The 67,339-nt window shown below is 40.5% G+C and overlaps 4 protein-coding genes and 1 long non-coding RNA gene across 6 annotated transcripts; 3 read left to right on the forward strand and 2 right to left on the reverse strand.

The window, feature by feature from the left end:
* Positions 1 to 5,014: 5,014 nt before the first annotated feature.
* LOC146572107 (uncharacterized) lies at positions 5,015 to 7,024 on the forward strand. Its single transcript, XM_085278462.1, has 2 exons — positions 5,015 to 5,039; positions 5,808 to 7,024. The coding sequence occupies exons 1-2, from the start codon at positions 5,015 to 5,017 to the stop codon at positions 7,022 to 7,024; spliced, it is 1,242 nt and encodes a 413-aa protein (XP_085134588.1).
* A 7,593-nt stretch (positions 7,025 to 14,617) lies between these two features.
* On the reverse strand, positions 14,618 to 15,742 carry LOC146572108 (uncharacterized; the record flags this gene model as incomplete). The annotated part of the gene is made up of 1 exon (XM_085278463.1): positions 14,618 to 15,742. A coding segment is annotated over one exon (753 nt), but the record flags the coding sequence as incomplete, so codon positions are not given.
* Positions 15,743 to 23,215: 7,473 nt separating this feature from the next.
* LOC146572109 (uncharacterized) lies at positions 23,216 to 35,764 on the forward strand. 2 transcript variants are annotated; one of them, XM_085276107.1, is made up of 6 exons: positions 23,216 to 23,484; positions 25,258 to 25,739; positions 31,047 to 31,524; positions 32,205 to 32,273; positions 32,441 to 32,574; positions 35,363 to 35,764. In XM_085276107.1, exons 3-6 carry the CDS (start codon positions 31,048 to 31,050, stop codon positions 35,592 to 35,594), a joined length of 912 nt encoding a protein of 303 aa, XP_085132233.1. In that variant the 5' UTR covers positions 23,216 to 23,484; positions 25,258 to 25,739; position 31,047; the 3' UTR covers positions 35,595 to 35,764. The 2 variants fall into 2 exon arrangements, with proteins under 2 accessions (XP_085132233.1, XP_085132234.1); XM_085276108.1 differs by lacking the exon at positions 25,258 to 25,739.
* A 6,764-nt stretch (positions 35,765 to 42,528) lies between these two features.
* On the reverse strand, positions 42,529 to 44,725 carry LOC146572110 (uncharacterized). Its single transcript, XR_014892657.1, has 2 exons — positions 43,231 to 44,725; positions 42,529 to 42,956 (listed from the first exon to the last, which is right to left on the reverse strand). It is a non-coding gene; the product is annotated as an uncharacterized LOC146572110 (long non-coding RNA).
* Positions 44,726 to 50,357: 5,632 nt separating this feature from the next.
* Positions 50,358 to 52,071, forward strand: LOC146572111 (serine protease 1-like). Its single transcript, XM_085278594.1, has 5 exons — positions 50,358 to 50,611; positions 50,706 to 50,873; positions 51,331 to 51,392; positions 51,690 to 51,832; positions 51,913 to 52,071. The coding sequence occupies exons 2-5, from the start codon at positions 50,710 to 50,712 to the stop codon at positions 52,069 to 52,071; spliced, it is 528 nt and encodes a 175-aa protein (XP_085134720.1). The 5' UTR covers positions 50,358 to 50,611; positions 50,706 to 50,709.
* Positions 52,072 to 67,339: the final 15,268 nt, after the last annotated feature.

Consider the following 67,339-nt stretch of genomic DNA (forward strand, 5'->3'; position numbering starts at 1 on the left):
CCCCTCAGGAAGGCGTGGAGACCCAGCTCCTCTCGTGCCGCTCCTGGGAATGTCGGGTAGCCCCGTCGGGCATAGAGGCGGACGTCCGCAGCAAAGGACCCCAGGCTCTCTCCCTCGCGTCGGCAAGCCAGCTCCTCCCTGCTCTGTTCGGCTGGTGGTCTCTGTCCAAACCGTCTGCCGAGCGCCGTGGTCAAGGCCCGGAGGTCGCGCTGCTCCTCTGGGGGCAGGTCCAGCAGAACCTGGAGCGCTGGGCCCTCCAGTGCAAGCGCCAGGTGGGTGGCAGTCTCTTCTTGACCCCACCCGTTGTGAGTGGCAGCCAGCGTGACTTGGGCCAGATACGGCTCCAGCTGCGTCGCCCCAGTGTAGTGCTGTAGCTTAGCAGCCGTCCTGCCAGGAAGCTGTGGTGCGGCCCCAGGAATCCCCTCCCGTCGCAGGGAGAGCAGGGGGTGGCTGTTCCGGGGCGCGCTGTGGCCCTCTGGCCGCCCCAGCTCGGGTCTTCTCCGCTGGGTCTCGGCAGCCATGCTTTCCAGAAGCGAGCTGTTGTCTCGGATTACGCGCTCTAATTCGCCTATGGTCGGCTCCATAGTGTCTGCTAGACACTCATGAATCCCACTTCTGACACCAATTGTAACGACTGTGGGTTTGGGGAGCTGACTGGCTAAACTGCTCACTAGCTAACGGCTAGCGGGGCGCTAGCAGCTATCGCTAAACTTCGCAATGAATGGAGAGCGCTCGTGCCTCGTACACCGCATGACCCCGAGCGTCTCAGCAGCAGACTGGTAATCCCCGAATAATCCAGCAGGAGGCAGTAGTGGTTCACCACAGGCATTTATTCACCATCTTTTTCAACCACAACGTAACACTGCTGACACCGAACCCCTATCACGCTCCCACCACATAGAGTCGCGGTGTCAGCCAACTACGCCAATTCACCCCCCTCCACAGAACACACATCAACTTCACTGTGGCTTACATTAACATAACACTAACACAACATGCAAATCAAACACATATGAACTAGCAGAACGATAGAAAACACAGAGACAACACAATACCCAGAATGCACCTGGCTAACAACCCCAGCCAGGTCATTACAATATGTTACAAAATTGTGAAACTGCGACATGAAATTTGATTTGAAAATGAAATTCATCCTGATCAGGAGCTGTTATGATCTAAATGGTGTTCTAGATCCAGTAAGCATTCATTCAACTTGTCTGCAGCAAAATTAAAAATAAGTTACCACAAGTTGTTTTTTAATTTGGTAAATAATTGATAAAATGTTAAAAGTACTGGTTGTGTTTGACCTCATCACCAGGATGAGTTGGAAATAACTCAAATTCCCTCAGGTGGCCTTTTGCTGGTTGGATTGCCACTACAGTCTGTAAACTGTGGAGGTAATTTTGTGAGCTCATTGGATGAGCAGTTTCTGAAATACTCAGACCAGCCCATCTGGCACCAACAACCACGCAATCTCTTTCCCCCATTCTGATACTTGCTTTGACCTTCAGCAGGTCATCATGAACATGTCTGTATGCTTAAATACTTTAATTTGCTGACGTCTGATTGGTTCACTAGACATTTGTGTTTAACGAGCAGGTGAACAGGTGTACCTGGCAAAGTGTGTGTAACCCTCAGTGTTACTGACATGTTCCACACTGATGCACAACAATACTCTGTGCCCCACACTGTTTTATTAAGTATGTCTAATCACTGTGGACATTACATGTACCTTCTTAAAGGAGAGGTCAAAGGTCAGTTACCTTTATAGGTTCCTGCTATATGTTGTGACATATACACAGCACAGTTGTAGGAATGATAGTTTCTAAGTTCTAAAGCTTTTTGTCAATTTTCAACCAATAAATCATAAAGTTGACCTCGAAGACCACAAGTTTGAATGGATTGTTAACATGACCCCACTCTACAGCACTGCAACATTTTAACATGAGTTATTTAAGACTTTCCAGGTATCCTGGTTACAGAAAAAGATTGATGAGCAGAAAAAAAGAAACAAACTTTAATTGTTTCTGATTAGAAGCTGTACAATCCGGACTGACTTTAACAAATGTGCTATAGGCTCAGCTGGAAAATAGTGAGCTTTACAAGACTGATTTTGTTCCAAAGGCTTTCACAGACCTCAACCAATCCTAAGGCTAATTAGCACGGCTAGAATTTTAAAAACATTTGTTAAATGTTGTCATTGCTAACATATACCTGTTTTAGAGCATGCTGAGTAGCGAGAATGCAAAGTTATTGTTACCTCTAAAAAGAAAAATGTGAAGATGTGATGTTAGCATGAGCTATATAGTATCTCCAAAAGTTGATTCTGTTCATCTGGACTTTACGTTTTGTGGGATAAACGTTTCGTCACTCATCCAATTGACTTCTTCAGTCTCAGCTGACTGCAGGTTTCCCCAATCTTACAGGGAGTGCAGAATTATTAGGCAAATGAGTATTTTGTCCACATCATCCTCTTCATGCATGTTGTCTTACTCCAAGCTGTATAGGCTCGAAAGCCTACTACCAATTAAGCATATTAGGTGATGTGCATCTCTGTAATGAGAAGGGGTGTGGTCTAATGACATCAACACCCTATATCAGGTGTGCATAATTATTAGGCAACGTCCTTTCCTTTGGCAAAATGGGTCAAAAGAAGGACTTGACAGGCTCAGAAAAGTCAAAAATGGTGAGATATCTTGCAGAGGGATGCAGCAGTCTCAAAATTGCAAAGCTTCTGAAGCGTGATCATCGAACAATCAAGCGTTTCATTCAAAGTAGTCAACAGGGTCGCAAGAAGCGTGTGGAAAAACCAAGGCGCAAAATAACTGCCCATGAACTGAGAAAAGTCAAGCGTGCAGCTGCCAAGATGCCACTTGCCACCAGTTTGGCCATATTTCAGAGCTGCAACATCACTGGAGTGCCCAAAAGCACAAGGTGTGCAATACTCAGAGACATGGCCAAGGTAAGAAAGGCTGAAAGACGACCACCACTGAACAAGACACACAAGCTGAAACGTCAAGACTGGGCCAAGAAATATCTCAAGACTGATTTTTCTAAGGTTTTATGGACTGATGAAATGAGAGTGAGTCTTGATGGGCCAGATGGATGGGCCCGTGGCTGGATTGGTAAAGGGCAGAGAGCTCCAGTCCGACTCAAACGCCAGCAAGGTGGAGGTGGAGTACTGGTTTGGGCTGGTATCATCAAAGATGAGCTTGTGGGGCCTTTTCGGGTTGAGGATGGAGTCAAGCTCAACTCCCAGTCCTACTGCCAGTTTCTGGAAGACACCTTCTTCAAGCAGTGGTACAGGAAGAAGTCTGCATCCTTCAAGAAAAACATGATTTTCATGCAGGACAATGCTCCATCACACGCGTCCAAGTACTCCACAGCGTGGCTGGCAAGAAAGGGTATAAAAGAAGAAAAACTAATGACATGGCCACCTTGTTCACCTGATCTGAACCCCATTGAGAACCTGTGGTCCATCATCAAATGTGAGATTTACAAGGAGGGAAAACAGTACACCTCTCTGAACAGTGTCTGGGAGGCTGTGGTTGCTGCTGCACGCAATGTTGATGGTGAACAGATCAAAACACTGACAGAATCCATGGATGGCAGGCTTTTGAGTGTCCTTGCAAAGAAAGGTGGCTATATTGGTCGCTGATTTGTTTTTGTTTTTGAATGTCAGAAATGTATATTTGTGAATGTGGAAATGTTATATTGGTGTCACTGGTAAAAATAAATAATTGAAATGGGTATATATTTGTTTTTTGTTAAGTTGCCTAATAATTATGCACAGTAATAGTCACCTGCACACACAGATATCCCCCTAAAATAGCTAAAACTAAAAACTACTTCCAAAAACATTCAGCTTTGATATTAATGAGTTTTTTGGGTTCATTGAGAACATGGTTGTTGTTCAATAATAAAATTATTCCTCAAAAATACAACTTGCCTAATAATTCTGCACTCCCTGTATGAACAGTGCATGTATATGGTTACCTGCCCCCTTGCAAAACTTTGCTAGACCCGTCCCTACACAGTTACCAGCTGTCAGTAGAAAAGGATCCTGATGTTATTTGTCTCTTAGAAACAGTTCATAACTTCCCTTCAACTCATCCATGTCACCTAAAAGGTAAACCTGTTTCTCCATCACCTGTTCAGCTCTGATGATTCAGTAAGGACATCTGCTGGTTTCATCTTCACGTTTCCCTCTCACCACATATCCAAACCGATATCATGACCAGCAGCTGTTACAGCTGTGGCTCCAGCCAACATCAGCTGATACTAGAAAGCAATATTAAATTAATTCTAGCAGCAGCTGATCAAGCTTTAACCTGCTGCTGTTGTTTAGAGCGACCACCGCTGGTTTCCTCTTTCTGGCTCGAAATGTGTGATAAACAAACAAGAGAAAAGCAGGCAGAGCTGTGTTCAGTTTAAGAGAGAGGTTTTTGATACCTGAGAAGGAGTGCAGCAGCTCCATGGTGTCTGTGGCACAAGCAAGGTAACCATCAAGCTCAACTGCACTTTGCAGCCTTCTGGAGATTGGTCTGGAGAAGAATTCATCTTCATCAGATGACTCTCTTTGCTGATCCTCACTCTCATGCTCTGTCGTTTAGTATTCAGGACAGACCATCAATAACTTACAATCTATTAGGTGAAATACTCACTTAAGCATCTGTTCAAATGTAAAAATACACAAAAATGGGATCACATGAATCCTTACCAGCCTCTGTTACATCTGCTCTGTCAGTCCAGGAAGTCTTGAACTTGGATAAGAGGACTGCAGCTGCAGCCAACTCTGGATCCTCCATCATCGCTCCAAAACGCTTTTGAAGGCCATTTTGCAGGGCTCTGATGAGTGGCACGCATGTCTTGCTTGATGTCTCCAGCCTGCTAAGTTTGGACAGTAGTTGTTGGATTACTGGCAGGAGCCATCCCATAAAGGAAGTGGACTCAGACTGAAGAATGTTTGAAGCTTTCACCAGTGGCTTCATGGTGGTACAGTACTCCCTAAGGAATGCAACTTCTGCAGGACTCAACCTGTAAGACACAACAACAAAACCCACCATGACTATAATAGGGATCTTCTGATTTAATATTAAGAGTCTGCTCACGTTTTTAAACATCCATTAAGGAAAATTCACAAAATTTGCAACCATATTGGTAGGTGTCCAATTTTACTCACATTTTCACCTTGAACTCCTCACAAATGCTCCTGATGGCATTTTTAATCGGGCTCTGGTACATGTCAGCTGAGAGCTGGAAGATTAATTTGAGATGCAGCTCAGCACTGTGTTCAAATTTTGTTTTTTATATAGGCCAGCTGATTGTAGGCCTGTGAGTTTTAAATGACTACAAATTTAATTTATTGTAATGACGGTGGTTATCCAAATAATAAGCTAAAACATTCCTACGAATTTAGCTGTTCAGTGGTGACGCACGAATCCTACTTCCGGGTCTAAAGTAGTCTGCGTTTAATATGGCTTTTGTATTGTTAACATGTTTAATGTTATGTATTTTCTTCTATTTGATCTCAAAAAGCTCCTAAAACAGTCAGTGATCACTGTTGACCTCCCTCGGCTTTTATTACCGCTAATCATTTATTTAAGCTCAGTTTTTAAAACCTTAGTATGTAACTACAGCCCAGCCCATGCAGCAGTATATGAATGACTAACCTCGTATTGTCATTCAGTCTGACATAAAATGCTTTTCTCTCATCCTCTGCTCAAACTAACAGATGTAGGTCTGTTGCTTTAACACTGGGTGTCTATTACATTCCTAATGTTATTTTAAAAATTGTTTCCTCACAGGGCGTCTTGACTATGTGGTTGAACGCCCTGCAGAAGAAGGCCTTCCTGAAGTCATCAGGATCCTGGATGACAGTCTCCAGAGCTCCACCTCTTCTGGTGAAGCTCAGGACGCTGATACCCAGCGTATCAGCGAAGGTGAGTATGGTGAGTATTTTATCCCTCTCTCACCCTCACCCTCTTCTGATGAAGCACCAGATGCTGATGACGGTGAACAGCAAGGTGAGTATGGTAGGTATTTTATCCCTCTCTCACCCTCACCCTCTTCTCATGAAGCACCAGATGCAGATGACGGTGAACAGCAAGGTGAGTATGGTGAGTACCCCCCCTACCTACCTGTAGACGATGAAGAGTTTAGTGAACAGACTGACAATTCATCTGACTGGAACGACTCAGAAGAGTGGGGGGATTGGCTTAGCGATGACTCTGGGTATGACACCATGGATGAGAGAGATGATTCCCCTCTCATCCGGGAGCACCCTCCAGAGCCGTTTTGGCATGATTGGCAACGTCCTATTGCTCCAGGTACTGCCCCCATCACCATGCCGCCTTTCGGCCAGGCCAATGCCCCACTCTTCCCTCGAGTTGTTGCCCCAGTTGGTGATCCACCAGCTGCTCCTCCCTCAGCTGCTCCCTCTGCTGCTCCCTCTGCTGCTCCTTCCTCAGCTGCTCCCTCTGCTGCTCCTCCCTCAGCTGCTCCCTCAGCTGCTTCTTCCTCAGCTGCTCCCTCTGCTGCTTCTTCCTCAGCTGCTCCCTCTGTTGCTCTCTCTGCTGCTCCCTCTGCTGCTCCTTCCTCAGCTGCTCCCTCTGCTGCTCCTCCCTCAGCTGCTCCCTCTGCTGCTTCTTCCTCTGCTGCTCTCTCTGCTGCTCCTTCCTCAGCTGCTCCCTCTGCTGCTCCTTCTTCAGCTGCTCCCTCTGCTGCTCCTCCCTCAGCTGCTCCCTCTGCTGCTTCTTCCTCTGCTGCTCTCTCTGCTGCTTCTTCCTCAGCTGCTCCTCCCTCAGCTGCTCCCTCTGCTGCTTCTTCCTCAGCTGATCTCTCTGCTGCTCCTTCCTCAGAAAAGAGAAGCAGAGAAGACATCTGCACCGAAGAGGTAAGTGCAAAGAGGTGCAAGGTGAGTGACCAGTTTGATGCCCCTTCAACATCCTCAGGTAGTTTTGGAGTCAGATGTTTCTGGGAGAGGCTTTTTAACCTTTCCCTTGATGACAGTGACTCTGATTAGTTTATGTTAGAACGTGTTTTTAAACTTTGTTTTTACAGATATAAGAACATGTGACTCGCACATGTGAAATGTATTGCTTTTTTTCTTGATATGTGACATTAATATTAATATTACATTGTGAATTAAAGGTAGTTTTTTTAGTTGTTATTACTTCCAGTTATGTCCAAGATGGAGCAAACACCCCACCCAGAAGACAGCCTTACCCCAACCAACCCGATGAGAAGGATGGATGACCAAGTGAAAAACGGGAGAGTGGTGCTGTGTTCCAACTATGTAAGTTATCACCTCACATTGACAACAAACTGTATTGAAGACAAAATTCTTCCAATAGTTGGTATAAATCATCATCCTATGTCAGCAGCACTGTAGGTTTAGCTTTATTTATATTTTTCATGTGTATACGTTGGGTTTAAAATTGCTTTTTAACAACATACTGCAGCTACCAACAATGAAAATGCTGTTTTGTGTTAAAATGACGTCTTTCTTGTGTTATTACTTTGCAGGGAAGCTGAGAGTGGACAGAGCTGCACAGAGGACCAAAGATCCACTCTCAGAACTTCATACCTGACTGGCCACAGCACCACCCCGCCTGCACAGAGGGAGTTGTGAACATGCACTTCTGTGTTGGTGGGTTTAGGATCCTCCTCACACTCACACTGATGAAGACTGTCACTGGAAGATGTCTCCATTGCATCAGCAGGACGTAAGCATTTGTAAAATATTACAGTTTGTGATGTTTTATACATATTTTTATTGCATCATTTAAAACTATGAGATATAAAATAAACCAATTTTCATAACATTTTCTGTGTATTTAGTTGTTTTCTTAATAGGTTCTTTGGAACATCATTGCAACCTGTCAGCTTTTTATTGAGGATTTAGAAAGTTGCTGGTGGCCCGAGTGTGTAGAGTGGGGTGTTGTTTTTGTCACATGGTGAAAGTGACCTCATGGGGAGCAAAGAGAACAACTGAACAATTTGGGGATTCACAGACTTTCGTAATCGCTAAAAACAATTAATAAAAATTGTTCTGTGTGAACTAAAAGCTCAAATATAAACCATCCTGACACTGACACAAATGATCTGCTGTTTATAAGCAGGACAGTGTTTTCATGAGCCTGGATGAAGCTAATTTGCATGAGTTTAACCTGCTGGTCAAAAACTTGCATGACTCTGATATCACTCTAACTTTCTTCTGTTTATTTATTCATTTTTGCTAATTGTAGTAGATTAATATGTTCACCAACTGATTGTTGGCCTGAATGTTTGCAGTTTCAGGTCCTACTGATCAGTTTTAAGTATTGTAGAAAGTGAGCAGCAATTGAATCAAGTCCTGGGATGAAATGGGACAAAAGGGTAATGTGACAGCCACATTAGTTCCCTTCCCTCGTTTAACAATGTGTAAGCAGACTGCTTTAACCTGCAATTTACTGCATGTTGTTAGGCTGCATGGTACAACCACAGTCTGCTAACCACCCGTGGTGATCGAAGGTTTTGAGGTCTTGCTTGAGCTACTGATGAAGTTTTATCAAAGCTTGTTAAGTTTCCCAACCACATTTTATCCTGATGGTCCAAGGCTTACATCTTTATGCTCACAGACGTACTTCTGTAATTAATCAGTGACCGATTTATTACTTTAAGTTACAGTGTGAGGGGCATTAATGAACATAAATCAGATTTAACTGGATTATGTGTTTAGGTCAAGAGACACAGACCTTCATCTTTAAGAGGCTCTTCTTGAATGTCTAATCACGATGTTTGTGTTTGTCTGCAGCATCACTGCAGCAGAGAGGGTATAACACAAGGCCACAGTCATGTGGTATTCTGTCCTGCTATTAAGTGAATAAAATACTGAAAAAAACATCTAGACACTAAATACAGTCACTGTCCACTTCATTAGTTACACCTGCCAGTACTGTTTTGGACCTTCTTTCACCTTCAGAACTGCCTTAATTCTTTGTGGCACAGATTCAACAAAGACCTGGAAACATTCCTCACAGATTTAGTTTCATATTGATATGATAGCATCACACAGTTGCTTCAGGTTTGTCGGCTGTGCATCCATGTTGCAAATCTTCTGATCCACCACATGCCAAAGATAATCTGCTGGATTGACATCCGTTATGAGTATACTGTGGTCATAAAACGATGGACATGGTCAGCAGCACAGCTCAGAGAGCTTGTACCTCTGGAAAGGCCACCTGAAGTTTTCACCAGCGAGTTAGAAAAGAACAGAGGGTTCCTCAAACAGTGTTTCCTAGTGTTTCATCAACAAAGTAGAACTTATTCTTCAGACTGTGCAAAATTTGCTTTCATGGTTATCCTGCTGCGAGGGTGAGCTCTGAGATGGGCCGAAGCCATGCTGAAACCAAACCCAAATTTCATTGCAAAGTGTTTATGACAAAGGATTTAGCTGATGCTGCGGGCAATAGGCTGTTTACCCTTAACCAAAGTGAGAGGAGGTTTAGCTCTTTATCTCACACCTCATCGTCCTTATGACTGCTCCATTGACTCGCTTACTGGTCCTCCTTCACCTTCCAGTAATCAGTATAATTTTTAAACCCAAATGGGTCGTTTCGGTTATTTGAAAATAGCATTTTCAGCAAACACACCAGGAGTCTTTCAGGCCCTAGTCAATGACATCCTTTGTGACTTCATCATCCACATTTTCTTTATTTCAACAATATTCTTAACTTCTCCCAGTTGTTTTATACCTGTCAAGTCCTTCTCAAATGTCTCCTAGAAAAAAACATCTCAATTTAAAAGGTGAGAAATGTGAATTTCATGTTGATTTAGTGTCATTCCTGGGCTTTATTGTTGAAAAAGGTCATTTAAGAGAACACTCAAAGTGGTTGAATGGGCAGTTCCCTCAAACAGGAAGCAGCTTCAACAATTGCTGTTTTGCTGACTTTTACTACCTTTTATGATTTCAGAAAAATAGCTCTATTGTTATCATATTCAAATTTTATTTGTCACACACACAACCATACACTGTATGACATGAGGTGAAATGCTTGTAGCTGTGCAATGCAATGCCCGACCATTAAATGACAGTGGTTTTACAGTATTTACAATTTACAGGTTATTACAAAATTTACAGATTTTACTTAGAAATTTACAGTAAAAATGTGCAAATAGCAGAAAGAGATTATAAATTATAGGACGTGTGCATGAAGAAAAACCAGAGTGCGTGTGGTGATGTGATGTGTGTGAGAGTCCAGTCCTACACCTGGTTCAGGGCCCGAATATCCACATTTTCTTTATTTCAACAATATTCTTAACTTCTCCCAGTTGTTTTATACCTGTCAAGTCCTTCTCAAATGTCTCCTAGAAAAAAACATCTCAATTTAAAAGGTGAGAAATGTATGGAAGCCCGTTTCCGCCACTAAAAAAAAAAAAAAAAAAAGCTAGTATCCATAACTCGAAATTTCGAGTTATTTTCTCAAAATTTCGAGAAATATAACTCGAAATTTCGAGTTAGCTCTGCCAATCAAAAATATACGTGAATGCGGTCGCTTTCTTGTTACCCGGAAGCATATTACGCAGGACCGCGCACTCAAAAACGGATCCCAAAAAATTAAAGTATGTTTGCTGATAGTAACACCATGTGATTCAGCTAATAACACAGGGATTTCATCATTTGTGAAGCCAGGCTGAAAACACTCAGCAATCTGTGCATTCACGACTGGATGTAATACCGGTAGCTTAGCTGTAGCATTTGTAGCTGAGGGCTTCAGCTTCCGGGTAACATGGAAATGACGTCATTCACGTAGATTACTGATTGGCAGCACTAACTCGAAATTTCGAGTTGCTTTTCTCAAAATTTTGAGTTAATATGTCGAAATTTCGAGAAAATAACTCGAAATTTTGAGTTATGGATCCTTTTTTTTTTTTTTAGTGGCGGAAACGGGCTTCCATAGAATGTGAATTTCTTAGAGCAGATTTTAAATAAATGGAGACAAAAGAGGCTGGCTGAAGTGAATAACTAAATCACTTTGGAGGTCACACTCTTGATGCGGTCTGTCTTCAGTGATCGAGGCCTGTGCCTTGTTGAACCTCTGTGCACATCTGTCTGTGGAGGCGGGATCAGGGAAAAGAAGTTGCTACATGAAATTAGGATCTTCAGCTGGACTAATGCTGAGTGTAGCTGAATGTATGGGCATCTTTCAGGACTGTACAAATCCACAAATATGGATTATTTATAAACAGCTTAGTGTTTATACATAAAGGAACCAAAAGTTCACATCTATAGCTTTAAATTTGGACAAATCTGTCAACACAACCATCATGAATAGAATAAAATACAAACAAACACTGAAACTAATGAAAAATTATACATGATATATGAACTGTGGAACCTAACTGAAAAATAAAATTCAGAATAAACAAACTCACACATTATATGAAAGGTATAAACTGATTTGCAGGCTCACTATGCTGCACTGCCCCCGTGTGGTCACAACGAAACACAACAGCTTCTCATTTTCTTTTCCTCACTAGGCGCTGCTGAAAGTGTAATTTGAATTATCCCTTCACTAAAAACAAAAAACTAAAATACAAATAATCACATTTCATCATTCTTAATGATCTCATTATCAGTTTCTATTATCCATCTACATTCTTACTGACTCGTCTCACATCCACCCTCTCTACTCAGCATCCTCCAGTTTTTATTTTTCTTTCCTTCCAGAAGAATCAGTCAATATAATCTGTCATCACCAATAAAATTCTGAAAGTTTATATAAGAAGGACTTAGAAAATATCTTGTGTAGTATTTTGCAAGACAATCCAGCAGTTTTTAAATGATGAATTCATTTATTAATGGAATAAAGTTATCCAAACGTGCCTGGCCTACTATGAGAAAGAGACTCAGGTTAACTGGCTTATTGTCAGCGGCCACTTTAGCTGGTTGTTGTAAAATCTGTGGGGAGCAGAAAACATCAGCCGTTAATCAGTCTTTCATTTTATTAAAATGAAACAGTTGATTTCTCAGTGCCACAGACACTATCATACTGTACAGGCACTCATAATAAGGCTTCAGTTCTCTGAGATCTGAGAGGAGACGGTTTGTATGAACTAAACCACGAGAAACAAAGTTTATCTGGACAAACTGACAGACAAAAGATTAACAAGCAACCTGACAATTAATAACAATATGAGACAATATAAGTTCTAGTCACTTGTTTTCTTTATTATATATTTAAAAAGAGGAGATGTTGAGTAATACATTCTTACATTTATGCAGCACTATGATCACACCAAAACGCAACAGGTTCTGAACATTGATCATTTCCTGAACTTTGACCTCAGTACTTGTTGCTGAAAGTAATCTTAAAGTACTTTTTTATCATCATGTCAGGGAAGCTTTGAATCAAGTTTACAAATACAAAAAATATATAAAACTATCAATTGACTAACTAACTAAACAGACTTTTCTTCCCTGGCTGATGTTATTTTCAGTAAAACATTAACCAACACTTGTTACCTGTTATTACAGGTTATACAGCTGTTATACAGTTTTACAGATGTTAGGATTTTGCATCTTAATAAAAACATTCTAGTGTAATTTGTGTAATACATCATTGGTATTTACCTCATTTTAAAGCCTGACAAGGACTAGATTATATGATTTACATCCTGATATGTTAAATTCTAGAAACCTGTCCTTAGTTAAATGCAGGAGTGAAGTAAATGTACAGATTTATTCCACCACTGTCAGCATCTCAGAGACACAGCAACATTAACTGTTAAAGGAAAAATCTTCTTTTCCCCCACTGTCTGTGAAATCTATGATCTGTCCCTGTGTCTTTGTAAACGTGACTCTACAGAGAGGCAGGGAGAGTATGTGGTGTGTGTTTAATGCTCACACACTAGCTGTAGACTCTCCACTAAAGCTTGTGTAGCTGACAGTGATGGGATTTCCGGCTCTTTTTAGAGAACCGGCTCTTTCGGTTCGGCTCACTAAAAAGAGCCGGCTCTTTCGGCTCCAAAAAGGCTCTTCAGGTTGTTTTGTTGCTTTAATTAATTTATTATTAACAACAATATAAAATTATGCACAAAAGGAATTACTAATGTAAAAAAAAAAGTGGTTTTATTTTTATATGTTTATATATAAATATATGCGGTGGCCCCCAGAGACAAAACACGTACAAACTCCAAACACATTTCTAGCATGAACTGAACTTCCAAAACAGAGCTACCTAGATCACTTAAATTACACAATTGAAAGCATGAAACCATATGTGTATTGTTTGTGTATTTATACACAAGCATTCATAGTCAAATAATTTTTTAAAAAAAAGTTCATTTACTACCACACACCAAATCCGGTCGTTGGTACTTGCTGGCTTGTGTAGCCACTAGGTAACAAAAGTTCAACACTGCGCCCTAGCATCCTGGAGCACTTCTGTTGTGTTTTGTACGTGTTTTGAGTTTTTATGTGCTTCGGAGTTTGTACGTGTTTTTACGTGTTTTGGAGTTTTTACGTGTTTTTTAGTTTTTACATGCTTTGGAGTTTGTACGTGATTTGGAGTTTGTACGTGTTTTGGAGTTTTTACGTGTTTTGGAGTTTGTACGTGTTTTTACATGTTTTGGAGTTTGTACGTGTTTTTACGTGTTTTGGAGTTTTTGCATGTTTTGGAGTTTGTACGTGATTTGGAGTTTGTACGTGTTTTGGAGTTTGTATGTGCTTTGTCTATAGGGGCCACCGTAAATATACTTTTATTTATTCACTCCACATAAAATGTAATAAATAAATCATATAATACAAAAACCAACTATTCACATTTAAACTTTTAACTATTTAAATTTTCAGCTTTTTCCTTTTACAAATTTAAAGTGAAACAACACAAAACACTGCAAGCCACAACACAATTAAATATAAATTATAATATGAAAACAAAAAGAAGATGCACATTCTCTGTCATATGGACCTGCATGAATAAACTTTCCGAATCCTTTATCATCTGCAACTGAAAATAGTTGTGGATGATTACTATACCTTTCTAATGTGATGTTGTTGTCCCTGGCTCTCTTTCTCTCTCTCTCCCTCTGGCTCTGTTCGTGTGCTACTGAGTGTAACTACCGCCCCTCCCCCCTCTGCCCAGCGTAAAGCACAAGGCTCGCGTGCTGAGTGAAGCGGAAAAAAAGTGCGAGAGAGAGAGAGGGTGAGAGAAGAAAAAAAAATACAACCCACGTGACGGCTCGCAATAAGGAGCCGGCTCGCGTCGTTCACGTCTAAGAGCCATTTCGTTCGCGAACGACCCATCACTAGATCACACGAAGCCCTGTTTAACATCTCGTTTAGAAGTACTGTTAGTTTTTCAAAGAGTAGCAGGATTGTGGGGTTGCAAATTTTAAAGGCTTTGCAGAATTTCTTCAGGCCGGAAAGATGTTGGTTTAGGCTTTTGGAACACAATTTAAACAAAAACACACAATTTACAGGAGATGATGTGAAGTGTGATGCCAACAGTTTTATTGAACATACAACTTAATCAGAAACTTAAAAGAAAGGAAAGACCTCTAGCGTGTTCGCCTTAAGCACATGCAGGCCAAAAGCCAACAAAAATGAATAAAGATGAAGACTCTCGGGGCACTTCTGAGCTCCTTTAATGGAGAGGAGCTCCTCCTCCTTTATTATATAATTATCCATATTTTATCTTTAAACTGATTTAATTCCATCTTAAACTAGATTGATTTCCCCAATTTTGTCAAAATCATTTTCTTAAAAACATTTATCTATTAAATGTGTTTATTAATGTGCCACTTTGACCAGTCTATCAATTTGCACAACTTTGCATTCCTCTATGATATTCAACATTTGTCTTGCATAACTTTCTGGACTTTCTTTCAATTACCTTTTCATTGTTCTTTTTTTTTGGGGGGGCACAAGGTCAGCCCATAGGGTCAGGAATAATGACTGTTATGCCAACCTTATAGTAAGAAGCAATTAATACTACAGATATTTTTATGCCTTTAACTGACCCCTCTGAGTAAATCTTTTCCCACAGGTGCCACAACAATGTGGCTTATCACCTGTGTGAATTTGCATGTGTATCTTCAACTGATTCCTCTGAGTAAATCTTTTCCCACAGGTGCCACAACAATGTGGCTTCTCACCTGTGTGAATTCGAATGTGTCTGTTTAACTGACCCCTCTGAGTAAATCTTTTCCCACAGGTGCCACAACAATGTGGTTTCTCACCTGTGTGAATTCGCATGTGTCTAGTCAACTTTGACTTCCAAAAAAATCTTTTGCGAAAGGTTCTGCAAGAACGTGGCTTGTCACGTGTGTGAATTTGCATATGTCGACTCAGTGTTTCTGACCTGTAAAATCTTTTCCCACAGGTGCTACATAAATGTGCTGTCTCGGAATTTTGAACACTCAGGCCTGATACGATTTGCGCTGAGTTTATACTGTGTGAATTATCATCCTTTCTTTCGTCCTGATCTGTGTCAGGAGAGTTGTGAGAATGGAGCTGGTCATTGCTTGGTTCTGGTTCACTGTGGTCACTTTCTTCACGAGCAGGAAAAGTTTCAGTCTCCTGCTTTAGAACAACCGTTTTTTCCACTTCAGTGGTACGGAATTCCTCCTCTTCCTCTTTAATCTGTGAAGGGTCCTCCTGGTGTAGACTGGAATTCTTCTCCTGGTTACAGACCTGCTGATTTGTGAGCCCATCCTCGTCCTTACAGTCATGTTGTGGAAAATCTGAAGGGACATATCAAAAAAACATACATTTGAGAAATTACAAGGTAAGCTTAACCATTAGCAGGTCTCTACATGGTAAGCATATGGCTTAGATATACCTATGAAGGCATGTTGTGGGGAGAAACAGTTTTGCTGCTTATGTGAAAACCATTTTGGCTGCTCATTTACAAATTCTACAAATAATATAAACAGATTATCTAGGATGAGAAAATAAAGACGATATATAATCAAACAAAAGCACAAAGTGGTATCTCTTAAATTTTGTTATCAAAGTGCACAAAACATTTAAAAGTTCACTTAAAATTATTCAAAAACTTTACAGGACACTCACTTCAGGATTTATTTATTTATTGTTTAGATTAACTATTCATTGCCTTAAAGTTGGGGAGAATGGGAGGTAGAGCCTTCAGCTGTCAGGTCCCTCTTCTGTGGAAAAAGCTGCCAGTTTGGATTCGGAAAACAAACACTCTCTCTTTAAAAAGAAAAAGAAAAAAAAAATATTGGGCTTAAAATTTTCATTTTTGATAAAGCATACATTTATGGCTGGATCAGGTGGCCCTGATTAGGCTCATTGAGATTTAAACTGGGTGAGAGAACAGATCTTTCTTATACCTGGGGGTATAGAGTTCCACAGCCTGGGAGCAGAACAGCTAAAAGCTCTGCTTCCCATCGTGGTGAGGCGGAAGGAAGGCACAGAAAGCTGGATAGAAGAAGAAGATCGAAGTGCGCGGACAGAAAAGGTAGTGCGTAACAGGTCAGAAAGGTAAGGAGGTGCGAGGTTATGAATGGCCTTGAAGGTGAGCAGAAGAAGCTTGTGGAATATCCAGAATTTCACTGGGAGTCAGTGAAGTTCCTGAAGAACTGAAGTGATGTGCTGGTAGGAGGGAGTTCTGGTGATAATGCGAGCAGCAGAGTTCTGAACCAGTTGAATCTTATGGAGGGATTTTTGGGGGAGACCATGCAAGAGAGAGTTGCAGTAGTCAATGCGGGAAGTAACAAGACTGGGCAAGAATGGATGTAGACTGGGTGACAAGAGAAGGACGAAATCTGTTAATGTTGCGTAGATGGAAATAGGCAGAACAGGTGAGATTATTGATGTGAGATTTATAGGAAAGTGAACAGTCTAGGATGACACCAAGGCTCTTAACCTGAGGAGAAGGGAAAACTGTGGAGTTATCGATGGTGAGTCAGAAGTGGTTTGCCTTCAAAAGGTTGGATTTGGTGCCAATAAGGAGGATTTTAGTTTTATCCTTATTGAGCTTCAGAAGGAGTAATAAAGGTAATATTAAAACTAAGAAGCTGCTGCCATTGTTGGAAACTGGAATTGGCTGGGCCACACTATGAATCCTGGGATAGGTTGGGCAGCGAAGGATACACCCGACCCATCCTTCAAATCTGGAAATGAAGGACACGTTTGTCGGCCGCATTTGGAGGAGTCTTTGAATTTGGACAGCCTTCGTCGAGTCGCTGTACCGCAATCGGCCTACAAATGCAGCCTTTGAAGGATTTGATTTCGTGGCTCAAGAGTTGGGAGTTTGCCTTGTAATCGGAAGGTTGCTGGTTCGAGCCCCGGCTTGGACAGTCTCGGCCGTTGTGTCCTTAGGCGAGACACTTCACCCATTGCCTACTGGTGGTGGTCAGAGGGCCCGGTGGCGCCAGTGTCCGGCAGCCTCGCCTCTGTCAGTGTGCCCCAGGGTGGCTGTGGCTACAATGTAGCTTGCCATCCCCAGTGTGTGAATGTGTGGATGACTGGATGTGTAAAGCGCTTTGGGGTCCTTAGGGACTAGTAAAGCGCTATACAAATACAGACCATTTACCATTTGATTTGATAGTTGACGTAATCGTGACTAGTCGACAAGTCGTGGCAGCCCTACCTTACAGTATAAACCCCCTTCAGGACACTGTTGTTGGGATTAGAGTGGGATGCAAAAGTTTGAGCAACCTTGTTAATAGTTATTATTTTCCTGTATAAATCGTTGTTTGTTACAATAAAAAATTCTCAGTTAAATATATCATATTGCCTGTCCCGTTTGGCTCTTTTGCCATCAGAGTTATTGTCTGAAGGTGAAGAAAGCTGCCCAACGGATTTACTTTACCGAATGGACCATCCCAGCCTTGCCGTAATGGTCTATTTGATTCACCTTTTATTGTTTATTTTATTTTATTTTCTCTTGCTAAATACGGGACAGACTTTACTGGGGAAAAGAAAGGGGAGAAAGAAAGAGGGAAAGAAAAATAGCGGGGAAGAGGAATGGTGATAAAGGGCAAAAAACAAAAACCAACAAAATAAGCAGACAAAAAAAAATACATATATCAATCACATGGATCATCTGTTGAGAAAGAAAAATGGCAGTGGTTCCCAAACTTTTTTTGCTGGGCCCCCTTTTGTTTTACAAGAAAAATGTTCACGCTCCCCCGCGTGCACGCACACGCACTAACACATCCTCCAACCACACACACCCATATTTTGCCCCATTGCGGTTTATTTCACACCTCAAACATTTAGTAAACAATTAAGCAAATACAAGTAATCAGCAATAAATTACAGGTAGTAAGAAAATAAACTACCAACTAATTTATGCACCTACATGGGTATTTTTGAAAACGCAGCCGTTTCGTCCACATGTAAACGGCGTTTCGAATCACCAAAACTGAGATTCTTTTAAAACTTCTTTTTTTGCGTTTACGTGTGGACGAGGAATACAGAGTTCGTCACGCAACATCAAAGGTATGTGCCTTTTTTCACGTCACGCTGTGCGCCACGTTGTTTACATGAGATGAATTGCAGAATGGTAGATAGAGACGAAATACTGTTAATCTGACTATGCAGGTTTTACACGCAGTTACTGTCCCTCCATTTACAAAGGCAGAGGCGTCACGATGTGATTAATTTACGTGTAGTTGTTTTTTTTCCTCTGTAATAATATTCAACATTGTTATCAATACATTTTTCAAAAAATGCCTCTCTGTGCAAAATAGGTTTAAAAACATAAACAACTGTGGGATACTGTTTGTCCGTGATTTGAATTGGGGGAACAAATCGTGGCAGGATCAGCCTGATATTATTTGTATCCAACTGTAACTTTACTGTATAAAGTATAGTATAGTATGTATATCTCCAAAATGTCAGGAATAGTTAGTCATTACAACAAGTGTTTGTGAACTAAAAATCACGAATATGGGATACTGTTTGTCCGTGATTTAAACACCCCAGCGCTGCTCCCGACGAAGGGAAAAAGCAATTCTGCTGAGGAGACCTACCTTGGCATTTGTGCAGGTGAAGCCAAAGGGAAGATATGCTTCACCATATTCTCTAGTTTCTGGCTTAGAATGAAGTTGGTTTGGAAACATATTCAGCTATGCTTCATCTCCTGCTTTGCGTTTCTGTAGGTGCCCCTGCTAGCAGTGTCCAAGCATTGTTTCCCCCCCCCCCCCCCCATGGCTCTGCGCACCCCCTAGGGGGCGGGCCCCACACTTTGGGAAGGTCTGATCTATGGGAATATAACAGTAAATACTAAATATTAAACATTATTGTGCAGCACGTAAGATCAACAGCGCACAGTGTGCTTTGAGGTAGGTAGGGATGGGTATCGAAACCCGGTTCTTGTTGAGAACTGGTTCCCACTGTTTCAATTCCTTGGAATTGTGTGCCATTTTTGCAAACGATTCCCTTATCGATTCCAGTCGCCCCGAATGACGTCACCACGTTGCGGAGCGTCGCTTACCTGACAGGAAACATGGTGGCTCAAATGCTCAAAAGTTTGATTATACTTTACGAGAACGGATGACAACAGGGCAACTTGCAATACTTGCAACCCAGATAGCAAGGAGACATTGAACAGATGTTGATTTTCCATCTGAACCATCAGAATCGTCAGGATTGAAATGTCAACACAAAACCAATGTTGAAACAACATTGAAATACTGATGAAACCTGACACTGACATTGAAATAACATTGATTCACTGTTGTTCTGTCATCGTTGATTGTTGATCTATTTATAGTTGACAAGGTGACAACAATCACGTTGAAAAACCATCGATTTATGGTTGAGCGGGAAATTAAAGCTGCTACCACTTGGACTATTCCGCAGCACCCCTATCACATTGGTACATCCCTCCAGGTAACCATTGTCTTGTACAGTAGAGCGGGACATTAGATTTACTCTCAGCGGAATTGACCGGAGAAGGCATCAGTTCATGCGCTGCACTGGCCTGCACCACGATTAGTATAAGGTAAGAATGAATGACTTTTGTTCTATTCGTTATTTCCACGGTTGCATTTGAATAACAGTAAAAAAAAACAAAACAAACTTGTTAATGTAAAGTTTCGGATAAAATGTGGGAGCCCGAAATTGCGTCTACTTTCATCTTACAATCCGGCAACATTGCACTGCAAACAAAGTCTATCAACAAAGAAAACATTTTTGTTTCATACTTTTCCGTTATATTCCCTTACAAAGCTAGCTTTAACGCTTCGAGGGTTCCTTTGTTCTTGCCGTCGCCTCGGCGCTTGACCCAGACTTTCGCTCTGTAGTTGCTTTTTAGCATAGTACTACAAAAAATTGTAAATCTGTGATATATGATTGATAAACGTAAAGGTAACTGTATAAAGGTGTTCAATGACTTTGTTACTTTTAATGATTGGAGAGCACCCGCTTCGATTCGCACTCAATTCAAACTTTACGCTGCACGCTCACCTAACTTGCGTTTGCACCTTTTGTCCACACGTAAACTGCGTTTAGCATTTACGTGTGGACGAGGAAGACGGAGAAAACGCAGCGTCAAAGGTGTGCGCCTATTTTGACGCCACACTGTGCGCCAAGTTTTTGTCTCGGTGCCATGAATTCCTACAATGGCAGACTTAGACAAAATACTGTTAATTTTATTATCTTCAGTGTTTAAATGCTTACATATACGGGTTTGCTTGTAATTGTTGCCTATATACATTTTAAGCTATTATTTATTATTTAGTTCAATCAATAGATCAAGTTTTGTAGTGACTATGAAATATATTGTAATTATCTGTTTCCTGTTTATCCTAGACAGGGCAAAAAAGGACTCCAAATTAAAAAAAGATAAAAATGAAAGACTGGTGCATTGTGCAGTTTAGCACTGGTGGTACAGAAATAGTCCCTAGTTCATGGATAAATGGGGAGAAATTGTCATGGCCTCCATATCCTCCGTGAGACACATTCAGGATCCACGACGCAGTAAAGAGGAGAGTTCATCCTGGTGCAACATGGCTCACCTATGCACCAGTCCGACTTCTAATAAGCCATGGTGGGTATCATCTGGATTGGTGTTGTATAAATGTAACAATAACAAGTTTTTCGTGTCCTAATTTATGTCTGGCCATACATTGTGTTTGTACTTCCAGACACATTTCACGAAGCAGAACGCAGTCTTCAGAAATATCTAAGTGAACACTGTGATATGTCTGACCTTCAGTCCGAAGCTGAAACTCAGACCAGTCATAAAAGAAAGCACAAGCAAAACTTTTTTTATTTCACAAACATATCTTTGATTGCTAAGAATTTATGATCTTGTCTTTTATACATATCTGTGGTGCTTGCATACTGCAATATCACCACATAATATAGTCCAAAAAGTGGAAGCTTGTAAACTTTTTTATAAATGCAAAGCCGTGTACACTTGTGCACTTCAAAAATCCCTTGTATACTGTACCTTCTTGCACATCTCCGTTTCCTGTGTGTGTTGTTATAAATCAAACTGTAACTTTAGGAAAAAATATTCCAAAAGCACATTTGTAATTACTTATGACTGTTTTCAACTTTTTTTTCTTTAGACCAAATCCCCTGTACACATATAGTGACTCAGAGGATGAGCAGCCCACAAAGAAATGGTTTCCCCGGGCCCCTCGAGTGAAAATACCAGGTAATAAAATACTGTCTAGTGTCTTTGTACATATCTGTGTGTGACACAAGGAAACTTTTGATAAGTTGTCTGTATTCTTAAATACTTAAAAAAAATGTATCTTTTTCTGTCAGACCTGACGAGAGCTGTTAACGAACTCCGTGAGGAGGTCAGAGCCATCCGCAATACCGACTGCAATGAATCGGTAGATGCTGGGGTACTGCCTCTGGATTTGCCCTTGCACAACATTGAGGAGCTAAACAATGCAGAGCCAGCTCTTCAATCACAAGAGGCAAATAAGGCAATGGTAAGTATATAAAGGTTATGTACACTTTGTAACTATAAAGTGTAGTAGCTGTCAGATGTGATTTAAATACATAACAACGGCCTGTTGGTTAAACACACAAGCACTTGCATACACATTTAAGACATGAGACACGCTAATTCCATCTCTTAAAATGTGTCTATAGGTGAGACGCTTTGCCTTGATTGGAGCCTGACGCAGCAGTTAGGGGCAAACTCTATGTCCGAGTTAGTCTTTGCACAAGCAGTGCAGAAATGGCTCCGATACGCCCCAGATTGTTTGGGTGGTGCAGGACGCACATCATGCAAAAAATTACAAACTTCTGTGAATCATATAAACGTAAATAGGAAACTGTCTTTTAATAAAGTATTTAGCAAACGAAACATGCCTATTGACCTTTTTTTGTTTATTTTTTTTCTCTGTTACATCACATGCAATGCTTTCTTATTTTAGGATAATAGTATTGACATGATACATTGTGAGACATTTGGGTTTTTTTTATAAAGGGTGTCCAATTTAAGGAATAAGTACAATTATGTGTTTAGGTGGTTGAAGTATTGATGGAAACATGCAGTAGTTTAGTATTGGTTAAAATACCTATAAAGAAAGGTAGATTTCCAGTCATGATTTAACTGTTGTTTTAATAAAAAGCAAATATGCGAAAGAGGTGGAAAATCAACACCATAGCTCAACAGTGTTTCAATATCAGAATCTGACATTGTTTCAATGTCAACAGTATTAGAAAATACAACGTTGAATCAACGTCAGGTTTCAACATTGATTCAACATCAAAACCTGACGTTGTTTCAACGTTAAAAAAGGGTGCAAGAGTGACGTTAGGTCAACGTCACACTTCAACGTTGAATCAATGACACAGCCTGATATTGACTCAACATTGTTTCAATGTTTCCTTGCTATCTGGGAAAGTAGATATTTCATTTAAGGGAGGAAACACTACGAATATGCAAAAGCATTTGCTCACAAAACACGCAATGACCTTAAATGAATGTCATGTTTTTAATTCCGCTCCGGATTCGTGAATCTCAACCCAGCACGTCCTCTCCCGTTAATGCGGCAGGTAAATAATCAACTAACATTGCATATTATGTTAGCGCGATCTGCCTTATTACAAAACCTGCCATTACTGTGCATTTAGGTGACCATGATGAGAGAGACAGACAGAGTCTGGCTGGCTCAGATGGTAGCAGTTCTTGCTGCAGTCTACCGGTCGCGTCTCCTTTCAGGCCATGATAGACGAATGTCACGAGCAGTGACTAAGTTTGTGGTAAAAGGCTTGCACAGTAGTGATGCGAACGAAATGGCTCTTAGAGCCGGCTCTTTGACGTGAACGACGCGAGCCGGCTCCTTATCGCGAGCCGTCACGTGGGTTGTATTTTTTTTTTTCTTCTCTCACCCTCTCTCTCTCTCGCACTTTTTTTCCGCTTCACTCTGCACGCGAGCCTTGTGCTTTATACAGAGGGGGGAGGGGCGGTAGTTACACTCAGTAGCACACGAACAGAGCCAGAGGGAGAGAGAGAGAAAGAGAGCCAGGGACAACAACATCACATTAGAAAGGTATAGTAATCATCCACAACTATTTTCGGTTGCAGATGATAAAGGATTCAAAAAGTTTATTCATGTAGGTACATATGGCAGAGAATATGCATGTTCTTTTTGTTTTCATATTATAATTTATATTTAATTGTGTTGTGGTTTGCAGTGTTTTGTGTTGTTTTCACTTTAAATTTGTAAAAGGAAAAAGCTGAAAATTTAAATAGTTAAAAGTTGAAATGTGAATAGTTTGATTTTTGTATTATATGATTTATTTATTACATTTTATGTGGAGTGAATAAATAAAAGTATATTTACGGTGGCCCCTAGAGACAAAGCACATACAAACTTCAAATCACGTACGAACTCTGAAGCATGTACAAACTCCAAAACACGTAAAAACTCCAAAACACGTACAAACTCCGAAGCACGTAAAAACTCAGAAGCACATAAAAACTCAAAACACGTACAAAAGACAACAGAAGTGCTCCAGGATGCTAGGCGCAGTGTTGAGCCTTTGTTATCTTGTGGCTACACAAGCCAGCAAGTACCAACGACCGGATTTGGTGTGTGGTAATAACAGGTAAATGAACTTTTTTTTAAAATTATTTGAATATATATATGAGTGCCTGTGTATAAATACACAAACAATACACACATGCTTTCAATTGTGTAATTTAAGTGATCTAGTAGCTTTGCTTTGGAAATTCAGTTCATGCTAGAAATGTGTGTTGGAGTTTGTACGTGTTTTGTCTCTAGGTGACACCGCATATATTTATATATAAACATATATAAATAAAACCACTTTTTTTACGTTAGTAATTCCTTTTGTGCATAATTTTATATTATTGTTAATAATAAATTAATTAAAGCAACAAAACAATCTGAAGAGCCGGTTCGGAGCCGAAAGAGCCGGCTCTTTTTAGTGAGCCGAACCGAAAATCTCTAAAAAGAGCCGGAAATCACTATTATGTGATAGACTGGCACCCTAACCAGGGTGTACCCTATAACTTCTGCGTTATGCCCCAGCCCTCCTGCAACCTGTAAATCCATTGAATTTTGTATGTTAACCAAAATCTAGACTTTGCTGAATATTATGTAATATGAAGACAACATGCAGTGTTTAAGTGACCAAGTAGAATTGGGTAAAAGTTACTGAATAGTGTTGGAATAAAATGACAAAATTGTGAATGATTGAAATATTCCAAGAGCTTAACTTGCTTCATCTAAACATGTTTCAATCACGTTTTATAAACACAAAATGCACAGGTTTATGAATATGAATAAGTTGTGTCGATATAACACAGTTGTTTACGTTTCTCCCAAAGCAAAAAAAATTGTGTGCAACCAATGTACAGTACTGAATTAAGTAAATCCAACACGTTCACTTTTTCGGTGCACCCTGTACACCTGATGGCCAGTCCAGCTGTGATCAAACTGTATTAAAAAAGTAACTTCTCCTTATACTGTAGGGTCTTTCCCTTTGTCAGTACATGGAAGAAGTTTTCAGGCCCCTCTTCTGTGGAACCAGCTTCCAGTTTGGATTCGGGAGACAGACACTATCTCTACTTTCAAGATTAGGCTTAAAACTTTCCTTTTTGCTAAAGCATATAATTAGGGCTGGACCAGGTGATCCTGAATCCTCCCTTAGTTATGCTGCAATAGACGTAGGCTGCCGGGGGATTCCCATGATGCATTGAGTTTTTCCTTTCCAGTCACCTTTCTCACTCACTATGTGTTAACAGACCTCTCTGCATTGAATCATATCTGTTATTAACCTCTGTCTCTCTTCCACAGCATGTCTTTTATCCTGTCTTCCTTCTCTCACCCCAACCGGTCGCAGCAGATGGCCGCCCCTCCCTGAGCCTGGTTCTGCCGGAGGTTTCTTCCTGTTAAAAGGGAGTTTTTCCTTCCCACTGTCGCCAAAGTGCTTGCTCATAGGGGGTCATATGATTGTTGGGTTTTTCTCTGTATCTATGAAGCGCCTTGAGGCAACTTTTGTTGTGATTTGGCGCTATATAAATAAAATTGAATTGAATTGAAAAAAGAAATTAATGAGAAGCAAAACATTTTTCTTAATAAAAAAAACCCATATTGCATATTTGCATGAAGACCGTTCCAGCCAATGGGGTTTTGTTGATAAAATTATTCTCTGTGATTGGTGGCTCCATGGCCACCAGCACAGTGAGAAGAGGTTTAAAAAGGTCCCAGCACAGCATTCACTGCAAGCAGAATGACAGTAATGGCTCGTCTGTTCCTCCTTCTCCTTCTGTGGGTTGGTGAGTCAACTATTGCACTTATTCCATATGTGTGTGTTTGCGTGTGTTCTTTTTAAACTATTCTTCAGGTAATCACATATCTGTGTAACCAAGCCAAGTTAAACAATCTTTTATTAAGTCTTGCTGTCATGGTTCCAGGCTTCTGTGCCTTAGTGGTTTTGTTTATTATTAGAATTTTTAGTTTGGGGGATTATTTACAGCTGTTCTGGTAAATTATTTTCAGAACAGCTTCTTGTTCATTTTCCTTAGTGATGTGTCGGTCATGAACGAAATGGCTCTTAGAGCCGGTGTCAGGTTTATATTGATGATTGTCATTTTTGCTTATGTCGTTGACCCAGGGTTTTTGAGTTTATTATATTATTTTGTAATTTCTAGTCTTTTGTTTCTTTGAGTTCTGTCTCATGGTTTATGTCTCTGTCTTCTCTAGTTGCTATATCCCCGTGTCCAGTCAGTGTCTGTGTCTGCCCTGGTCCCACATCTCTGTTCCCTCTGTTGCAGTGCATGCGAGTCTGTGTCTTTAGTTCAGTCTGTGTCATGTTTCCTTTTTTATTTTGAAGGTCCTTGTCTGAGGTTAATGTATGTGGTTTCGCTTCCCCTTGTCTCATTAGGCCTGATTTGCCCCAGCTGTGTTTCCCTCCTGTTACCCATTCCCTGATTGCTCCCTCAGTGTATTTAAGCCCTGTGTTTCTTTGTGTCTGTGTCGTGATCTACCGTTTACCTAGCTGTGTGTTCTGTCAGTCCTCTGGTGTAAGGGTATTTTGATATTTTCCAGTTATGTTATATTTGAGTTTAACATTAAAGCTGTTTTGAGTTCATATCTGTCTCCGGAGTCTGCACCTTGGGTCCTATTTAGTGATGGTGAGATGAAGCCTCATGATGAACTGAAGCTTCCCATCCAACTGGTCGACTCATGGTTCGAAGCATTGTGATGATTCATTTGCTCTACTGCGCCATCAAGTGGACAATTCAAGTGAAACGGGCTCAATGATTATAATGATGTGATGTGTAAACCGCTAAACCGAATAAATAAATTGTTTTTCATGGTTATTTATCCTGAATATTGTCTCAGTATGTCTGATACAAAAGAGAAAGTGGAAACTATCAGTACACAGTTTTTGGGATGATTGTGTAACTGCGTAATCATTCTTATGTACATCTCAATAATGACACAAACTAGTGTGTGGCACTTCAAGTTGAATGAATAAAGGAATTACTATTGTTCATGACACCAATAACTGAACTCTAAATATTAGTTATATTTAATATTATACTAATTTTATATTATATTAATTTAATATTTGTGTATAATAAATTGGCAGCTTAACACAGGAATGTACATGGAAACAAAAAGGGAGGGAGTTGTGATGTGAATGTGCTTGTATAACAGTGCTCATGACACTAGGGAAAAGTTTTCATTTGTTTTTATTCAAAAATAGCAGCTTTCCCACAGTGCTGGGCTTAAGACGGTTCCTCTTTTTTGAGAGGATTTCTCCTGCTTTTGAAAATATCCTCTCACAGGGCACAGATGAAGCAGGGGTTGCAAGAAAAACCACAGCAAGTTTATACAAGTTTGGATAAAGAAATTTGTGTCCAGTACTCCAGTAGCTATGTAACACGTACGTAATCCAATTCCACAACACGATGTGATGAGGGAATCAGCTGTGTTTTGCTGCCCATTTTATTTCGAATCTGGCGCAAACCGGTGAACCAGTTCCCGAATCAGTCATGTGGTACGGACTGCCCGCGAGGCCTCGAACGTCACTGCATACGTAATCAACGCAAGCCTCGATACGCGCTTCAGAAAAACGCCCCCGCGATTACCCGATGCGCGATTCGAAGCTTCGACACACAGGACACATCACTAGTCCTATTCCTGTCTGCACACAGCCGCTCATAACAGAAGATCGCGACCATACTATGGACCCAGCAGACATTGAACTTCAGGAGTGACGCCGAGCAGCCTTTGCCCAGCTGGAGGAGGAACTCCGCTGGAAGCCATGGCTCACCCCTGACATCGGGCGCATTTTCCATGGCACTCGGCTGGCTCTCGGCGGTCCCCGGAGCTGCCGGAAGTCTCCACCTGTTGCTCCGCTGGCACTCAAGATGCGGCCGCTTCAGTTGGGAGTCCTCCGCGTGGCTTCAGGCGCTCACGCTTCATCCTCAGCGTCACCGTTCTGTGCACCGGAGGTTCAGTTGCTCACGCCGCCAGCTACCTCTGCTCAAAGGAAACGGCGCTCACGTCACCGTCATATGGACATGTCTGAGCAACCTCCGGTGGTGAGTCAAAAGGACTACACTTTCCACACTCCACCTGAGCTGTTAAACAGTAAAGACTATGAACTTACCTCAGACACTTTCGGGATTTCTTTTCTCGACGAGGATTTGGATTGGGAGGCCAGTTTTGGTTTGAATCCTCCCACGCTAGTTCATCACAATAAGCATTCGTCTGGGATTTTTAGTTCGAGGTCTGCTCGTTGGGGTGGGAACAAGCTAAAACCCAAGTTTGCCGAGTCTGTTTTTTTCTGAGACTGTGAACACTGCTAAACCTAAGACTACACAGACTGTTAAACGTGGTGGGAAAGGGTCGTCACCTATTTTTGATGGTCCGGTTTTCATTGAGCCTGCTCCTTTGCCTTCCTGTGCTCCTCCGCCCAGGGCGGCTGTAGTCCAGCAGTCTCCTGCACCTGTATCTGTTCCTCGGGTGAGGGGGGGGGGGGGGCGGCGGCCCAGCAGGGCCCAGTTTGTCCCTGCTCCAGTTTCCAGGCCAGCTGAGGCTCCGCTAGCCTCTGCGCCCGTAACTACTCCGCGGGTGGGGAGTAGCCTGAGTTGTCCTCAGGCTCGGTAGGCTCGGAAAACACTGCACGTGAAAGCGCATCAAATACGACTTTTTTGACCCTATGCGACACTTATCCGATCATGGCATGACAGTGTGAACAGCACAAATGCAATATTTTCAAATCCGATCTGGGTCACTTTCGTATGTGGTACTGAATCCGATACATATCTGATGTTTTAGAAAGCGACTGCTGTTTGAACGGTCATGTCGCATTAAATCAGTCTTTTACGTCACTGACACAAGACAGATGCCAATTATCAGCGCTGGGGAAGCGCCCAATAAGACATCGCGAACACTACCTGGCCATCCAGTGTAGATGTTAGTGAAACTGTTTGGAAGACAACGTTGGAGAAACGTGAACATTTTTATTTATAATGTATAATCTGCAGATTCTGACAGAAATCTGCAACTATCATTTGAAGCACCGATGCTCTCTAAAACAGCAATAAGGATAATTATTTTGTCATTTACATTATGTAAATAACTTAAAGCAAAAATTGGGAAACGTAAAGTTCGAAACAAGTCTTTATATTAAGGGCCATCAGTCAAACCATACTGTTTTCTACAGTCATTGGTCTAAACAGAGCGCGTTGTGTGTGACGTCTTGTTTTGCGAATGCGGGCCGCTTTGAGGGTTCACACGGGAGCGCATTTGCTGTCACATTTTATTTGTAGTGTGAACAAGAAGACAAAAAAATCAGATTTGATCAAAATATCAGAATTGAGCATTAAGACCTGCAGTGTGAACGTAGCCTAAATGCATCACTGTGCTGAGTATACATGTCGGCACGACGTGGTGGTGTAAAAAAGGTGGATCCACCTCAAAGTTCGACTTCTCAGTATTACTTTAAAAAAATGGTTCAAGTGCTTTGAATAATTTATATGACTTGGAAAAAAATGAGCATAGCTAAGGATATTAGTGCTAAGTCATGATTTTCTCAGAATGTTGCTGCTGCTCGCTGACTTTAGCTAACAGCAATTCCTGTATTTGATTCATGTTAAGTACATTTATGTCCTTAATCTTTAATTTTTTTATTAAACATCCTCATCTTGTATACAGTGGCTTGCAAAAGTATTCGGCCCCCTTGAACTTTCCCACATTTTGTCACATTACAGCCACAAACATGAATCAATTTTATTGGAATTCCACGTGAAAGACCAACACAAAGTGGTGTACACGTGAGAAGTGGAACGAAAATCATACATGATTCCAAACAGTTTTTACAAATAAATGACTGCAAAGTGGGGTGTGCGTAATTATTCAGCCCGCTTTGGTCTGAGTGCAGTCAGTTGCCCACAGACATTGCCTGATGAGTGCTAATGAGTAAATAGAGTGCACGTGTGTGTAATCTAATGTCAGTACAAATACAGCTGCTCTGTGACGGCCTCAGAGGTTGTCTAAGAGAATATTGGGAGCAACAACACCATGAAGGGATAAAGTTATTGAGAAATGTAAAGCAGGCTTTACATTTACAAGTCATACTAACTTTGACATATATTTTTATATGAATTGAAAACTTTCTGTCTGTACATAATTCCAACAGATTTTACGAGGTTGTAAGCTCACGTAGCCAAAACTCCAATAATGCTAACAAGCTTTCACCATTTCATTGGTCTGGTGATGCAACTACATAATGTGTTTTTAACAGACCCTAAACAACACCCTTTCAATGAACAGCAAGACACTTGACCCTACCGCCTACTGGTGTTGGCCAGAGGGGCCGATGGCGCGATATGGCAGCCTCGCTTCTGTCAGTCTGCCCCAGGGCAGCTGTGGCTACAACTGTAGCTGCCTCCACCAGTGTGTGAATGTGAGAGTGAATGAATTGTGGCATTGTAAAGCGCTTTGGGTGCCTTGAAAAGCGCTATATAAATCCAATCCATTATTAATGTGTGTGTGGGGTGGGGTTCAAAGTATACTGAAACAACAAACAATTTAGGCATTTCAATAAAGTTACATTATCTCTGCTCTTTACAAGTTCAAAGCCACAGACCAAATTGTGAATAGAACTGTAATTTCACTGTTTCACTTCAGCAGCATCAATCTTTGCACAGATAATCTTCATATGAGGATTTCATGTTTATTGTCAAAGGAGATTATATGCTAGAAAATACAAAAAATAAATGAATAACAGTTTGGTGAGAAAAATATTGAGTTTGAGTTCAGTCCCAAGTTACTTTCACCAACTTGTCTCTGCTGTAATATTTGGATTAATTCAATGAAGTCTTAGAACTGTTAGCTTTATTTTAAAACCAACATTGTATAATATCAAAAAATACTTTTAGACAGGCCTGTGTTTTTGGCCTGTCATTTTTAAGCAGGAACCTCAGAAAGGTATTTATGAGTTTTGTTTGACATCAGAAAGTAAAAAGACTGCACAAAAGCTACACGTGTTACCATATTATATGACCCTTGCTATAACAGAAATGTATTAACCCCTTAATATTTTTTGTGTTGCTTTTTTTTTTCAGAATGGCTTTGACAAAGCTTCTGAACAACCGCCCTGACACGCCATATTCCCGGCCACCCCCACTGCACATGAAAATTTTAAAGTCCTGTGACCAGCTAAGGGTCACAAGCTGGGACTTCAAAGATGGAACACCAACACCTCTAATGACAAAGAAGAACACCATTGCGGCGATCACCAATGGCCAGACTGTGACAAAGATCACAATGTTTGAAGAATATGCCTCTAAAGTCCAGCTCGGGGGGTCATACATTATGAGAGGCCATGAACTCAGTGGCACAGGCCCCCCTTACAACATCAGTATCACAGCCAGGGCACAATTTTTTATTTTTTTTTATTTTTTTAGGGCACCGACCCTAAGTGTGAGGGAAGGTCTTGTAAAAGAAGCAGAGGATCTTCTGCATCCTCTTGTTCCTCTCACCCCACTCAAGATGAGCTCCACACATGAGGGACTCATGACAGTTCAAGGGGAGGTGGTGGAGGTAAGTACTTGTGGTTCCATCAGAATTTACATGGATTTAGGTTTCCAAATAACCCATTATTGCCAGTATTTTTTACAGTTAAAATTTTGGTTTTTGCTGTCAAGCAGAGACTAAATTCTGTTAAGATTGTTAAGCACAATTTTTAAAAAATATTTACCTCAGACCATTTCTGATATTTTTGCAGCCAGTTTGCATTGTGCCTGCGTACATTTGTGTTGTAAGGGCTAGATTTTAATGAACAGTCTCTACTTGATAATAAAAACAAACAGAATAATTATTTTATACACTGCTGTATATAAATTCACACAAGGCTTCATCTAAATATATCCTTTATAATAAAAATAAAAGCAGATACAACAGAAATGGTCAAAAAGTACCCTGAATTGGGTATAATGGAAAACAAATAGATTTTGTATACCTGAAACTGGCAAACTTTTCATTTAAGTTGCAAAATGTATTGTTTACAGAAGGATTTCCTACAACCTGTTTCATAATCACAGTATATGAAAAACATCCTAATAACCGATACAGATAAAACTGCTTCTGATAAGATAAATGGCATGTGCAGAATACTTAACAACAACCATAACATAATCTAAACAGATTACTGAAGAAATAAAATCCTATCACAGATAACTACACTGACTATTACTGACATTAAATTTCAATTTTCTTTTCAGTTTTCTGCTGTAAAGAAGGTGCTGTTGGGAAAACAACATGTTCCCCTTAAAAACCTCCAGCTGAAGGAGGTAATGGTGCAATTTAAGTTTTATATTGAAAATGGTTAAACTAATGTGACAAATGTGACATTGCTGGTACAGAATGTATGAGGCTGTGAGCTTTTTTTTTTTCTAGTTACTGGACTTGTTGTTATTTAATTAATGAATCTTTAATTCTGTCATGTTTGTGATTTCAGGATGGTTTTACCATGACAATCTGCCTCTGGAGGGAGGCAGCTGCTAACAACTTCAACGTGGGAGACCACATCAGCCTCTCTCACGTTAAGCAGAGACAGTCCTCATATGGCGTACAGCCTTTACACAGATTGAGGTATGAAGAAGCTTTGTTTGTCTTATCAACAAATGTTTAAAACTATGTTTTCAAATTTGACATAACATTATATATTATATTATCTTACACACACACACACACACACAAACACTACATATAGATAGATAGAAAAGTTCCCCCCTCGCCCCTGCGGGCGGTCAATCCTTCAAGCTCGGGTCCTCTACCAGAGGCCTGGGAGCTTGTGGGTCCTGCGCAGTATCTTAGCTGTTCCTAGGACTGCGCTCTTCTGGACAGAGATCTCTTCTGGATAGGGGTTGCCAACTCCCTGAAAAATAAATAAGGGACACCTCGTGGCCAGGGCCGGGCGACCCAGTTGTCTTCACCCTTCCCAGTTTGGTGAATTTTCTAGCTCTTTTTTTGTGTGTGAAATTATTTTTTTAACCATTTGACTTGAAGTTGATTTAAGTAGATGCATATTCTATTCTTTGTGATATGAACACATGTGAAACAAATGATCATTTAGCCATTTATTTTTAGCTCAAAATGACATTAACACAATAAAACAGGTCTCTTTCTTAAACAGAAGCCTGTCATGCTTAACTTTTGAGAATATAAGTAAATCTTTCTTTAAAAGAACTCTGTCCTGCTTAACTTAAAATTATAGAAAACAATAGAAGGAAAAATATTCTTGTAACAGTTCACATTTAGTGCATTTAGTACAATTGGCTTCAGTTGAGGTATTATTTCAGCTTTTCTAAAGCTAATCAGCTGCTCCTGTTTGTAAACCCGCTTGTTCCCATGAATACGCATCATAACTCATCATCATTATTCATCTATGTTTTACTTTTATGTATTAGTCATCTATTTGTTGTAATCATCTATCCTTGCAGTTGTTTATTACACTAAATAAGTTATATTATCACACTTCTGGCCACATAGCGCTGATATTCACTGCACATGCCCATATTAACTTTTTCCAGCCAGGTGTTTTCCTTTTCCCATTCTTCCCTTTCTCTGGGGGAAACAAACATTGCTGCGCTAATGCTGGGCTCACACTGTGCGGTTTTAGGCCTATTTTGAGCCGATTTTTGAGTCGTGCGACCGATTTGGTGATCGGACCGATTTTGGCCTTCATCGTGCGTCGTGTAGTATACGTGGGGTAACGAGAAGCGATTAACACCTCGAGCAGCTCCCGATCATCAATCGCTCGTGAGGGTGTCACCACAGGCGCTCACACTGCTCACGCGCAAACACGTAAACGTCGGTGAAAAAGACGGAGCAGCACAGCTGTGCAGCGTGTGATCTGGACACAAGCGATGGAGGCACAACTTGTAGAACTTTGGAAAGCTCATCCGAGCCTTTTCGATGTGGCATCACAAAATTATCACGACCACAACAACCGTGGAAATAGTTGGATTTACACTGCTGCTCAATCACAGCTGCCTGATCAATGTTTTTCATTAGCAATTTAGCAAAGTTGATGGTGGTGGTGTGTCTGTATGAGTGAAAGACAGAGAGAGCGAGCGACAGATTTTCTGTTATAACCTTCATTTTATGGACGCACAGTGTGAGCACTCAGGTCGCATCAGAGCATCGGGCGGTATAGTGTGAGACCCTGCATCGTGACCTACCAACTTCTAACCCCTGCGAGTCAATCGTGCAGTTTGAGCAGGAGCTGAATAACGTGACTGAAAAAAATTGCACAGTGTCTGCCCAGCTTTAGGTGTACTGTCGTCCGAGACTTGCACCGCAGTGTCGGCGTTTGTTTCCCTGTTGGCCATGCTTCTTGTTGTGGTCATCTGTTGTCTTCCGGTATTTTCTCCGCAAGCGACCTTTCCTCGACCAGTGAGATGAGCGGTAATCTGAATTGTCATACTCGAATTGTCATAAGTTTTTCCTTTCCAGTCACCTTTCTCACTCACTATGTATTAATAGACCTCTCTGCATTGAATCATATCTGTTATTAACCTCTGTCTCTCTTCCACAGCATGTCTTTATCCTGTCTTCCTTCTCTCACCCCAACCGGTCGCAGCAGATGGCCGCCCCTCCCTGAGCCTGGTTCTGCCGGAGGTTTCTTCCTGTTAAAAGGGAGTTTTTCCTTCCCACTGTCGCCAAAGTGCTTGCTCATAGGGGGTCATATGATTGTTGGGTTTTTCTCTGTATCTATGAAGCGCCTTGAGGCGACTTTTGTTGTGATTTGGCGCTATATAAATAAAATTGAATTGAATTGAATTGAATAAGTGTGCTGTCAGCTCATTGGTCACAAAGCAGGAGAGGGGCTGGGAATTATGTTTTCAAACAAAGCGTTAATTCCATTAACATTTATAGACTACTTTTGATTCTCACTGTATTACGGGACAAAGTGCGTCCCTTATTAGCTCAATACGGGACGTGTACTTTTGTTTCGAAATACGGGACGATTCCGTATTTTAAGGGACGGTTGGCAACCCTACTTCTGGACAGAGATCCCGCACCACTATGTCCGGTTGGTTAGCTGTTCCCAGGACTGCGCACCACTAAGATATTGCGCAGAACCCTCAAGCTCCCAGGCCTCTGGTAGAGGACCCGAGCTTGAAGGATTGACCGCCCGCAGGGGCGAGTAGGGTTTTTTTTTTTTTTTTTTTGTTTCTCCAGGTGAACATGATTAACCATTTTGGAATTGACTTACCTGGATGATTCAGCATGCATCAAGACATAATGTGTGTATGTATGTGTCTTGGTGACTTAGTGAAACCACGTGATGACCATAGGTTTTCTTTTTTCTTGTTGGATAATAAAAAAAAACAACGTTTTCTGGGCTAAATGTGTGCCTATGCTGTGTCAACAGACAAAAGTCGAGGAGAGAGCTGACATCCTCATTGGTGTGGCCACGGCAGAAATGCCAAACCAGCTGGAGGTGTTGCTGGAGGATGGAAAGAGCCTGTTCATTCAAACTGGCCTGTGGAGTCTCTTTGATAAGGAACTGGAGGAGGCAGCAATCAAAGTTACTGTTAAAATTCAGGGAAAGCATATTGTACATATTCAAAAATATCAGTGCGAATAATTTAAGGAAAATATAAAGTTCCTTTGTTCACTTTGTTCTAAAATGTGACAGATTGTATTTTATAACTTAGGAAACAAAATTCATTCTTTTTATCAGTATTTATAATTTTTTATGACATTTTGTTAAGTTCTGTACTATAGTTAACAGTTTTAGTATTTTCCAGTGTTAAGTATTTGTATATTAAAAATTCTACATAATCTTATATTTGTGTTTTTAATTTTTAGAACACTGGAAGGCTATAAAATGTTTTTAAAAAAAGAAGAACAACAGCACAGTTCAAGACTTAATGTTGTATTTTGTAGATAAAAAAGGGGGCAGGTCTATAAACAATATTTGATTTGTACCTTTTGAAAAAGCCAACAAATTCAATGCCAATACAGCCAAACTCAGGAGATCAGTTAGGAGCACAGCTGAGCAAAGGTGATTCCAAAAAAATGGAGAGAAACTCTGCCATGCAGTGCCATGCTGAGCAGACTGGTTTACAGCCACAAGAGAGACTCAGTGTTCACAGATCATAAAATCTTCAGGGAGCAAAGCTCTCAGAGAAGCTATAATGCAATCCACAGATAGAATACAGTCAATAAGCTCCAAGTGAAATGTTAAACAGTGCATGGATAGCTTTTTGTTCAGCTTTTTCTTCGTATCCTTTTTCCCCCTTTCTAAAGTCTCTTCAGAGGCTTTGCAATTTGTCAAACAGCAGCTGGTAAAAAGGCTTTTGCAGTGAGGCAGGGAGCCTGTTCAAACCAGATTATGCTTGATTTGATGACTGCAGAGAACTTGGGGCTGACAGCTCAGATTCGGATCGGTTCTCCCTTGAAAAGGCATTAGTGTGTTCTGTCATGGCAGGATTTCTGTTCAATGTGCAGGTAGATTGAAATCAACGGGCACCAAAGACACCCAAACCTGAGGGATCATTACGTGACAACCAAAGCATCTGAGCAGTCTTATTCCTTCATCTGTACCAAATTACTCAGATTCACAGACGTCGTGCACAGCAGACCTGCAATACAACAATGAATAACAGGAGTTACGCCTGCGTTTGACAGGTCAAAATGTCACAGGGAGCAGTTCAGTTAAGTTTCATTCCCCTCCAGAAATCACTTCATGCATGATTATCAGGAACCTTTGAGTAATGACAGCACTTAAGTGAGTGTTTCCTTACCATGTTCCACTTTGTCACCAAGTTTTAGGATGAGAATGTTTTTTTTCTACTTTATTTTATTTTTAATAGAAAGATAGCTCTCGTTATTATTTCTGTTGTAATTTGTGTTTGTTGTTTGTTCAGTTTTTCAGCCCTGTTGCATTTTTTTCTATTTCCGTTGTGTTTTATTCAACTTCTGTTACATTTTGCAGGATTTTGCAGCTTTTTCTATTGACGGGTGTTTTCTTCAGGGCCACCATATTATCATTATCTTTAAAACTGCATTTGAAACTTAATGCTGAGTTTTTACTTTCTGCAGTTGAAGTTATCTAAAGAAACTGTGTGTGGGTGCAGCTGAAAAAACGTCTTTTGGCAAATAAAACAGAAATTCTGAAATCCTCTACTGCTTATATCAAAGAGAATAAAAGAAACCAAAGCTAAACTCTAAAAGATTATTTATTTCAGCTTGTTTACAGTTATCCACACCTCACAGCTTTTTATGGGTTGATAGTTTTCCTGATCCAATCTGCATACTCAGGATCACAGAGGTCCATGAAGGCAGCCGGTGCTCTGCATACAAAGTCTGGATCTCCCACAAAAGAAGAGACCCCATAAATCCTGCCATTATGAACCACTCCTCCACCAGAGTCTCCCTGCAAGACAGAAATACAGTTTCCCAGTTTTATAAAATCTTTCTGTATTTTGAATTTTTAATAAATGCAGCTGTGAGCTGAGGGATCATGCAAACTCACTCGACATATATCTTTCCCAGGACTTTGTCCACAGAACCAGTGCTGATAGCTCCTGACTCGGTGGACCTCGGGGAATTATTTCTGTAAAATATCATTGAGCTCTGTACAGCTGACAACCTCAGTCTCTGCACAGTGAAGAGAGGGTGATTCACCAGGTTCTAGAAATAAAGGGACAATTAGTTCAGCTTAAAGCACTTTTTAAAAAATGATGCAGATTTGTATTTTATGCAGAAATGCAGCAGAAAGAAATAAAATGGTCTGAGCTCACAGGAAAAGCTTGTTTTTGCTTTGAACACATTAGAAATGAAGAAAAATACAATTTCAGTACAAATATCTGCAACATCTCTTTACTAATAAAGTAACAGTTTGGATGGTTTGTTTTCTTTTTTCTTAATACAACAAATTTGTTAAAAATCATCTTCCTTCTTTTCTCATTAGCTAGTCCAGTGGTGGCACCATAACCTGCGACCTCAACTCTGGAATGGCACAAGAAGTGTTTGGACGCTTTTCTCTCCTTTTTTTGTCAGTTACATACAAATACATATATTGATTGTTTTGCACGTTAACTTTGAAATGTTGCCCTGAGGCCTGTACTATGAAGCAGGATCTCATCTCTCCAGGTAACTTCAGAGTTCTATATGAAGGATTTTGACTTCTTACCAGAGAAAATTGTAAGAGTGACCCTGACCTGCTGTTATATTAGTTATGTCCTTTATAGAGTTTTAGTCACCACTTTATCATCACGCACCACACCTGGCTAGCATGCTTGGACTGTGCTTGCTCAGCGCATTGGGACACCATTCAAGCTCACTGCAGCACATGCTACTTCCTGTTTTAAAGGGCCTTGTAGCAGCCCTTGTTACATGTGTGGGCACGGAGCGTGAAGCAGAAAGCACAGCTTAAAAGAGAAGTTGATATACCCGGCGGCGTGACACTGACTGGTGTTTTACACCCTTTTTGGCTCCTACCTCAAAGCACACTGTGCGCTGTCGATCTTACGTGCTGCACAGTAATGTTTAATATTTAGTATTTACAGTTATATTCCCATATATCATCGTGATGTTGTTTATTCTATTGCTCTCGTTTTCTTCTGCTTGTTTTCTTTTTTCATTCTCAGCAGGTGAAATTTAAAAAGTATCTATTGTTAGCTAGTTTATTGTTTATTTATTGTGTCATTCTTTCTCCCTGTCCTATCCCCCAGTCATGTCTGTCCCGTCTTTAAAAAACAAAAATAAAATAAATACATAATTATAATAAAGGTCAATCAAATGGACCAATATGGCAAGGCCATGATGATCCACTTGGTAAAGTAAATCCACTTGGCATCTTTCTTGGCCTTCAGACAACAATTCTGATTGCTAAAGATCCAAACCGGACAACAAAAAAAACAAACAAAAACAAAACAAAAACATTTCTATGAAAAAAAACAAAACAAAAAAACACAGAAAACCGTACATTTGCACTCAATGCTTGAACTTAACACTGCTACTGTATTTGTTTTTGTCCCTGTTAGCCTTTATGAGCAGTGGCTCAGGAGGCACAGACCATCTCCACGTGTTGAGCCAATATTTTATGTATATTTACTTAGGTGATTATCTTTTCATATACAGATATAGTGTTTTAATGGGGTATTTATTTTAATGAATATAATCATACATAAAAATGTGAGCAATATCATTTATATAGATCTGTTTTAGTGCTGTGATTCCCCACAGCATGCCCCAACAGAGATCCCAATACCTCTGAGTGTTTTCAATCTGAATGAAAATAAGTAAGCAGCGGCAGGGGAGGCCACCGGTGTTCATGAAATCAAGCTTCATGAATTCAGCAGAGGCTTGTTTAGGATTTTAGATTTCTCGTTAATTCAGGAAGAGAGAACAAAAGCTCTCCTATTATTCTCTTTGTGGCTGTTATTAAATTCTGGCGACGATGCAGTGATATTGTTACAGCCCTACTCTTTACATCTGACTTTATTTTTTCTCATTAGGAGTTTTCCTGTTGAAACATTTTTGGCTGTTGTCATCGTCTGTGTGCATTGTCTGTGTTTCCAGGCCAGAAACCGTAGCGGACAGGTGGGCTACGTCCCGGAGAAATACCTGCAGCTGCCCTCCTCCAACAGCCTGCTGAGCATGCTGCAGTCGCTGGCCGCGCTGGACGCCCGATCCCAGTCCTCCAGCAACTCCACCGAACCTGAAACCGAACTCCCAACTGGCTCCGTCAACGGAGACTCGAGGAGTGAGATCCGCCTCCACCAGATAATATCGGAGTTTTGATTTCCTGCTTTGTTTAATACCCTCGTTGCCACTGTCTGTGTTGCAGTTTCATTCGCAAAGGCTTTGTACGACTACGCGGGACAAACGGAAGATGAGCTGTCGTTCCCAGAAGGCGCCATCATCCCCATCCTGAGCAGAGAGACCCACGAGGACGATGGCTTCTGGGAGGGCGAGTTTAACGGCGTTGTTGGTGTAAGAGTTCAAATAATAGTTTGCAAAAGCTTGTGACTGCAAAATTGTGTCTGCCTAAGGGACAGTTTGTTCCAGGAGATAAGCGAGAGTTAGAAGATTAATAGGAAGCACCTGGCCTCCAGACGGAGAAGATGTCCTTTTAAATGTGTCAAAAGTCGTCAACAGAACATTTGTGGTTTTGAAACTTATGCCTGTGTTGTATCTGCTTGACGCATGAGGGGGCGTCATAAAAGTAAACCCTGATGGTATAAAACAACTGCTTGTGTATCGTTGGGCGGAGATCGATGCTGTCTGTGGGCAGTGTTCATCTCCCCACGCGCGTGTTCATTAAAATCATTGTTTGACCGAAGCTCTTCTGGACCATTATTGTTTTGTGCTCACCCTCAATATTTGAACTCGTAACAAACAGCAATAACGGCAAAACATGTAATGGACGTGCTGGTCCACTAGACAACATCATGTTGATGTAAAGCTTTGGGTCTCTTATGCAAAGTAAAGAGGCTGAAATAAGGTGTCCATGAGTATCAGTTTTCAACATTCAGTATTAAGAGACAAAGACTGTACGGGTTGGGCCAGTCGTCAAGTCCTGGAGCAAAGTGAGCCTGCAAATCAATAAGATGCAAATCAGTTTATACCTTTCATATAATGTTTGAATTTGTTTATTCTGAGTTTTATTGTTCAGTTAGTTTCCACAGTTCATATATCATGTGTAATTTTTCATTAGTTTCAGTGTTTGTTTGTATTTTATTCTATTCTTGATGGTTGTGTTGACAGATTTGTCCAAATTTAAAGCTATAGATGTGAACTTTTGGTTCCTTTATTATTACCTGTATAATTAGTTTCAGTGTTTGTGAAGTGGGGAAGGAGGACCCAAAAGCAGGACTCGTGCGATGGACAGTGCTCTTTATTTACAGTGGAGTAAATAAGACAACACAATAATCCCTTGAGCTCCCTCGACTCCTGTGTCATGTCTTCACCCAAAACTCCGTGCTCTCTGCTCCGTGGCTGCTGTCCACCTGTGCTCCACTCTCCTCCTCCTGGGAAAAAAAACAACAGAGGCAGCCGTCAGGACACCATGCCGCCTAATCAACAAAAAACAGTCCCAGTCTAAATAATCTAAAAGACCAACCACGGCTCCAGTGATGGCAACACACAGTTCTAGTGACCAACCCAGTGGGCGGCACTCGAGACGAAGCAGTTCAGGTGGCCTGCACACATTTAGTATCAGGCTTTACAAAAAAAAAGTATCAACTATGTTAGGATCCATGTTCATCATGTGTGATGTGTGTTTACATTTGAAGGTGTTTGTGGATTTGTCACCTCTCTTCAAGGTGTGGTTTGTGTTTGATGCTGAAACAGATAAAGACTGCTGATTGGCTGAAGTAGGGTTCAATAAAAATTGTTTGGTTGTTGTTTTGGGCACTGCTCAGGTCCACATTAAATAAACTGCTGCTCATGTGTGTTTGTAGGTTCTCAGTCATCCAGGTCATGGTTGTCTAAGGAGCCTGGAAAGAAAGCGACTTTACTTCTTTAAGGTTCTGGATGATGTTTAACTTCTGATCCAAGAAGCTTCTTCAGTTGATGTGCTTCCTTTGCTCATTTTCCACCTCTGCACAGTTTCATTTGATGACAGTGCAGTGCAGTTCTCCCAAACATACAACAGAGGGCGCTATGCACATTCACTGAAGTGCAGAAAAATACAAGTGGAGGAGGAAACAAACAGCAGCATCAAGAGAGAAAACTGAAGTGTTCAAAGCGAGTTACTTTAGTCTCTTATTGTAATATTAATCGACATCTAAACATCACGTTGATGCTTCATGTTTGACTTCCGTGTCCTTTTACTGCTCAGTTGGAAAATATTGATGCAATTTAAAAGAAGAGGAGAAGAGTAATTTCTCTGTACTACTTCAAAAGTAATTTGAAAGCACTGCCTCATATGGAAAATGAATCATGATGAAATCCTGAAACAAATAGTGTTTGTGAATATGAAGAGTTTAGTTTTCAGTTTGGTCTTAGAAATATAAAAATGCAGGACTGAAGACAAGATGGAAATGATGTGTTATGAGAAATAAAACACATATGTCGCTATGTACTATAATTTTATTTTGTTTATTTTTTGTTCTTGTAGGTTTTTTGTTTTAGTGAAAATTTTGAAAGCACTGCTTTTAGTTTGAAAATTGGATTCAGTGTTTAGAGTTCGGACAAAACAATGGACGGTTTCAAGAAATGTATTTTATCAACAAAACTTATTTTCATGGTTACTGTATTTATTCTAATGCCCTCAGTGCACGGAGGCCAACAGCCTCCATGTAAACATTTCCACCCCCAACAATCAGCTCTGATTTATGAAGTTTATCATGTTCAGGCCCTGCAGCTGGTTGGTGGCATGTCTGATCAGAAAGCCTTTCTGCATCTTCACAGTGTGAGTCTGAGAGTTTCTGAACAACAGGATGAGCTGCTACACACCTGACACCACATTCAAACACACACAAGCTGCAAATCTGACACAATATTTTAGACCAAAGAAAAAGGTTCACAATTTGCAGTTAACATGAAGATATTCTAGAGTAGAAACAACACACAGCACACAAGTTTCATGTAGAGATGATTGTTTATTCTGGATGTTATTTTCATTCAGTTATTTTCCATTATTTTGAGCAATTTTCTGATTTATCCAGTTCATGTCAGAACAAACATTCACAGTAACAGTTGGTCCAGTACAGACACGTTCAAAACCAGAACTGATTACACCATAAATCATGTTGTTGTAAATCACTCCACCACCAGAATCACCCCGAGAGAAGAGAAATGTAGTTTGTGCTCCCCAAAATATCTAAAACATACACAGATGATATACAGTAATATTAGCAGTCAACTAATCCCACGTGCATCTACTTGATGTTCTTCCAGACACAGCCTGTTGTTATATGGCACATATGCAGTACACTGAGAGTATCTGGTAGGCTCACAGTCAGCAACACACATGTCTGCACACTGAAGATTAGGTGGTTCATCAGGGACTAGAGAAAAAGGAAAAGAACAAAAGTTATTCATAATCTTTCAAAAGCTAAAATTGTGAGTAGAATGATGTTTCATCTTTTGTTATGTTTCCAAATGATTTTTAAACAAGGAACTTGGCGCACAGTATATCTACTCCAAAATTTACAAAAAGAAAAAAACTTGTTCTTCATTCAGTATTAAACAAAAACATAAATGTAAGAATAAAACAGTCACAGAAACCGAAATCAGATTCTAGCATTAACTGTGAAATAATCAAACAAAATCTGGTCTTACATGTGTGGCCGGTGGCATTTACTCTATAACCACCAAGTCCTGCAACCTGAACGACGTCTCCTCTAGAAACAGACAAAAAACAAAACAATTATAAATTAATTTCACATCCATCCATGTGACATGAACACAAAATAAATCAATAAATCATATGATGTACTCTGCAGGCTGGGTATTTCCAGGTGGCTGAAGTGTTTCCAGGCTCCTTAGACAACCATGAGCTTGATGACTGAGAACCTACAAACACACACGAGCAGCAGTTTATTTAATGTAGCGGTGAGCACTGCCCAAACCAAAAACCAAAAATATATATTGTACCCTACTTCAGCCAATCAGCAGTCTTCATCTGTTTCAGCATCAAACACACAACCACAATTTGGAGAGAGGTGAGAGATCCACACACCTTCATGAGAGGAGCCACTAATGTAAACTAACACCACACATGATAATCATGGATCCTAACATAGTTGATACTTTTTATGTGAAGTCTGGCACTAAACCTCTGTGTTCCTGTCATACTGCATGTACTATATATACATGTAGCATATACAAAGCACAATAATTAAGCTGTTAATAATTAACAATGTCTTCTGTAAGTATTTCATTTTAAAATACACATCCATTCATGCATTAATGTTTAATGTGTGAAACATTTAAAAAGTTAGTTAAATAAATAATAATAATGATAAAAACCCTCTGTGTGGATTTGATGCTTTATGTCTGGATCTTGCGCTTTTGCACCATCTGGTGATGAACAGTGGAATGTAGAGTTGGTTGCATTTTTGGGTCTCCACCCAACCCCTTTTTTGCTAGCACACATGGTTAGCTCCACACATGGAAAAAGTAATGTTCAAAATTAAATAAGTGCAAGAAATAAGTTAGAAAAAGATAGTAAGGCCACAAAGGACTATTTAGCCCCTCCTGGAGGTCAGCTTACTTTGTTTGTGTTCTTTAAATGTTTTATTTTCTGTGATTAATTACGTTGTGATTGATTTACACAAAGTAGAAGAATGCATTTTGATGTGATGTTTTAAAAAAATAGTTTTCTTCTTTGAGCAGTTCTCCCGGGTCGTCGAGACCAGAATAAACCCAGTTTTATAACTCTACATGGTGCCTACGTCAACCTTTGAAGGTGCTACACCCTCAAAAGAATCAGCTGTACAGCACATTAGCTGCTGTTGTTACCAGACACAAATATAAATGTGCCAAATTTTAGATCACAGGAAATATTTCTTAGAGCAGATTTTAAATCAGTAACTTTGCAAATTTAGAGGAAATGTTTTTGGACAACAAACGTGTCACATTTTAAACAGGGTTTAATCAGCGCTGACATACAGACATTTATGCGCTGGGTATAACAGACATGCTTACCGTGTGAAAGGACCGCGGATGTCTTGGAGCAGAGAAACATGCTGTATTGTTGTTTTTCTTTATTGCATAAGCAGCGCCCGACTGTCAGAAACGCTCTGTGCGGGTAGCTCCAACGCACCTGCAGGCATCCATTTGAAAGAAAAGTGTCGCTGCGGCTAGGCTCTCGGGATAGTCAGGCTTTTATTTATATTTGCGGCATTCTGGTGCGTTAAAACTAGCAGCCTCTGTGTCCCGCTTGGATCACCATTCTGAAAATTCAGATATTTAAATAAAATGATGAATCGGCGAGTGATGAGGAGCCACGTAGATCCTAAAATCAGGTTTGATTAAATTAAACTCTTATGAACAGTGATGACGCGTTCCAAACAAACGATGCTTTCTACATGGCCAAATTGTGTGCTAACTACCTCACAGCGCTGTGTCCGGGGTCCGAAAAAAAAAGTTAAAACGATATACCTTGCGAAAGTTGTGAAGTGCTGAGGAAAATACTGTGTGTCTGATGGGGTGTTTTTATATGGCTGGACTTGGTTTCAGTTGACCTCTGACATGGAGAGATGAAAAGAGCAGTTTGTAAAGAAAAAAGGTGAAAAACTATGGAACTACAGTTGGGATGTGTGTGCTGGGATGCTCTTGATAAGTGTGCAGCTTTTATTGTTTTATGACTTGTTTTGCTGACTGTTGGGGCCCTACCTGTAACTCCCTCTGTCTAATCATCAAGTCTTACTGTTGCAGTGCGTTTGTGTGGCTACTAGACAATTATAGGTTTTAAAGGAACATTGGGGGGTCGATACAGTGCTATTGTGGCTAGTTAAGAATGTGGTTTTTAGAAGTATCGCAAGAAAAGTTTATTTCTAAAGGGATACATGTTGTTTGTGGTACTCTGTTTTAAAAACTATTAGCCTCTGTGTCTTTCAGAGCACAAAAGAAAAGTGAAATGCTCCTAAACTAGTTAAAAAAGTGCCTTTATATTACTACTGAGGTTGAGGCAGTAACAAAGTTCTTTAAATCATCAGGCAAGAAAATCCAGAAACCTTGGGTTAGCCGTGGCTATCCGGGTCATCTGAGCCCGAATAGCCTCCTTCTCCTCCTCCTGCACAGGAAATAATCCAAAGTCCGTTAAATTCAAAAGAGTCACTGAAATAAATGTCTGCTGGGTAAAACACGGTCAGGTTAAAAGCGAGCTGTTTAATGTGGCTGATAAAAGAGTACAAAAACAAAAGGCAGATGCACACAAGAAAGAACCTAACTAGAACTAAACTGGGAAAACTAAATGCTAAACACAAAATGCAAAGAACAAAACCTTGAACGTTGCAAAAACATAAACATGGAAAATCCAGGAGACATGGAACAACAGACAACCTGACAAAGAATGAACAGAAACACACAGAATAAATACACATGATTAGGGGGGAGTGGAAACACATGGGGAAACAGCTGACACTAGTCTGACATAACGAGACAAAGGAAGCAACGCTGACTACACTGACATAGGACACAGACCTTCAAAGTAAAACAGGAAACATGAGACGCAGACAAGACAATATAAACTTGATAACATAAGAGGGCAAAGGGAGACTAAAACACAGGGGTAGAAGACACAAGAGGAATCTAAATAAACAAATGAGCTTAGATAACCTAATGAACTTAAAAATAAACCATAAACATCAAAAATAAACTAAAACTTAAAACACTGGGTCAAAAGACCCAGGATTGTGACAGTGGGAGGTTGAAGCTGCCACAGGGCAAAAGCAGGACAGGCTGCCAGTTTATCACAGGGCTAACACAATATATGTGATAGAAAATCAACTGAAATGTTTGATATTTATTTATAATAATAAGAGAATAACTACTATTTATAATAATATTATAGTTGTTATTATAAATATGTGTATATTTTTTATAACACCCAACATAAAAGGCTTCTTTCCAAACCTGAGCTGTTTCAGACGCTTCTTGAAATTCTGACTTCTCTGAACTCAGTGTAAGGTGTCTGCTCCCTCACTGTGGCTGTGCCTGGAAGTACTTCTGCTTCTTGTCTTCCCCTAATGCAGCTTTAAAGTATTAAGTATGAAGCAACAGTGCTTCTCTTTGCGCCTCTGAAATCTGTGTTCTCTCTACTGATAAACAAAAGAAACAATGTAAAATGTATTAATAAATCAGTAACAAAAATATAGCGTAGAAGGTAAGTAGAGATTTTCATACCATCTTCAAGCCTAATGCTTTTAAGTCCCACACTCAATGCAGCCTGACTCAAAACCTGATTCTAAATGGTTCAGCACAGACAGAGAGGCACAAATGTTTAGTATTAACCTAAGTTACTTATCATTTACAGTATTACAGAGTCTATCAGTCTTTGCATGATGTAAACATTCCTGTAAGTTTCTAGCTGACTCTCAGGTGTCACAGGTGTGCCAGCAGGAAAGAGGGTCAATAAACCTGCATCCTGAAGTTTGTCATGCAGGATTAAAGGAGTCAGACTCAGGTAGAATTTTATTTTACACTGACTCTGGGTAAGTATGAGTATCATACGGTTTAAATGAAGCGCTAGAACTAGCAGAAATTTATTATAGATCCATTGAAGCTAATCGGGATCTTTACTGTGAATCTGTGGATGCGATTAACCATGTTACTGGTAACTTCATTAACTAGTAACTTAGCAACTTAGTTATAACAGGAGTTAATATTTCTGTCTAGACACCATTTAAATAGTAACAGCTTTACCACAATATAAGCTAACCTTTACATCGTAACTTTAAGCTAGCACCATAAAGACTGTAAAACACGTAATAATATCTACAAATGCATCTCAAAGCTCTTATATTAAGTCTGTGAAGGTTCTCAGTCATCAGGTCATCGTAGTCTAACAAGCTTGGAAAGAAAAGCGTCTGGACCTCTTTAAGTTACTTGAAGATGTTCTCGGATGAGAGGTGAAACGTTTTCAAGCAGCTTAAAGAAGTCCAGACGCTTTTCTTTCCGAGCTCTTTAGACTTTTAATATATTAAGTAATTGAAAGTATTCAGAATACGTTACTCACATTGAGTAACTTAATGGGATACATTACAAACTACAGCTTGGGGCATGCATTCTGTCATTTGTAGTGGAATACATTTTAAAGGTAACTTTCCCAACACTGACTGAGTGATTACTGACACTCGCTGACTTTTTATAGTCACTCTATAAATGCTTTAAATCATCTCACTTGTAAACACTGCCGTATCCACCGGAGATCAGTGAGAATGGATTCTGGAGTCTTCCCATCCTCCTGTTAGTGATCCTCCATCTGAATGGATGATAACAACCTTCTGAACTGACTAGCAGGTGTAGAAAGCCCGACTAGCCCATATCTATGGGACTGATCACTGCTGATAAACCCACTAAATGGATGGATAAGAGCTCTGGTCACATTTGGAGTTGGGCCACAGCTCTGCACAGTGGCTGCCAAATGGTCGTCTTCTATTGTGAAATTCAGCACAGCAGAGAAGAAATAGCACATTATGATACAGTATGATGGAAAGGCAAATAAGAAAAGTGTGTAAATTAATAGATTCAACTCATGTTTTACTTTACATTTTGACAGCATGACTGCTCTTCCCTTCCATCAAGTACATTTTTCCATTTCTAGAATCCCTAGAAGCCAGAAACACAAAACAAGGCTACGTCCACACGTACACGGGTGTTTTTGAAAACGGAGATTTTTCGTTTTTTAAAAAAATCCCGTCCACAAAAACGAAGGAAAATGCTGCTAGGAACATGCCAAAGCAGCAGATGGCGCTATATTCCTATCCGTGTAGAAATGTTGGCCAATCAGAAGTCAGCCTTGGTGGGAAAGAGTAAACAAAGATGGCGCATAGAAGCAGAACTGAGTCCTATGTGTGGAGGGACAGTAACTGTGTAAGCATTTAAACACTGCAGAGAGTAAAATGAACAGTAATGGTATTTTGTGTAAGTCCGCCATTGTAGAAATTCATTTCACCGAAACAATAACCTGGCGCACAGTGTGACGTCAAAAAATGCGCACACCTTTGACGCTGCGTTTTCTCCGTTTTTCTCGTCCACACGTAAACGCAAAAACTGAGTTTTCAAAAATATCCACCCTGGTTGGAGCTTTTAAAAATCTCTGTTTTCAGTGACCGAAAACGCCATTTACGTGTGGACGAAAGGTGCAAACGCATAGAAAAATCTGCGTTTTCAAAAGTACCCGGGTACGTGTGGACGTAGCCCAAGATACTGCTGTTATTATTAAATAGTTTCAATTTGTTTCTTAGTTTATTTGTGATTTAAATTTTCACCTTTCATCTTTATGCTTAGTTTGTTCTGGTTACTTTGAATTTTGTAGCCTCGAGCTTATTTCTCAGACTATCTCCTTTTGTAATTTGTAAAAATAGTTCAGTGAGTTTATTTTCCTCCATTGTCCTGCGTTCTGTGTCACGTCTGTGTTTCTGTTCTTGCACACCAAGTTACTTATTGTGTTAGTCTGTTGTCTCTTGTGGTTTTTATTTTGTTTTACGTCGCTTGTCTCGTTTTCTTATTTAGCTTCAGCTCTTGTGTATTTACTCCCTCAGTTTGTCTTAATTGGTTGCTGTGTCCTCCCTCTCTGTATTGTTTCCTTCCTCAGTGTTTCCCTGGTTTTGCTAGTATCCAGTTTCCCTGCTGCTGCCCTGCCACTGTGTTTTTGTATTTTTTGCTACTGCATTGAAGCTGATCTTTGAGTTCATCCTTTGTCTCCTGAGTTCTGCATTTGGGTCCATATTTGAAATATATTCAAAAAACTAACTCTGTAGGTGCTCACACGCCACTGCACGCTCATGCATGTGTGGGAAAGAAAGAGAAAGAGAGAAATACTGCTACAAGCTAGTTGTGATAAATGGTAGTTTAAATTGTGTCCAGGTAATGAACCATTAAATCTCCTCTTGCACCATCTGAATCTCTCTGCAATCACATCACATAGTATGCATATTTTAATTTATACAGCCAAATATCACAAATCTGACCTTAAGGTCTTTGCCACCTGGACACACACACACCAACCGCTCTGAAGAAGCTTAGAGTGGATTTGGAAATAGACACCTGAGGTGAAAGAATTCAAATGATTAAAGTTGTGCTATTATTAAAAAGGTAACAATATCAAGATATGATTCAGGAGGATGTGAAACAACTTCTTAGGTTATGTACTTATTGATTATCAATAATTAACAATGAATATTTTTATTTTACAACCATGCAAACATGACTGATTAACCTGCATGGGGGAAAACTGAATACTGAGTATTAACAACTAAGAGTGCAATAAGTGACCACTGAAAGAGGCCCACACAAAAAGTTTTAAGGCTGTAAGACAGCTGTATGTCACAGAACAATGAACTTCATTTTGAGCTTACTCATAATCAAATAGCATTTCATATCTTTGTTCACTAAGGCAGGAAAACAGCCTCAAGGTTTTGTACTGAGTGAATGAGACATTGTGGATTCGTTTCTGTCAAACATCAGTGTTCAATGTTGTCACTTATGGAAGTGCAATAACGATATGTACAAGACAAATAAAAGAAAAGAAATTGTTATATCAAGTGAGCCAATATCACATTAACTGAACAACTGATGTTTCATGCTTTTTTTATACTGCTTTTATAAAAAGTTTGAGACAGACCCTAATGAGCTACTGAAGCAAATAAATAACTGTCACTGAGCTTTGCATCTATATCACTGAAAAAGGCAAAGAGTTTGTGAAACAGAACAATTGGGACTGCGAGTATAGTTGCTGCACAATATGTTGTTCAGGTGGTAAGCCAACCATCTGTAAGTATATTACTCTTCTCTCAGGTTTCACGGTGTGCACAGAGGTGGATTTGCACAAGAGAATCTTTCACGACCATAGCTGTGAGAAAAATGATCGTCTGTATCACGTGCACATAACTCTGACCCATGGAACACATTACCATCATCTATGTGGCGGCTCTCTGATCCACAGCCAGTGGGTTCTAACTGCAGCTCACTGCTGGAAAGATCAACCTGGATGGTGAGAAATGACTGTTTCACATATTTTAAAAAAACCAGTCCAGAGACAAAAATCATTACTGGTATTTTGTTCTTTTACCATTTCCATTGTTTAGGACTATGTCTGCATATGTAGGAATTCATCCAGGTCCAGGAAGAATGGTGACAATTATTGATCACAAAATCTTTGAGGACCAAACAGGAAAACATGACATCATGCTTCTGAAAATCGACCCACCAGAGAATAAGATTAAGCCTGTTGTCTTCCCTAAATGTCGCAAAAAGTGAGTTTTGAGTAACCTTTTAAGTGTAAAGTTTGAATTCTGGAATTCCTTAATATGTTGACATAATATGTATTTTTCTTGTTTAGTTGGTTGGTTTTTTAAACTTCCAGGAAGAGCAAAAAAATGTAGCAACATCTGTAGTCTATGAACAAAATGACATCATGCTTTTGAAGTTACAAACCCCCATTAGTGACTGCAGAGCTTCTTTATTAACAATAATGTAACTGAGACTTGAATATTGAGCAGAGGGTTCTGGTTTTGATTTTAGGTACCTGCTTAGGAGCTACATCCATGATCTATAATAACTGACAATAAAACACGAGCATGAGGAAATGGAAGGAAATGTAATGTTTTAATAAAATGTTTGAATCTGAAAAGATTAGCTGACTTAGAGTGAACTGGAAATACTCAGCCTGCAGACATGGAGATGGAATTTTATTTATTTTTTAATTTGTAGGATGGATGTCATTCAGATTGCAGGCCATGGTGGCTATACGGTTGATGTAAACTACAACAAACGTAAGACCAGTATTGTTTTGATTATTTCACAATTTTTTAGTTTATATTATACTTTGATTTTGTCTTGTGTGCCTGTTATAGTTACTTTTTCATTTTATTTGAAAACTGTGATGACATAAAGTATTTATTTCATTTTTTTGTGGATATACTGTCAATTTCCCTCCTTTTTAAATGCTGCTCAGCTTCTTTTAAAGAACACATTTTGTTCCAGAAACGAGGCAAAGCATGTTTCTTTCAATATCTGATTTCCTTGCATGAAACATGCAGTAGCTTTTGTTATTTTCCTTTTTTCTCTAGTCCCTGATGAACCGCCTCATCTCCAGTGTGCAAAGATGCATGTTGTTGAGTGTGAGCTTAACCTCCATCCATGTAATTCAGCATTCTTATGGCCAAATGGAAACACGATGTGTTACAAAGAACCTCGAGTGGACATATGTAAGGTGAGTTACCATGCTGCCAACATTTTATCTGTATCATTATCAGATGTTTTGGTACAAAATATTTATGTTTTCTCTCTCAGGGTGATTCTGGTGGTGGAGTGATGGCCAAAAACAACAAGATTCATGGTGTGCATGTTGGTGGTTGTGAACCTGCCTGTACCGGACCAACTATTTCTCTGAAGGTCTGCTCTTACATTCATTGGATAAAGCCGATCATTACACCAAATAATGGAAAATAATAAAATTAAAATAACATTCAAAATAAACAGTCCGCTCTGCAAGAAACTGCTTCGGTGTGAATTGTTTCTACATGTGAACTTTCGATTGTTAAAATATAAATACGTCATGTGTGTTTTCAATGTAGTTTCAGGCGTCAAGTAGATCATTCAGTTGTTCAGAAACTGTGAAGTTTGCATGAAGGTTGTTGGGTCCTTTTTGCCAGATGATATTAAGTACAATTACTACAGTAAAGTACAAATGTAAGGAATTTGTACTTTATTTTATTTTATTTGGTCTTTCCATCACATTTGTGGCTTCTTCTCCGCTGCTTCTAAGTGGAAATTGGTACATTTAACTTCACTACAAATATCTGACATCTTTAGTTGTTATTTTACAGATGAAGATTTGTGCTCATGAAACACATGAAGTACAATTTTGTTTCTGTAGTTGATCAATCAGTTATTTGACTTGCATGAATTTAGCAACTATTATTATATGTTTAATCTTTAAAAGTACTTACTGTTGATATTATTTTCTGTAAATTGTTCAAAATCATAAATGTGTGAGAAGCACTCAATCAGGGGCGACTCCAGCATCAAACCTTTAGGAGGGCTCAGCTCAGTCTTAATGTCATGCTTTTAGTGTTGCCTTCAAAAGAAATGTAATTTTTGGATGGCCTACAGCAGTGTCTAAGAATAACAGATTTTAATATAATACATCAGCTTTACGGTGGTCACTTTAGTTTAAAACCCGATGCAATGGCACAGTCATGTTGACCAGTAAATTTCAAAAACAGTTTAAGAAAAAGCAGATCAGAGGAGAAACCTGCACGGCATTGTTTCAGTCTCTTAACCACATAGAGGCCAGTCCACCAAATCATCAAGTATTTAAAGTACCATTATACAATACAGACAGTTCAAAATCCCCCTGCGACTCCACCTGCACAAGAAGCAAACTGGTAATAGAGCTGGTTTTAAATGACAGCTTTTGAATTCATGCAAACCCAAACACTTTGTTGAGCAGACTCAGCACAGAGACTCGTGTACACCAATTCAGAGAGTGGAGAACAGATTTGTAGTCTGTCACATCAGTATAGTAGCATTCATCCTGTTCAAGTTTACAGTGATGTGAATGCTGCTAAATGCTATTATTCACATTAATAGCAGAGTGCTACTGAAAAGCACACAACGCATCCATTTAATGCATGTAGATTGTGTGAAAAATCCACCTGATCTCTGTTAGTTCCAGTCTCTCTGTCCGCGCTTCCTCTTTGTACTGACAATCACACACAAACATTTTATATTCAACTAAAACAATAACGAAAAATATATTCTTGTAATAATTATTTTAAGAGCATCGTTTGATAAGAGCATAGCACCCTGCTTAGTTATGAGCGATCACCATAGATGAATGTGGGCAAAGCAGAAGTGACATATATGTAGCCAGGTGGAAGGTCTTTATTATCGGACATGTCCCTGACTTTGACTTCATGTCCACTCTTACCCGTTTCTTATATGTGCTGAGTTCCTCCATCTGTCTCCCTCTCTGTCATCCCCTCTCAGTCTTTGTGCAGTCACCCAAAGGTTAATTATAAAAGTATATCAGAGTTTACAACCGAATAAAAGGCATAAACTGGTCCATATCAGTTTGCTGCTGCTGGCGAGGGTGTTGCTAGGATCTTGAAGCATACAGGGCTTACAACAGCCCTGAAGTCTTTTGAGTTTTCACTCAATAACAGCACCTTTTAAAGTTATTTGTTTTTATTTATTTAAACATATAGTAAAATTAATATAAAGTGGTAAATGTTTGCACTACCTAAAGTGTGAAGTCACAGAATGATACTATTTAGTGCAGTTTTTAATCATTACCAGTCTTCATCTTAGAGCTTGTGCTCTTATTGTGCCATGATGTCTCCTTTTAAACTGTGTGGATGTTCACCTCTTCTTCATCCTTCCTGTTCCTTTCACCAAACTGCTCACTCTTGTTCTCCTCTGATCTCACTTCCTGTTCTGGTTATAAGAAGAATGCAGTCAGCATGTGTCAAAGACACTCCCTCCAAATATATGATTTTTGATATGATGATTAGATATTTAACATTTTATTTATCAACTATTTTATGCACTAAATCAATCAATTATTAAACAAATATCATATTGTAGAAATGCAAATAATAATGCACTAAGCAGTTTCATGCCACAAGAGCTAAATGGTCACTTCACTGTATTTATTTCCCACAAACTACTATACCTAGGATCTTCAGGTTTCCACTATATTTCATTAATCTGCAGCGACTGTAGAACATAAAGTATATTGACCTCTATTGTTTTCTTTATGACTTGGCCTGAATACACACACATACACATCTTTGAATAGCACAACAAATGAGGTAATTTTCCATGTGTTTTAATAGGTTTTAGTGATTTATGGGTTTTATGTATGTGTGTGTATTTTGGTCTTCGGTGTAAATTTATACAAACTGTAATTATTTCAGATGAAAGATCCGTTATTTAATGTTGCTTAATGTTGACTCTATGGAGAATAAAGCCTTACATGAGTGTTGCTATTTTTAATTGCGGAGTGGAAGACCTACTGTACTTGTTGTTTAGTCTGTGATCTGAATGATGAATTTAACCAAACTGAAAGCAAAGGTTACAGCTGGGATATTCCACACATTTGAAAGACTCATTGTGTAACTCAGATGTTTATGAGCTTTGATCACTCCAGCATAATAATTATCATGTAACTGCAAGAAGACTTAATGAAACTGAAACAATGCACCCTAACACAGGCATTTGAACTGTACGCTAATGAGTACATGAAGTGTACCTCTACAGCTGAAAAGAGTTTGCCTCTATAATTTCTGGATCTACTGATTTGTTTCTGATGTATCTCTTCTTTTATTTAGCCTGTATTATGAACAGAAAGATGATGAAATCCTCTTTATTTGAAAAAGTGTCCTTAAACTATTTTTCCTCCTTCTTACTGAGTTTCCGAGCTACCTCTTTGTTAAGTGAATAAACAATTTGAACAAGAAAGATATCATGGCATTTATGATGATACAGTGTGTGTGTGTGTGTGTGTGTGTGTGTGTGTGTGTGTGTGTGTGTGTGTGTGTGTGTGTGTGTGTGTGTGTGTGTGTGTGTACGCTCGGCAGAGGGGAGGTCAAGACAGGAGCTGAGTTGACCTGGTACATCAAGTTTGGATTTCCCCAGTTGTTGGTAAACAAAAAAGATTTAAACTCAAAAGATTTTGAGTTCATGCACACTGGAAAAAAAATTCTCTTCATCACAATCATTTGTTTAAAAATATGGCTGTTTTACTGATCTATGGTTATTATTAAAGAGGAAGGAAAGAAGAAGAGGAAGCCTGAGCCCAGGTTCTGTCCATTTTCATAACAAGTGACAGCACAGACATCTGAGCTTTTTCGTCATAAAGATTGTGATGTGAAGCATCAGCAGGTAAAGTGTCGTTAAAGTGTCACTTCAATAATGCTGCTGGCAGAAAGAAGTGTTGACACATACTAGCTTTGAATAAAAGGCTTAAAACACAAACAGTCTAATCCTGGGTGTTGCTTTTAAGCTTAAAGAATATAATAAGTTCTAAGACAATTCAGTTTACTTCTTACTGTCCATGTTGTGTTGTGGTATTTACTTTATCATGAATGTACGTGATAGGTTTGTAGCTTGAACCCATCCGCTGGAACGTTGAAGACAATATAATTACACTGCTAAGCAAGACACAAATAGGCAAAGTTCTTCATGTTACTCGTGCACGGGAGAGACCAGACAGAGTGCCGTTCCTTCACTTGACCCCAGTTGCTCTCGTCCGTTCTCCCGTACCACTGTCCTTTTATTGAGGTTACATGAATATGCATAGGTTCATTAACATGTGACGTCTACATACACACAAAGAGTACCTTGCCTGTGTGTGTGTGTGTGTGTGTGTGTGTGTGTGTGTGTGTGTGTGTGTGTGTGTGTGTCAGGTACTGCTGATCAAAGGGTCATAAAAGCACACAAGCAAACATCCTTGGTCAGGAAGAGGGTAGTCAATTGCCCAACGGCTCGTATCAGAACAAATGACCAGACATCCTCCAGCTTCTGTCTCCTGAGGGGCACCAGACAGGGATGCCCACTCTCCCCTTCACTTTTTGCAATTTTTATCGAACCTCTAGCAGCAGCATTTAGACAGGCTACAACAATTAAGGGCATAAAATGTAAGAACATAGAACATAAAATCAGTCTCTATGCGGATGATGTGTTGCTTTTTCTGCAAAACACACAAACCAACCTCTCTGAGGTAATTACTTTAATAAACTGGTTTTCAAGAGTTTCAGATTATTCAATTAACTGGCCAAAATCTACAGTTCTCCCCATTAACTGCTCCTTCCATAATTCTTCCTCTGCCCCACTGCAATCCGGAAATATTAAATATTTAGGTATTAATGTCTCTCCTAAGCTTTCAGACTTAACTAAACTAAACCACATCCCACTTCTAAAGAAAGTAGAAGGCGATCTGACTAGATGGAAATCTTTACCCATATCACTCATGGGAAGGGTCGCCACTATAAAAATGATGATCTTGCCAAAAATAAATTACTTATTTTTGATGATCCCTAACAAACCATCACAAGATTGGTTCAGATCTCTGGATTCATATATTTCCAAATTCCTTTGGAAAGATAAACCCCCGCGTATTAGCTTAAAAACGCTACAAAGAACCAAGGATAGAGGAGGATTAGATCTGCCTAATTTTCACCAATACTTCTTAGCCAACAGGCTTCAGTTCATCTCAGAATGGTTAAAACATACCTTCTTAGTTGAGCCCTGGCTAGATGTTGAACAGGCACTATGCAAGGATCTAGAGATTTCAGACCTACCATTTATTAGCTCAAACATCAAAAGACATGAATGCTTTAAAAGTATCAACATCAGCTTTTCTCTAACAGCATGGTGGGAGTTTCTAAAAATAACGGAGTCTTCATTAATCCCATGCAAACGTACACCTATCTGGAATAACCCTGACATATTACAAAACAATAATATGATTAATTTCCCAGAATGGAGTTGTAAAGGAATTAAATACTTAGAACATATATTAGAGGGAACAGAATTTATTCCATTTGACAGACTAGTTGAACAATATGGGATCAACAAGACAAGGTTTTTAGAATATCAACAAATTAAATCCATAGTAAAAAAGAAATTTAACCTCAGTCAAGTTGAATTACAAACACCACTAAGTGCGGCACATTTTCTTACTCTTAAATCCCCCAAATTATTATCTAAAATATACAGAACACTTTCTAAATTAGATGAATCAATATCCCTTCCTACTGCAAAGTGGGAAGCAGATTTATCAGTCAACCTAGACCAAAACTTCTGGTCTCAGATTTGCTTAAAAACTTTTAAACTACTTAAAAATCCCAGTCTGCAATTAATACAATACAAAATACTTCATAGAGTGCACTATACAGGTCATCGGATGTTCAAGATGGGCTTTACATCTTCCAACAACTGCTCACACTGTCAGGGCAATACACCAGACAATTACATCCACGCTCTTTGGTTCTGTCCACCAGTGCAAAAGTTTTGGCGCGAGATATGTGAAGACTTATCAAAGTGTCTGAAATGTAACATTCCAACTTCCCCCTTAGTGTGTCTACTGGGCAGCTTAGATAATGTCACTTCAGAAAAGAATATCGCCCATATGGTTTTCACTGCCCTATGCATAGCCAAGAAAACAGTCCTCATGAACTGGAAAAATAAAAATAATCTTAATTCTAACCAATATAGAAATTATCTATTAGATTACATTAGTCTTGACACAGCCTCTGCCACCACATTAGATCAATTGCTCTGGGCCCCTTTTATCAGCTCCATCACCTAGTGGGGGTGGGGGGTCATAGTTTGGTCCCGCCTTCACTGTTGTGATTGGTGAGGGGGTAGGGACAGGCTTAGGGCGTCGGGGGGTTCCCCGGAGGCATCTTCCTTGGGGGGCTCAACCCGGGGTAGCGGTCACGTCCGGTTGGGGGCTCTGTTGGCTCTCAGGTGACTGTTTCCTCGCGGCTGCGTGCAGTGGGGCTAGGGGAGGGTCTGTGCTGACGGACGTGGGTTACTGACCTGGCAACCTGGCTGCCCCTGGGTGGGTCCGGGATGGGCGTGAGGTTCTGGGGGCGCTCCGTCTCTGGGCTGGGGCCCGGGCCGGGCCTCGGGGGCTTGGGTCCTGGTTGGTGTGTTGCCGGGGTTGTGGGCGGGTGGGTGCATGGGTGCCCGGCCCTGGAGCAGGGTGCCGCCGGTGCGTCGAGCCGCCTGGGGGGCTCTTCAACTGGTGGGGGGGATGGTCACATCTTGCAGGAGCTTTCTTCTCTTCAGGAACTCTCTGCAGGAGGGGGAGATACAGGAGAGGTGGAGGAAGATCTCAGCCTGGGCGTTTACCGTCTTATGTAGTCTGGAAGATGTGTGGATGGTCGGGTGGGTGCAGTTTTCTCTGTGGTGGGGTTGGGTGGACTATCCAGGGCTCTGTGGAGCCGGAGGGCGCTACTGCACTGGGCCCCGGTCTGATGGGCCTGGGCCCCCCTTCCCTGGCGGGTCGCGAAGGGTGGGAGTGCCTACTGGGGTCAGCGGGGGAGCTGGCCCCAGGGAGGGGTTACCTGCCCCTCCCTTCCTTCCCTCCCCATCTCCAGCTGCCTCCCTCTTCCCGCTCCTCCACAACCACTCACACATGCAGGGCCTTGGAGTGGGGGTATGTCACCAGGGTGCAGAGGAGGCTACCCCCCCCCCCCCCCCCCCCTGTCCCCTTCTGGCTGCCTCTGCCTCAATTTTATCCCACAACTTAGACATTCACATTATTCACACTCTCATTACACATACATATAGGATCTTGGGGGTGGGCACAATCACGGAGTCCAAAATACCATCAGGGTGTACACCTCACCCCTGACGTCGTTGCCCACCTCTCAATTTTAAATACACTTAGTCATTGAGGGCTAGCAGGAGGGACTATGCGCTTACCTGCTGCTCCTTGGCAGGTAGCTCTATGCCCTCCTGGGTTTTAATTGCACCTTAGAACACACATGCATCAACACTACAATGAGTGGGTGGAGGGAGGTTTGGAGTCTTCTCCCACCCCCATTCTCTGCGGCCTGCTGGAGCGGGAGGGCTAGTAGGAGGAGTTGGCCGTCCGACTGCGGTCTGGGGTGTGGGGCCTCCCTGCTGCTGCGGAGTCGGGGTGGTCTGCCTCTCCCCACCGCAGGGAAAAGGGTAACACCACCTGGGTCTGGGTGCAATTCCCCCCTCCAGGGACAAGGGTACCTAGACCCGGTTTGTAGAGTACGCTTGGGGAGTGTGATTGTGTGTACAGCGTCTCTTTATGTCTGTCTCCACGTTGGTTGAGTGTGGAGTGAGTGCATATGAGAGCATGAGGGTGGGAATGGATGTTTGTGTCTGTGTGTGCCCGTATGTCTGTGTCTATATGTCAGGTTGGGTATCAGACGCCACCTCTCTGGGGACACCTCAGGCCCTCCAAGGTTTGGAGGCCTATCTCCACCCACCACCACTTCCCCTGCCGGTGGCGGACTCCCTCAGGTGTCGGTGTCTTGGTGGTTCTTTGTATCTGGGGGTGGGCGTCCGGGTACACACCGGCTCACTCCTTGGCGGCCGCTTGTCGGGGCCTGGGGCCTGGGGCTCGCTCGGGCCCCTTTGGAGGTGGGGTGCCCCCGGCCTCTCGGCCTGGGGCTCGGTCACTCAGGCACAGCTGGGGGCCGGCGGAGCTCACGGGCGCGTCACTGCAACTCCCCCTGACTTCTGCTCCGCGGCTGCTGGGCGAGCCCTCATCTGGGACTCTCCTCAGCTCTTACTGGAACAGTGGCGCGGCTGCCCCTCTGTTGGTCTTCCATGGTCTCTTGTGTTCTGGGGGCCTCTGGATGTCTGGAGTTTTGATCTCCTCCATACCCACTTCACACCCTGGAGGACGGGGCTGTGGCCCCCCCACACTCCCTAGCAGATCATTACATGGAGAAACCTTTGGAATGCAAGCATGCTGATCCACACAGGTATGCACACATGGGTATTCACAGACGCGGACTAAAGCTTTCTTGGCTGCTGCCTCAAAGCACACTGTGCGCTGTCTATCTTGCGTGCTGCACAATATCGTTTATTATTTAGAAAATATTGATATCTATGACTAGCTAGTTTATTGTGATGGTGCTTTGTTTTCTCTATTATTATGTTGCTCTTTGTTGTTTGCTGTCTCCTCTGTTTGTTTTTTTTGTTTTTTTGTTTTTTTCTCCATACAGGTGACCCAGGAGTTCTTTTTTTTTTTCTCTCTCTTCCCCCCCCTTCTCACCGTCTCTTCTCCCCTTTGGTTTTCTTTCTTTCTCTCCCCCTCTTTCTCTCATTCATTCCCCCTGTCCTATTTATTAAAAAAAAAAAAAAAAAAAAAAAAGACAAAGGATGAACTGAAGCTCTGCCATCACGTAATGTCGCATACTGCTGTTTCTGATGTCATTTAAAAAAAAAAAGAAAAAAAAAAAAAAAAAAAAGGAAGAGGGTAGACCCCCCCTCATCCTAGATAACACAGTAAGGAAGTCCAGCAGTTCATTTATACACAAAAAGCACTTAGACTAGAACAGACGTAATTACGTTAATCCTACCATAAAACAATAAGAGAAGGTATGACCTCTCTCATGCTCCCAGGATGTAGGTGTGGAATGCACACCAAGCCTCTGTAGCCTGTTAAAGATCACACAACTTATCACTACACAATTGATTATACACCTCTAAGCATCTATGGTTAAATATTTCTAAGCATAAATGACAATCAACAATACAAACTCTAACAGTACGCTACTTTGTTCTAGCGACTGTAAAAAATAATTGTATTCATGAAATAAACTAGACTTTCACAGTCTGCATCTTCCACAGTTTTCATGCTTTTGTTCACTCCAAATTTGACACAAACCCACAGACAACCAGAGTTAACTATGTGAAGCAATCACAGACACTGTAATGGCTGATTTTTCTAATAAACACAATCAGGTTAACATTAAGGTTTAACATTGAAGGAGATTTGTTCCATAGTCACAGTTATACTTGTATTTCCTTTACTTACATCCAACACTACTATGTTCTGTTTCAGTCCAGGTGCTGGCAGTTTATCCTTTGTTGTTTGGACAAATAAGCTTAAAGCTAAACCTTCATGTTTTTGATGGGAAAGTTTGTTAAACCATTGCTCAACTTATGTCTGCACAGAACAGATAATTATGATGTACTTGTAAAAAGACTTGATAAGCAGGTCACAGCTGAATCAAGGGGTAATAAAAGTAAGACCACGCGGTCTCAGCACGACTACACATGCAGTGGGTTATCGCACACATTTGAAAGACTCATTGTGTAACTCAGGATGTGACCCCTTATAAAGGAGACAGAGAAGTTCTGTTGTTCAGTCAAGTAAAACCTGGTGAAAGCGCAATTCTAAGACTCTGGTCGTTGCTTAAGTGTATAGATAAAAAATCATTTTTTCATACATTATTTTCTTACTATATTAGTATAATCACCAAATCGATTATTTCGTATTTATCTCCTGAAACGATCTACATTAACTTTTCTATCCCTAGAAATGTGTTTCCAGAGTCCCAGGTTTAGTGACTTCCTGTCCACCATCACATCAGCTGAGAAGTTGTCAAATTTGAGGGGAGCAGAGAAGATCAGACACCAGTCAGCAGGTCAGAGGCCATCTCTCATTTCACAAATCAATCACTTGATTTATAAATGGAACAAACACCCCATCAGACCAGGTAATGACCGATTATGAGACAACAGCCGTCTGAGAGGAGATGTTCTGTATCACAAAACATGGAAAACAAACAAACTCTAGGCATTCTGAAATATATAAAGCTCAACAAAAAAACAAAACCATATCAGATCCTGATGTAATTCATTTTGTTGTTGTCTTTATTAGTCATTTAAAAAGAGGTCTAGAAAAAGTGTCCAGGAAGAGATTCTACTATTTATGCAGCACTGCCCCCGTGTGGCCACAAAGACACACAACAGCTTCATTTCTCAGCCTGTTGCCTTCTTTTCCCTTCATGATGTAAACAGTGAATGAACTGAAAGAAGTCAACCCATAAACTGTTAAACTGATACAACAGTCATGATGATTATGTAACAAGTTGTAGTTGACTTTCTGGTGGTGGTTTTGGTATACAATTTAAAAGCCATTTTCTTTTATAAATACACCATACACTTTGTTCTTGACCATTTCTTTTCCTCATATCCTTAATGGACAGTGGAGGAACACTACATCTAGCTTCTGTTTAACATTTATCCAGGCGCCCCCTCACTGTACCTCTACAGAAACCAAGGGAGAGAGACAGACACACAAAGATTTCCACTTGAATCTTGATCTCAAAATAGAAAAAGTTTTATCACAAAATAATTACAAGAGCTCAGCCAGGTGAGATATAGCAGAACCATCAATTCAGAGTCTGACAGTAAGGGTGAAGACGAGCCTGACTGTTGGTCTGCTCCAAAACAAGCCCATAATCAAGCTTTGAAATAATATGTTACAAAATTGTGAAACTGCGACATGAAATTTGATTTGAAAATGAAATTCATCCTGATCAGGAGCTGTTATGATCTAAATGGTGTTCTAGATCCAGTAAGCATTCATTCAACTTGTCTGCAGCAAAATTAAAAATAAGTTACCACATGTTGTTTTTTAAATTGGTAAATAATTGATAAAATGTTAAAAGTACTGGTTGTGTTTGACCTCATCACCAGGATGAGTTGGAAATACTTCAAATTCCCTCAGGTGGCCTTTTGCTGGTTGGATTGCCACTACAGTCTGTAAACTGTGGAGGTAATTTTGTGAGCTCATTGGATGAGCAGTTTCTGAAATACTCAGACCAGCCCATCTGGCACCAACAACCACGCAATCTCTTTCCCCCATTCTGATACTTGCTTTGACCTTCAGCAGGTCATCATGAACATGTCTGTATGCTAAAATACTTTAATTTGCTGACGTCTGATTGGTTCACTAGACATTTGTGTTTAACGAGCAGGTGAACAGGTGTACCTGGCAAAGTGTGTGTAACCCTCAGTGTTACTGACATGTTCCACACTGATGCACAACAATACTCTGTGCCCCACACTGTTTTATTAAGTATGTCTAATCACTGTAGACATTACATGTACCTTCTTGAAGGAGAGGTCAAAGGTCAGTTACGTTTATAGGTTCCTGCTATATGTTGTGACATATACACAGCACAGTTGTAGGAATGATAGTTTCTAGATTAAGTTGATAAAGTTGACCTTGAAGACCACAAGTTTGAATGGATTGTTAACATGACCCCACTCTACAGCACTGCAACATTTTAACATGAGTTATTTAAGACTTTCCAGGTATCCTGGTTACAGAAAAAGATTGATGAGCAGAAAAAAAGAAACAAACTTTAATTGTTTCTGATTAGAAGCTGTACAATCCGGACTGACTTTAACAAATGTGCTATAGGCTCAGCTGGAAAATAGTGAGCTTTACAAGACTGATTTTGTTCCAAAGGCTTTCACAGACCTCAACCAATCCTAAGGCTAATTAGCACGGCTAGAATTTTAAAAACATTTGTTAAATGTTGTCATTGCTAACATATACCTGTTTTAGAGCATGCTGAGTAGCGAGAATGCAAAGTTATTGTTACCTCTAAAACAAATGTGAAGATGTGATATTAGCATGTACGGAGCCCCTCTGATGACATGGTCCAAAAAATAAATAAATTGTGGCCACAAAATACTACTTCGTGGCCACGAAATGGGTATAACGTGCGCACGAAATGCTTATTTGTGAGCACGAAACACTTGACCAATAACCGTGATCCTTCCCAGGCCCTTGCAGTTGGTTGACAATAGAATCTATCCCAACGTCCGGGTCGTACTTACGTCTGCAATGCAACTGGGCTCTTAATATCCTGTTTAAATGTCTCTCCATAATAATGGTTCCTTTCAGTGCCAGGCTTTTCAAAATGCATGTGTAGCTCATTCCCAGCCTAAAATTGTCAGGGATCTGGGTCTGAGGGACCTAGACCTATTATTGTGTATTGTTTACTCCACTGTAAATAAACGCATTTTGGGTCCTCCTTCCCCACACACCCAAGGTCTGCCACGCAGACCATGACAAAAATAAAACTCAATCATACTGTCTCTGGCCATGTTGTACAGGTTTAGCCTACTCTTATGCTTATGTCTCTACACAGCTGTCCAATGTATCAATATGATGTGCGCACGTCATCTATTTGTTGCCACAAATGCGTAATTCGTTGCCACGTTATACCCAATTCGTGCCCACAAATTAGCATTTCGTGCGCACGTTATTTCGTGCCCTCGAAATAGTATTTTGTGGCCACAAATAAGTATTTCGTGGGCACTTATACTATTTCGAGGGCAGGAAGTAGTATTTTGTCACCACAATCTATTAATTTTTTGGAGGATGTCATCAGAGGGGCTCCGTAAGCATGAGCTATATAGTATCTCCAAGAGAAAAGCGATCAGCTGATCATTGATCAGTTTCATGATTTAAGTAGCAACAGGAGAGAGAGGGAGAGAGAATGGGAGAAGAAGAGGCAGCTGGCCACGTAAAGACACAGAAGAACTCCAGCTTTGTGTATTTGTTTTTCATTCAAGCTGAAGTCCGGGACAAATCGGGTTCCTTTTCAATACGAGATGCGGCCGGTCCGCGGGTCTCTCCTCCTCCTTCCTCCCCTTTCCCTCATCCACCTGCTGTACTCAAAATTTGTACTCAAGTACAAGTACTGTTACACTGCTTAAATTGTACTCAATTACAAGTAAAAGTACTGGTGTTAAAAAAATACTTGAGTAAAAGTACAAAGTACTCTTCTCAAAAACTACTCAGAGTATTAATTACTTTTTAACAGACTGATGTTTTATTCTGTCGTCAATAGCAGGCATTCAACTCGATTCACCAGTATAAATATTTATGTTCAAAGCACATTTCTCAGATGAACAAGGTATAGAAAGGTAACTTGTTTTGTAAATAAATGTAGATATAAAAGAAGGAATTTTGTTTGTTAAAACAATGACAAATATGTTTCTGAACATGCGTAGAACCGTTTAAACTTTTCCCCATACACTGAACAACAGGCAGGTGAGTGTCTTAAACTCTTAGCATTTCTGTCACACTTGAACCTTTTGTTCAGTTTCAGCAAGAGCTGGTTTTCTAAATTAACAGAGGCAATCCGACTTGGTTTGGCTGTGAAGAGTAGACCAGCACAGCTAAAAAGTCGTTCACACACAGCAGAAGCAGGCAGAGCTGTGTTCAGTTTAAGAGAGAGGTTTTTGATACCTGAGAAGGAGTGCAGCAGCTCCATGGTGTCTGTGGCACAAGCAAGGTAACCATCAAGCTCAACTGCACTTTGCAGCCTTCTGGAGATTGGTCTGGAGAAGAATTCATCTTCATCAGATGACTCTCTTTGCTGATCCTCACTCTCATGCTCTGTCGTTTCAAGATGTTGTTTGATGTATGTCAAGGCTGTAATTGCAAGTAGATAACACAATTTTGTTATTTAAATTTCAGTGATTATTCCTGAACACAAATTTAAAAACGGCAAATTCTCAAAAAGGATTGTTTAGTATTCAGGACAGACCATCAATAACTTACAATGTATTAGGTGAAATACTCACTTAAGCATGTGTTCAAATGTAAAAACACACAAAAATGGGATCACATGAATCCTTACCAGCCTCTGTTACATCTGCTCTGTCAGTCCAGGAAGTCTTGAACTTGGGTAAGAGGACTGCAGCTGCAGCCAACTCTGGATCCTCCATCATCGCTCCAAAACGCTTTTGAAGGCCATTTTGCAGGGCTCTGATAAGATAAGATAAGATAAGATAAGATAAGATAAGATAAGATAACCTTTATTAGTCCCACATGTGGGAAATTTGTTTTGTCACAGCAGGAAGTGGACAGTGCAAAAGTTATGACGCAAAAATTAGAATACAATAAGAATAAATACAGTACACAGCTGTACAGAATAGAATAAAATAATATACTATATACAGTAGAATAAAATAGAATAAAAATATACAATAAGATAAAAATAGAATACGAATGCTATATACAACTGAGTAAAATACAACGATGCCAGAAAAGATTATTGCACTTAGTGTTATTGCACATGTGTGGATGTGTGTGTTTGTTCAGTTAAAGTCTTTGTTGTGGAGTCTGACAGCAGTGGGGAGGAAAGACCTGCGAAATCTCTCCGTCCCACACCGTGGGTGCCGCAGTCTCCCACTGAAGGAGCTGCTCAGTGCTGTCACAGTCTGCTGCATGGGGTGGGAGACGTTGTCCAACAGGGATGACAGCTTAGCTGCCATTCTCCTGTCACTCACCACCTCCACTGGGTCCAGAGGGCATCCTAGAACAGAGCTGGCCCTTCGGATCACCCTGATGAGTGGCACACATGTCTTGCTTGATGTCTCCAGCCTGCTAAGTTTGGACAGTAGTTGTTGGATTACTGGCAGGAGCCATCCCATAAAGGAAGTGGACTCAGACTGAAGAATGTTTGAAGCTTTCACCAGTGGCTTCATGGTGGTACAGTACTCCCTAAGGAATGCAACTTCTGCAGGACTCAACCTGTAAGACACAACAACAAAACCCACCATGACTATAATAGGGATCTTCTGATTTAATATTAAGAGTCTGCTCACGTTTTTAACCATCCATTAAGGAAAATTCACAAAATTTGCAACCATATTGGTAGGTGTCCAATTTTACTCACATTTAATCACCTTGAACTCCTCACAAATGCTCCTGATGGCATTTTCAATCGGGCTCTGGTACATGTCAGCTGAGAGCTGGAAGATTAATTTGAGATGCAGCTCAGCACTGTGTTCAAATTTTGTTTTTGTTTTTTATATAGGCCAGCTGATTGTAGGCCTGTGAGTTTTAAATGACTACAAATTTAATTTATTGTAATGACGGTGGTTATCCAAATAATAAGCTAAAACATTCCTACGAATTTAGCTGTTCAGTGGTGACGCACGAATCCTACTTCCGGGTCTAAAGTAGTCTGCGTTTAATATGGCTTTTGTGTTGTTAACATGTTTAATGCTATGTATTTTCTTCTATTTGATCTCAAAAAGCTCCTAAAACAGTCAGTGATCACTGTTGACCTCCCTCGGCTTTTATTACCGCTAATCATTTATTTAAGCTCAGTTTTTAAAACCTTAGTATGTAACTACAGCCCAGCCCATGCAGCAGTATATGAATGACTAACCTCGT

Source organism: Mchenga conophoros, linkage group LG6 (assembly GCF_057382185.1).
Source record: "Mchenga conophoros isolate Kocher_MC1m ecotype Shallow Benthic linkage group LG6, M_conophoros_male_GT1.1, whole genome shotgun sequence".
Classification (NCBI taxonomy): Eukaryota; Metazoa; Chordata; class Actinopteri; order Cichliformes; family Cichlidae; genus Mchenga; species Mchenga conophoros.

Bases quoted from the DNA above. Each gene is read 5' to 3' on its own strand.
- LOC146572111 (XM_085278594.1), top strand. From the start codon at position 50,710: ATGTCTGCATATGTAGGAATTCATCCAGGTCCAGGAAGAATGGTGACA. The intron at 50,874-51,330 runs GTGAGTTTTGAG...TTTAATTTGTAG, and splicing joins TTCCCTAAATGTCGCAAAAA to GATGGATGTCATTCAGATTG. The intron at 51,393-51,689 runs GTAAGACCAGTA...TTTTTTCTCTAG, and splicing joins TGATGTAAACTACAACAAAC to TCCCTGATGAACCGCCTCAT.
- LOC146572109 (XM_085276107.1), top strand. From the start codon at position 31,048: ATGGCTTTGACAAAGCTTCTGAACAACCGCCCTGACACGCCATATTCC. The intron at 32,274-32,440 runs GTAATGGTGCAA...TTGTGATTTCAG, and splicing joins AAAACCTCCAGCTGAAGGAG to GATGGTTTTACCATGACAAT. The intron at 32,575-35,362 runs GTATGAAGAAGC...CTGTGTCAACAG, and splicing joins CAGCCTTTACACAGATTGAG to ACAAAAGTCGAGGAGAGAGC.
- LOC146572107 (XM_085278462.1), top strand. From the start codon at position 5,015: ATGCAACTTCTGCAGGACTCAACCT. The intron at 5,040-5,807 runs GTAAGACACAAC...GTTTCCTCACAG, and splicing joins ACTTCTGCAGGACTCAACCT to GGCGTCTTGACTATGTGGTT.